This window comes from Microcaecilia unicolor, chromosome 3 (genome assembly GCF_901765095.1).
Source record: "Microcaecilia unicolor chromosome 3, aMicUni1.1, whole genome shotgun sequence".
Taxonomy (NCBI): domain Eukaryota; kingdom Metazoa; phylum Chordata; class Amphibia; order Gymnophiona; family Siphonopidae; genus Microcaecilia; species Microcaecilia unicolor.
Window position 1 is genome coordinate 192643644 of NC_044033.1, and position 72089 is coordinate 192715732.

Sequence of the window (72089 nt, forward strand, 5' to 3'; positions counted from 1 at the left end):
TCACTTATATACACTGTCAGCTAGCACATTTGCTTATTTCCGATCTGAGGAAGAAGGGCAACCTTCGAAAGCTAATCAAGAAATGTATTAAGTTATGTCCAATAAAAAAGGTATCATCTTATTTTCTTTTCCATGTTTTATTTTGTTTGATTTCTATTGATAACCTTAAGAGTGGACTAACACGGCTACCACACTCCTCAACTAAAAGTTAAAATGAGATCTTTTCCACCTTTTGTGTCTTATTCATTCTAAAAACAGATCTAGCTCAAAACATCTTAGTTTTAGTCCTGGACGTTTTTGTTTTGTTCCATTATGGCTGAAAAACATCCAAGTGTTAGGCACACCCTAATCCCGCCTTTGAAATGCCCCCTTGTGATTTGAACACACTTCTGAGGAACTAGTCAGAAAAACGTCAAAATGCCGCTTTATGACACTTTTTAGTTGTTTTTCTCTTTCAAAAATGAGCCCCCTAGTCACCATAACATCAACGGGCTCTACACATAGGATTACCATATGGCTCCAGAAAAAGGAGGACGGATTGAGCCAGCCGGGTTTTACTTCCATTGCTTTCAATGGAAAGCAATGGAAGTAAAACCCGGCTTGCTCAATCCGTCCTCCTTTTTCTGGAGCCATATGGTAACCCTATCTACACATATGCTTGAATATGCTATACCAGTGAAAATAAAAATAGTGCAGGCTTCCATGGGCTTATGGGGATACGGTAGGGGCATCATGGAGAGAAAGGGAAAAGTACCACCATCATCCCTGGAGGGACAGAGAAACAAAGAGAGAGAGAGAGAGAGAGAGAGAGAGAAGATTAAGTTGTTTGATACCCTAGGCGCCCCTCCCCCATCAAGGGGCAGCTAAAGCCCTCACCCATGCTCATTATTACCCCTTCCCTTCCCTAGTCCACCACTGCCCCCCCCCATGGTGTCCAGCCTCTTTCTCCTTCCTTCCTTCCCTCCCTTCCAAGGTGTCAGGATTTTCCCTATCCAGCGAGATGATCAGCGGCTTCTCTGCTTTCCCTACTACCCTCTAGGGTGGCACCACTGTGACATAGCAGTCCATGGTATCTGTAGAAGATTCATATTGGCTAAAGCAGGCACGAACATCCCCACATGCTCAAGGCCCACCAGTTGTCGCCCCTTCAAACTTCCTGTTTTGGAGGGGGAAGAACCTGCCAGGCCTTGAGCATGCAGGAATGAGCCATCCCCGCTCTCCCTCACCTCAACTAATCAACAGCAATCTCAGGCTGACCACAGCTCAGAAATTCCAAGTTATGTTGACACACCATAGAACAAACAACCACAACTTCTTCAAGCATTATAAGCATTTCCCAAATAAGGGACATTTTTATAACCTTACGGGGCAAAAATGTGCTGAATATGAGACTGACTAAATGTGTTCGAAATCTGGCCAACCTGGAAAAAAAAAAAAAAGTAAGCTCTGCTTTTATCCTGGGTCAGCCTGCCATCTGATGGACACACTAGGTATGACAGAGAAATTCTGAACGTTTGTAGGTTGAAATTTTTTTTTTAATGGCAAAATGAGGTTAAACAGGTAGGATGACTGCATCTTCATCTGTGGAATGTTACATTTTAACCACCTAAAAATGTGCACAATGTATGTTCTTTTATAAAAAATTTTAAAAAGGCATTTCAGGAGGTGGTTAAATACATGCACATATTAAGTAGGTAATTTTGTAAACCTTAAATCAGGCACATAAAAATTGCATTTATACTCATATATCAAGGGCTCTGCATTCAGCACTTTTTTTTTAAAATAAAGAATAACCTATGCACAACTCTTGGTTCAGGGACACCATAGTGAAAGGAATTTTGTAACAGAGTGCCGTGGGTAGGTGCCTTCCTAGGCACTATTTTATAGAGAATAAAAGCAAAAGGCAGATGTAATAAGAAGATAAAAAGTATTTAAAATCCAAAAGCTCTCCTAGATTTACACAACTGTGCCCAACATGGTCATGTTTCATTTTGAAACATGGTGGTAGGAGAAATAATGGTGTCGCTGCTGAAAGAAAGGATAGTTAACTTTCTAGAAGCCGACGTGTTGCAGGACCCGAGGCAACATGGCTTTACCAAAGGAAAATCCTGCTAAACAAATCTTATTGACTTCTTTGGCTGGGTGACCAAAGAACTGGATGAGGGACATGCGCTAGATGTAATCTACTTGGACTTCAGCAAAGCCTTTGATACGGTCCCCCACAAAAGATTCGTGAATAACTACTACTTATTATTTCAATAAGCTGAAATGGTTGAACTTAGGACTGAAAGTGGTGAACTGGATAAGAAACTGGTTGACCGACAGGTGGCAGAGGGTGGTGGTAAATGGAATCCGCTCGGAGGAAAGGAAGGTGAGCAGTGGCGTTCCTCAGTGGTCGTGCTGGGGCCTACTCTGTTTAATATATTTGTGGGAGATATTGCTGAAGGGTTGGAAGGAAAGGTGTGCCTTTTTGCAGATGACACGAAAATAGCTAATAGAGTGGATACCCTGGAGGGAGTAGAAACGATGAGAAGGGATCTCCGAATGTTAGAAGAATGGTCGAGGGTCTAGCAGCTAAAATTTAATCCAAATATATACTCAGTGCAAACTCATGTATCAGAAAACAACAACAAAAAAAAAACAAATTACACACACATTGACTACTCTTGGGTGTACTAATAATGTGCTCAGTCCTTGCCTATTCCAGCCATTATATCCCCAAGGATAAAATGTGAGTCTGACGTCCTGCAGAAGCCTGCCCTTGCAGATCAGCAATGCGGCCGCGCCGGAGAAGAGGACTTTGCCAGCAAAGTTACCTGGCGGCGGGGGAGGGTTGGCGGCGGCGGGAAGAGGGGATCGGTGCTTGCTTCCTACTCGCTAAAAATAGGTTTTGCTTTTTAGTGCTAGGGGTGTGTCTGGGGGGGGGGCAGAGAGTAGGTGTGTATTGTGCTAATCAGTTAGCGCAGCTACATCACAGTGCACTAACCGATTAGAGAGAGGTTAGCGCTTGAGCCCTTACTACCTAGAAAATAGGTGTCGGTAAGTGCTTATGGGTTAATAGGTGTCGGTAAGTGCTTATGGGTTAATGGCCAAGCATTAACGGGGAAATTTTACTGGTGTGTTAAAAGTGGCCTCAGCAATAGCGCTGGCCACTTTTAGCTCAGCTTGGTAAAAGAGCTCCTTATTGGACTAACGTAATACATTTTTTGATTAGCTTTCGAAAGTAACCCTTCTTCTTCAGATACGAAATGAGCAAATATTGACAAATATCAGAATACTAGTAAAAAAGGCCTGTTTCTCACACAAATGAAACGGGCGCTAGCAAGGTTATCATGTAATGGCGATTATGTTTTTAAGGGAACCATTAGGAGCGAGTGTGACAGAGAGAGACAGACAGAGAGTGAGAGAGACAGAGTGACAGAGAGAGAGAGAGAGTGACAGAGACAGTGACAGAGAGAGAGAGAGAGAGTGTGACAGAGAGAGAGAGAGAGAGAGAGAGAGACAGAGAGAGAGAGAGAGAGAGAGAGAGTTCGCAGCAAAGGTTTGAAGCCTCATACTGTAGCTGACAGCAGGAACCGACCAGCTGACACCATCAAAGCTTTGGTCTCGGTATCTCTATTATCAGAACAGCTCTGTTAAACCTATTATCTTCCCCTCCCCTTTGCTTGTTCTACTTCAGAAACCGAAACCTACTTCCCCTCCCCTTTAACCCTGGAGGCTGGCTGACCTCATCAATGTTAAAGATGTTATGAACCCAGGCAGCCAGACGGAGGTGCAAATTATATTGTTGCGTTAGTTTTCCTGCACTAAGAAAAGGATTGAATTAATCTCTTATTGCCAAACGGTACCCATAGCACTGCATTTGCGTAACTCTTACTCTTGTGTTCTCTGCTTTGCGACACAGGTGCATTATACATTTTGGTTGTTTAGACAAAGGAATATGTATCCCCCAGCTCTGATCTCCATATGGAAAGAGTAATGGATATACCATTGGTTCTAGATTGGGGTCCAACACACTGATTATCTCAGTTTTGGTCTCTTCATTTGGCTTGTTTTGGTAGTGTATTATTAGATCTCTATGTAAGGGTGGTTCCCTATCTGTATTTTGAAAAATGAAAGCCACCTCATTGGCTCTAGGGGCATTGTATTGTCTTAGATCATTTTTGCAATCTTGAACAATGGCCATTGAAACTGTTGGAGGTTCTATTCTTCATCGTTGAGCTTCACATAGGCATTCATTTTCTACTTCGTACAGCATCTTGCATTCGTCTGCAAATGGATTTTCCCGTGCCATAAAATCACTTAATTGTCTCATTAATGTATGGCTGATGTGTGCATTCGGTGAGATTTGTAGTCTCTGAACAGCTGCTTCATCTGGATCAAGAATATATAATTGTGCAAATTGTCTTTGATTGTCATTTGGAGGATGTAGTGCTGCTGTTCTATGGTAAATAGTACCATTAATTCGAAAACAATAAGGGCCATATCCGGGTGGTGGTGCAATGTTAGCTCCCATGGAGGCAAAAGCTAATGAACTATTAATGGACCTAATGTTTTGTAAAAAATTCTTAGAATATTCATGTTCCCCGGAGAGAAGCTGTTGTATTAATTCATTGTACCTAATTCCTAGAAGTTGTACTTTGCCCTTAATACAGCATTGTGTAAATAGGTTGTCAGAAGGTGTTTCATTGTGAAAATATACAGACTGCGTTCATTGGACCACAACTATAGTATTGAGTTTCGTTTTCAGTGAGACAGTCTGTTATTGCAATTCCTGTGTTTGTAGTTCTGTATTGTGCTGTAGCTGTTACATTTTGTGTAGTCGTTCTTCGTTGCTTATCTGTCATTTGTGCAAGTTTTTGCTGTTCTAAATCTTTTCGTCTTTGCCTGGTTGTTTGTCTCTGTTTCTCTGTCATTTGTTTAATTCTTTCCCATTCTAAATATGCTCTCTGTTTTCTATTTGTCGCTCTTTGTTCATCTGTCATTTTTTTCTAATCTTTTGCATTGTATACCAGTGCGCTTTTTTCTGTGTGTTTGTCTCTGTTCGTCCGTCATTTTAGCAATTCTGTGCCTTTCTAAATCGGTGTTTCTTTGTCTGTTACTTGCACTTTCCTCATCAGTCATCTTTTGTATCCTGGACCTCTTCCTTGCAGTGGCTTGTTGACTTTCACATGCCTTTTCATCTTCACTCAGAGCTGCACGCCTTTTTTGTTGTGCTTCAGCTCTTTTCTGTTTAGCTTCAGACAGCTCCTAAGCAGTTAGTGTTCTTCTCCTATGTCATCTCCTTCTCTTGCCTCCCATGCCTTCATATCCTGCAATTCGCCTGTGTGCGAGTGTGTGTGAGAGAGAGAGAGTATGTGATAGAGAGAGAGTGTGTGAGAGACAGTGAGTGTGTGTGTGTGTGTGAGAGAGAGAGAGAGAGTGAGTGTGTGTGTGAGAGAGTGAATGTGAGAGAGAGTGTGAGAGTGAGTGAGAGAGAGAGAGTGTGTGTGAGACAGAGAGAGTGTGTGTGTGTGAGAGAGAAAGTGTATGTGTGTCTGAGAGTGTGTAAGACAGAGAGTGTGAGAGACATAGAGAGTGTGTGTGTGTTTGAGAGAGTGTGTGTATGAGAGAGAGAGAGAGAGAGAGAGAGAGAGTGTGTATATGAGAGTGTGTGCAAGAGAGAGTGTGTGTGTGAGACAGAGTGTGTCTGTGACAGAGTGTGTGTGTGTGAGAGTGTGTCTGTGTGTCAGAGAGGCAGTGTGTGTTAGAGAGAGAGAGAGTGTGTGTTAGAGAGAGAGAGAGAGAGAGTGTGTGTGAGAGAGACAGAGTGTGTGTGTGTGTGTGTGTGAGAGAGAGAGAGTGTGTGTGTGTGTGTGTGACAGAGAGAGAGATAGAGTGTGAGAGAGGAGAGAGAGTGTGTGTATGAGAGAGTATGTCAGTGACAGAGAGTGTTTGTGAGAGAGTGTATGTGTGAGAGAGACAGTGTGTGTTAGAGTGAGTGAGAGAGAGTGTGTGTGTGTGACACAGAGAGAGGGAGAGTGTGAGAGAGTGTGAGACAGAAAGATAGTGTGTGTGATAGTGTATGAATCCCTGTGTGTGTGAGAGAGAGAGAGAGATAGTGAGAGAGAGTGTGTGTGTGTGAGAGAGAGAGAGAGTGTGTGTGTGTGACGTCCATGCCAGCCTGAGAGTGTGTGTGTGTGTGTGTGTGTGAGAAAGAGAGAGTGTGTGAGAGAGTGCATGAATCCCTGTGAGACAGGGAGAGAGACCAATTGGAAACCTATTATCTTCCCCTCCCCCCTGCCAGCCTGTGTCTGTGTGTGTGTGTGTGTGAGAGAGAGGGAGTGTGTGATAGAGAGAGTGTGTGATAGAGAGAGAGTGTGAGAGAGAGAGTGTGTGTGAGAGAGAGACTGTATGAATCCCTGTGAGACAGGGAGAGAGACGGGGTGGGTACAATAGAGTCCGTTCGGTGCAGAAGTCGGGACTTCAGCGATGAGCTGTGTGGCGAGTACCGCGCTCGCCCGCTTCCCATCACCGTGCTGATTATGATGCAGTTGACTGTTGACATCAACGGGCAGTTTTTTCCGCTAGTTGCTACCTCGTAGCCATTCTGATTTTCACATGGCGCTGGGCGAGCAAGGTAAACCTACGCCGTGGTGCGTGTGCCCCCCTCATCCTTATTTCGCTGGCTGTCTTGTTGTGTGTGTTGCTAACTTCCCCTGACGTCAGCTGGCTGCACAAATTGTACCTTTGGGTTTGCTGTTTCCAAAATTGACATATCTCAATCACTAAATTGAAAATGAAATTATTTTTCTTCCTTTTGTTGTCGAGACACGTTATTACTGCCTTCAGCACACCAACAGGGATTCAGGGGAAGACATTATTATTGCCCTGAGCACAGTGACAGGGAGCCCGAGAGAGACATTATCACTGCACAGGGACAGGGAGCCTCGGTAGAGTCATTATCACTTCCTCAAGCATAGAGACAGGTGAGCCTTGGAGAGACATCTGTGCCCCAAGCACAGAGACAGTGAGCCTAGCAGAGACATTATCACTGTCTTCAACACAGAGATAGGAAGCCTGTGAGACACAGTATTATTATTATTGCCCTGAGCACGATGATAAAAAGACATGTGTGCAGTAACTACTCTTTGTGATCTAAGGGCTCTTTTCATTTCTCCTCTTTCCTGCCCTGCCATCCGTCTCCTGCGATTCTCTCCTGTACTGTCCTCCCATCCCATCCATGTCCATTGTAACCAGGTACCTCTAAGTGCAACCAAGGATAGAACAATCTCCTCCAGCCACAGGCTCCCGGTACAGTCAATAAATAAATGTCCACCAGCAGCTTCAATCTTAAGGACTTTATTCCATGCAGGTTTCTAGTAGACCTGATACACAGTTCCAACAGCATCATTCACCTTCAATCTTAAGCACATATAAGCCACCTGAAAGTGTGTGGCAAATAGTCCCCTTTACGCAGTAGGCTATCAGCACATACCAGGATTCAATACAGGCTCACAGTCAGCTCCAGTCTAGGCTCTTTATCCAGTACACAATAAGCAGTAGTTCAATTCCAAATAGAAGCAGTTCATTCAGTTCATCATCACAGTTAAATCACAAAGCAGCAGTTTTTACCTTCTACTCTCTTTACCTTCAGGAGGGGTTCCATACTTTAGGGATTTCTCATACCCCAAGGGATTCCCCTTTACATCGGCTTCACTCGTAGATTCAATACTTTAGGGACCTCTATTACCCAAGGGTTTTCAGCCTGCAAATACTTTTGGGACTTTCTCACACCCAAGGGATTTCACCCTGCATCTGCTTCACTCTACCCTCTTCTCTCCTTCTGCTTCTCTCTTCCCTAGGACTCCTTCCCACCTGCCTAATCAATCCCTGTCTTCTGCTACCACAACCAATCATTCTCCTTCCATTAGCTTCCCCCACACCCATACCAGCTGAGTTAAGCATTAGACTAATGATGAGCTCCTGCACACAGGGTTTCCTATCTCTCTTTCCCCCTAGTGGCAGCCAATCTACACGTCCTGCCAGCTTACACCCATGTCTTCCCCTATTGCAGCTAGGAGTCCAGTCCGGGTTCTTCATCTCACCCCCTGGCTCCTTGCCTGCAATGCCTTCTGGGACTTGTATTTCAGACTGAAACTGCCTTAACCCAACTATCCTGGATGTGACTCTATCACACCATCAATTCTCCTCTGCCCTGCCCTTCCCTTCCTTCCTCCCTCCCTCCCCTCGATGTCCCGTGATTCTCTCCTCCTGACATCATCTCGCCTCCAGCATTCCTTTCCCCTGCATTGTTCCGCCCTCTGATGTCATCACCCCTGTTTTCTTTTGTACAAGGAAGTACCTGTAATAGAATCCCTGCCCTTCTTTCTCTAGTGGAATGGGTTTGACCGCAAGGGCCTTCAGAAGGGCGGAGAGTTCCTCTGCAAGTAGATGCCTGTGCTGAGAGCTAAAGGAATGAGCTCTCGGTGGGCAATTTGGAGGTTTGAGATACCAATTGAGGGCGTATCCGAGACGGACTATTTGAAGAACCCATCGGTTGGAGGTTATAAGAGGCCACCTTTGGTGAAAAAACTTCAACCTCCCCCCAACTGGCAAGTCATCCGGGACAGATACTTTTACTGCAGCTATGTTCTGCTGAAGCCAGTCAAAAGCTTGTCCCTTGCTTTGCCTGGGGAGCAGCAGGGGCCTTATGTGCACGCTGTTGACGTGAACGAGCATGCTGGGGTTGATCTTGAGTATGCTGGCGAGCTGAAGGGTTGTACCTATGCCTAGGATAGTAGTAGGAACTCCTCTTTGGCGTGCCAAAAGTCCTCCTAGCTGAGGAGGCTGATGCAGAAGGCAACCGACGGGAGAGAGAAGAAATGGTATCAGTGTGTTTTTTGATTTTGTCTGCAACCTTCTCAACCTTCTCTCCAAAAAGTTTATTCCCCTGGCATGGGGCATCCACCAACTTCTGCTGAACAGAATATTCCAAATCAGAAAGAAGCTGCCATGAGAGTCTGTGCATGTATATACTTTAAGCAGACATCCTGGATGCTCCATCAAATGTGTCGTAAGTGCCCCTGACCAAGAACTTTCAACATGCCTTCTGCTGCTTGACCAACTGGCAAACTGACTCGCCTGCTCCGGAGGGAGCATTTTAGCCAAGTCGGACAACTTGCGCACCGAGTTTCGCAAGTGATCACTCATGAAGAGTTGGTACAATTGTATACGAGAGATGAGCATTGAAGCCTGTTACATCTTCCTCCCAAAAGAATCCAGAGGCACCGAGGCATAGTCCCTGGAACTCCTGGCTATTTTGAGAGCGGATTCCACCACCATGGAATTGTGAGGCAACTGAGGCCTATCAAAACCAGGTGCACTGTAGATCCGATACTTTGTGTCAATCTTCTTGGGTACGACAGGGACTGACAGAGGGGACTCCCAGTTCCTGATGAGGACTTCCCTGAGTACCTCATGGAGAGGTGCAGCCTCCTTAGGAGGAGATGTGTAGTACAGGACCTTGAGCTTCTTGGCCCTGGGTTAATTATCCACTTCCAAAGGAAATGGAATGATGTCAGATGGAAATGAAAGGCTCTCTGGAGGAGACTTTCTCCTTTCAGGTGAAGGGGAGGTTCAGAGGGAATTCCATAGGACTCGTCAGAGGAAAAGTACCTTGGATCCTCCTCTGAATCCCATGAGCACTTCTCTTTGGTGTCAGACAATATCTCCCTATGGGAGTGTCAAGACTGAACTTGCCTCGACGTAGAGGAGCCATGTTCTCGACAGTGACGTTGAGAAGTCGGCTCCCGCCTCGACTCTGGAGAAGCTTCCTCCATTGACGTTGCGATAGTGCCATCTTGGGTGGCAGTCAACACCTGGGCCGCATGTGGCATTGGTGTCGGAGGCCACACCACAGGAGGCAGGGTAGGAGCAAGCACCCCCGATGCCGATGCACACCATTGCATGAAGCCATCCAGCAGCTCAGGGAGCCTGGATGTGCTCATCGAGGGCCGACATCAGGAAAAGCTGGGGTGCCGGCTCAAGCACAGATTGCAGAACTGCTGGGGTCGATACAGGAGCAGGGTGTTGGTTGTGGGGGAGCCTGACATGTCAGCACCTCCTGTATGGAGGGAGAATGGTCCTCCCTGCGCTGACACTTTTCGGGTGCCGAATCCTTCGAAGCCCTGGAGCTCCGGCACCATGCGTCGAGGGCGACCAATGATGATGCTTCTTGGCCTTCGCCCAAAGCGTTTCACTGAGGCTCCTCGGTGACGACGAGGATGATGTCAAATCCACACATCGTCTCATGGACGGTCCCGGGGGCCCTGCACAACAGGAGGCCTTGAGGCAGGTGGAGACCCACTCGATGCTTCACTGCTCCCAATGTCTAAGGGTTTAACAGCAGCCATGCTTACTAATGCTCCCGACACCAGTGTGATGCTCGATGTCAATGCCGATATTGCCGACCTTGATGCCGACGTTGAGGAACCGAACTTGGCTGCAAAATCCTCTCTCATTGAGCCTCTCTGGAAACCTGGATCCTCTTCTTCATGCGAAGAGAGAGGAGTGGCCTAGTGGTTAGGGTGGTGGACTTTGGTCCTGGGGAACTGAGGAACTGAGTTTGATTCCCACTTCAGGCACAGGCAGCTTCTTGTGACTCTGGGCAAGTCACTTAACCCTCCATTGCCTCATGTAAGCTGCATTGAGCCTGCCATGAGTGGGAAAGCACGGAGTACACATGTTAAAAAAAACAAAACAAAACCACAGTTAGTGCAGCTATGGTCAGACCCAAGACACTGTAGACACCAAAAATGGGTGTCTTTCTCAGAGATTGTCCGATTGCACCGGTACAGCCCTTGACGCCACTGGGAACCTTCGTGGACATGGAAGGGAAAACTTCCTCGGCTAAATTAAATGAAGCAATGGTGCCTGAAAAGGTGAAAAACAAAAAGGAAAATTCCTGGTCTAAGTCAAGGCCTAAAAGCGACCTGATGATGACGGAAAACAAAAGGAAACTTAAAACCAGGCAAAATCAAGAGGAACACAATCAAGGATTAAAAATAAATGAAAAAATAGCCGAAAGGTACAAAAAACCTCTCTTGGATCGTGCGATATGAAGAGACGGGAAAAAAACATGTCCTCTCCTCACCACAGTAGGAAAAGAACTGAGGAGACTGCATTCTCACAGAGGGCAGGAATGCACTCACACATGTGCAGTGAAGCATGTCTCATGCTCCACAAAGCTCTCATTAGACTTTGGTAAATTCTAGACCGGGTGACATGGATCGGCATCATCCACTTGTGAGAATTATAAGCCTGATTGTCCTCGGAGAATGATAACATCACAAGTAGCTGAAGGCACCTTTCCTCTTGCCCAAATCATTGTCCTTTCTAAACCAGGAAGAGACCCTATTCTGCTGCCAATTACAGACCGATGTACTTGATTAATTTAGACAGCAAATTTTTCACAAAAATCCTGGCTTTGAGATTGGTTAATTATATAATATATTCCAGACTAAAATGGGTTTATGCCAAAAGAGCTACAGCTGACAATGCTTGTTTATTCTGTAACATTTTACCTCTTCAGGACAGATGCCCTAATCAACTAGTTGCTTTGTCTCTGGACACAAAAAAAGCCTTTGACAGAGTAGAATGGTCACATCTATTTGAAACCCTCCATTGGTTTGGCTTCAGTCTGCTCTTCGTTAATATGATTAGAGTCTTATACTTAAACCCTTCTGTCAGGATTGCTGGACATACTTAGATTAATATGAAACCAGCTTCTGATAACTTCCCCCTCCCTCAGGAAGCCCGGAGGATGGCAGATGGATCAAATGGTGCCCAGCTGCCTGCTAGCCCTTTGTTTTTGCAATTACCCCTAATTAACATACCGTTGTCCTCTCTGGGCATCTGGGAGCAGGGCTCTCTGAGAATAATGAAAGCCAGACAGAGAGGCTCCAAAACTAGGGACTTCAAAGAGTAGAACCTGTGAAAATGCTCACCTTCCTTACATCAGGAAATTAAACTGGAGTTTGCAAAGGAAAGAGCTGATAACAAAGGCTGGGAAGGAAAGAAGTTATTTGATCCCTCTCTGTTCCTGTTAGATATATATATAAAGCAGAGCACATGGCTCTGCTCCCGCTTCTCTTCTCTCTCTCTTTCTCTGCACAACCACATCTTTAGCTGCTCTCTCCCTCTCTTTTTTTCCCTGAACACACCTATACTTAATTTTCTCTCATTGATTCTCATCTAAACACACACCCAGATACAGCATTGCAATATTTATCTGTACTAAGTGCTGTGAGCCTATATATATGCAAATTCCCGGCACAGGCAGCTCCTTGTGACTCTGGGCAAGTCACTTAACCCTCCATTGCCCGCCGCATTGAGCCTGCCATGAGTGGGAAAGCGCGGGGTACAAATGTAACAAAAATAAAAATAAAATATAATATACTTTCTATCCAAACCTGTGTGGATTGTGCATTATTGCGAACCCACTACCTCTACGGACTAGACCCGGAACCATACTTAGACAACGAATGCTGACACCTTCCACTATGATTTATGTTGATGACCAACTCTCTGCCCCTTTCTCCATGTCCAGAGGTACAAGACAGGCAATGGTGTGCTGGTAAATGTTTAACAACAGGCTCTCCCCCCCCCCCCAAAAAAAAAGCAATATATATGTACGTAACTTTATTGTACATTTTATTGGTACAAAGGTACAGTGTAGCAACCAATTTACAAATAATATTAAAATATACAATATTCTTTACTGTAAATTCCATATGGCCATGCAACCCCAAGTACCCTTGCCCTCCTCTCCCTTACTATAAGCCCACTCTTCTGTTTCCACTCAATAAAATGTACAGATCAGTAGGACCAAAAGGAGTACAAAACAAGTAAAGTCATAAACAACACAGTTTATACCAAATTGTTTAACCACCCTTAAGTTTTGCCTTTGGGTTTAACAAGTACATAAGTAATGCCACACTGGGAAAAGACCAAGGGTCCATCAAACCCAGCATCCTGTACACGACAGCGGCCAATCCAGGCCAAGGGCACCTGGCGAGCTTCCCAAATGTACAAACATTCTATACATGTTATTCCTGGAATTGTGAATTTTTCCCCAAGTCCATTTAGTAGCGGTTTATGGACTTGTCCTTTAGGAAACCGTCTAACCCCTTTTTAAACTCTGCCAAGGTAACCGCCTTCGCCACGTTCTCCGGCAATGAATTCCAGAGTTTAATTACGCGTTGGGTGAAGAAAGATTTTCTCCAATTTGTTTTAAATTTACTACACTGTAGTATCATCGCATGCCCCCTAGTCCTAGTATTTTTGGAAAGCGTGAACAGACGCTTCACATCCACCTGTTCCACTCCACTCATTATTTTTTATACCTCTATCATGTCTCCCTTCAGCCGTCTCTTCTCCAAGCTGAAAAGCCCTAGCCTCCTTAGTCTTTCTTCATAGGGAAGTCGTCCCATCCCCGCTATCATTTTAGTCACCCTTTGCTGCACCTTTTCCAATTCCACTATATCTTTCTTGAGATGCGGCGACCAGAATTGAACACAATACTCAAGGTGCGGTCGCACCATGGAGCGATATAATGGCATTATATCATCCTCACACCTGTTTTCCATACCTTTCCTAATAATACCCAACATTCTATTCGCTTTCTGAGCCGCAGCAGCACACTGAGCAGAAGGTTTCAGTGTATGATCGATGACGACACCCAGATCCCTTTCTTGGTCCGTAACTCCTAACGTGGAACCTTGCATGACGTAGCTATAATTCGGGTTCTTTTTTCCCACATGCATCACCTTGCACTTGCTCACATTAAATGTCATCTGCCATCTAGCCGCCCAGTCTCCCAGTCTCGTAAGGTCCTTCTGTAATTTTTCACAATCCTGTCGTGAGTTAACAACTTTGAATAACTTTGTGTCATCAGCAAATTTAATTACCTTGCTAGTTACTCCCATCTCTAAATCATTTATAAATATATTAAAAAGAAGCGGTCCTAGTACAGACCCCTGAGGAACCCCACTAACTACCCTTCTCCATTGTGAATACTGCCCATTTAACCCCACTCTCTGTTTCCTATCCTTCAACCAGTTTTTAATCCACAATAGGACTTTTCCTCCTATCCCATGACCCTCCAATTTTCTCTATAGCCTTTCATGAGGTACCTTGTCAAACGCCTTTTGAAAATCCAGATACACAATATGAACCGGCTCCCCTTTGTCCACATGTTTGTTTACTCCTTCAAAAAATTGAAGTAAATTGGTCAGGCAAGATTTCCCCCCACAAAAGCCATGCTGACTCGGTCTCAGTAATCCATGTCCTCGGATGTACTCTGTAATTTTGTTTTTAATAATAGCCTCTACCATTTCCCCCGGCACCGACGTCAGACTCACCGGTCTATAATTTCCCGGATCTCCCCTGGAACATTTTTAAAAAATGGGTGTTACATTGGCCACCCTCCAATCTTCTGGTACTATGCTTGATTTTAAGGATAAATTGCATATCACTAGCAGTAGCTCCGCAAGCTCATTTTTCAGTTCTATCAGTACTCTAGGATGAATACCATCCGGTCCAGGAGATTTGCTACTCTTCAGTTTGCTGAACTGCCCCATTACGTCCTCCAGGTTTACCGTGAAGTCAGTAAGTTTCTCCGACTCGTCCGCTTGAAATATCATTTCCGACACCGGTATCCCACCCAAATCTTCCTCGGTGAAGACCAAAGCAAAGAATTCATTCAATCTCTCCGCTACGTCTTTGTCTTCCTTGATCGCCCCTTTTACCCCTCGGTCATCCAGCAACCCAACCGATTCTTTTGCCGGCTTCCTGCTTTTAATATACCGAAAACATTTTTTACTATGTTTTTTTGCCTCTAATGCTATCTTTTTTTTCGTAATCCCTCTTGGCCTTCTTTATCTGCGCCTTGCATTTGCTTTGACACTCCTTATGTTGCTTCTTATTATTTTCAGACGGTTCCTTCTTCCATTTTCTGAAGGCATTTCTTTTAGCTCTAATAGCTTCACCTCACTTTTCAACCAGGCTGGCTATCTTTTGGACTTCCGTCTTTCTTTTCTAATTAGTGGAATATGTTTGGCCTGGGCCTCCAGGATGGTATTTTTGAACAGAGTCCATGCTGTTCTACAGTTTTTACCCTCTCAGTTGTCCCCCTAAGTTTTTTTTCCACCGTTCTTCTCATTTTATCATAGTCTCCTTTTTTAAAGTTAAACGCTAACGTATTTGACTTCCTGTGTATAGTTACTTCAAGGTCGATATTAAAACTGATCATATTGGGATCACTGTTATCAAGCAATACCATGTGCATGTAAGGTCTAGATAAATGAATTTAAACAATCTATGTTTTAAGGCATATGCCCTGATTGTTCTTATGTTCTTATGTATGCCACAATCTGGGTTTCTGCCAGGTACTTGTGACCTGGACTGGCCACTGTTGGAAACAGGATACTGGGCTGGATGGACCATTGGTCTGACCCAGTATGGCTATTCTTATGTTCTAATTATTTAATACTTGGTAGCAAAAATAAGAGTGATGGAATATTCAAATAGCAGGCAGCCAACAAATATAATTTCCACTGAAAATAATGTCATTCAGCTCCAACTGTTCTATTGCTGCTTTCCCTTAGCCATCATTATTTTCAGGACTCATCTATACACAAACACACATCTGGGAGACAAAGATTACCCCCCCTCCCCACACACACACACACATACACAAAAACCATGCCCTATGCAACCAAACAGACTTGAAAAAGAAATAAATATATACCACAGAACTGGAAAATGTTGGCACGTTTAGATTGACTCTGGACTTCTGCATGAAGGTAGCTTTGCCCTCATTATTCAATCTCTCTCTTTTAAGTAGTAGTAGTAGTAATAAACAATATTGTGCTTTTCTATAATAATATACCACTGCATTCCAACAAAACAAAAGAAGCAAGCTCCCACAAACCATCTTTCTCTTTTGATCTAGGTACAGGAAAAAAAAAGATTTTAAATGCTCCCAGGTTTCAACCTAATTCATATTTAATGTGGGATATAAATGTCATAAGTAAGTAAGTAAGTAAGTAAGTAAGTAACTAACTAACTAAATAGAAACTCTGAATGTTGAGCACCTTGATTCTTATAACATGATATCTGTTTTAATGGCCCTTTACCAGGAGAAAAAAAAATCCTTGCACAAATATAACCCATGCTAGGGTGCCCCTAAAACCAGCCCCTCTAAATGACACACTGCTTACAATTAATAACAAATTACTACTCTGTCTATGAAAAGTTATTTCATTATTATACTTCCTCCGCCCTCTGAATACATCTGTATGCTGCAAAAGCTGGCATGTTTGAAAATATAAGTGAGATTTAAATGCTATCAACAATGAAGAACGACAACGTGGATGCAGCAGCTCATAGGTTTGCTTGCTTTTGTTTTGAGTTTACAGCAAAGACAGCTGCATGGGAAGGGGAAACAGACTAACTTAATTAGCTTCAACTTTTTTTTTTTTTACTTCATGCTGTCTCCTCTTCTCAACCAAACACAGCATCATCTCCCTCCTGCTCCTCTGTGAGTCTATACCTCTCTCAGCTTCCATTCCCTCACCGGCCATCCTTCAACCCTTACTCTTCCAGCAGCTCTAGCGGTAACACTTTGCCTGGCTGACCCAGAGCCTTGTCTCTGCCGTGTCCTGCCCCGTTGATACAACTTCCTGCTTATGCACAGGTGGGATTTGGCAGAGAAAAGGCTCTGGGTTGGTCAGGCAGTATGTTCCACTAGCACTGCTGGAACATTGACAGATGACGGTGAGGGGGATGATGAACCTGAACCTGAGGGAGGATATGATGAGGTACGAAGCTGAGGTATGCTGGGCTCACGGGCGGGTGGGGGCCAGGAGGGAGAGAGGAGGAGAACTCCCCCCCCCCCAGATGTTTGTGTGCTCGCTGCCTGGCTCCATCAACAACCGGCTCGCAAAATTCTGTAAAATTTAACAACCGGCTCGTGCAAGCTGGTGCGAGCTGGCTCCAGCACACCTCTGAAGACAGGGTTGACCTCTCTCCCCTTTTCTTTTCAATCTTCCAATTGAACCATTAGCCATAGCCCTTAGATCCAATCCAAACATAGTAGGCTTTAGATTAAAATACATTGAAATTAAATTATCTCTTTATGCTGATGATCTCATGTTATATACCACCATACCTTCTATTACACATCTATTATCAACAATAGAGTCATTTTCTCATATCTCTGGATACAGAATTAACTGGGATAAAACAGAATGTCTACCAATTCATGACAGCATCAACATTCAAAACATAACTCAACTCCTCTTCAAAATTCAACACTCCCATGTGAAATACTTAGGCATATTATTTTGTTGTTCAACACATAAAACTATTGACAAAAACATAAAAATGTTACTTCAATCAATAAAAACAACTATATCATGCTGGTCTCCCTTATTCCTTAGTTGGTGGGGTAGACTTGAGACAATAAAGATGACACTTGCTCCCAGAGTAAATTACCTCTTAAGTATACTCCTGCTCTCATTTCTACCATATTTCTTTAAACAAATAGATAAACTGCTAACAGACTTTCTCTGGAATCACACACCTCCCTGCATAGCTGCTAGACTGCCAAAACTCCCTAAACACCTGGAGGGGTAAACTTTCTGGACTTTGTTCAATACCACTCAGCCTTCATTCTAAATCAAGGAAGTCAATGGTTTCATAAATCCCAATCATTTTCGCAGTGTATTTTTTCTAGCGAAAAAGGTGCCGGTACTCAAATGCCGGGTCACCCTTCAGGGGTGGAGTGATCACTGAGGGACCCACTCCACAATAGCTAGGCCCCCTGCAACCAGTCACAGAATCTATGACAAGGTAGAATTATTGTGTAGAGCCTGAGCTCTTTCATTAAAACTTGGGGACCATGAGTCAATTTTAGCAAACAATTGAAAAGGTGCCGGTACTCAGTACCCCCAAGTACCCCCTCAAAAAAAGCCCTGCATTTTCGACACCTACCTGGTTGAAATTGGAAGCAGCTTTATCTCCGAATATTTCATTGAATATACTAGCATACATGTTACCTACCCACTTGAACGTACCTTTGGTTTTAAAAGCTACTTTTGCTTCAATTCAGTTACTGGAAGAGATTTTATTAAAGAAATCTAATGGGTTTCATAACTCTGTCATACGAAATAATTCAAATGCCAATTCACCCATTCATCGGCCGATCAGGCAATCCCATAACATCTGGTTTATAGATCAATTACTAATAAATGCAAATCATTTACTCAACTTAAAGCTGAATAAAACCTTCCAGATTCAGAATTCCTCCATTTCTTACAAATTGAACACTCTATAAAATATCTCCTCAAATACCACGTCCTTCCTTAAAGAACGCACACTAGAAGTTTTTATCTTAAAGGCTCTTCACTGCTCTCATCGCGCTTCAATCTTCTACATGACATTTCAATTACAAAAGAAACTAAAAGCCTGGGCACTCAACAAGTATGGGAAAAGGAATTTAATGCTCACATACCAGAAGAATCATTGCACTCATTTTGGAGCCCAATCATCGCTCACTCTGGACTCCCGGGACAGCAATGGCCAGTGGTCAATCTCCGGATCAATGCTGGTCATGCTCCAAAGCAATTGGTACACTTTCCCATATACTATACAACTGTAGCAATCTCCAAATTTTCTGGTCCAACGTTTGGAGTAAAACATCAGATATCCTTCACTTGTTAACTACTATTTCTTTTTGAAACTCATAATTTGGAAATCACTTATCCTACCTGAACTAACTGAAGAATATGACACATTTCTATTTGATTTTCTAATTTCTGTTGCCTTTAAACTTATTGTTAATCACTGGAAGGACAACTCACTTCTTTGTTTTCATATGTGGAGGAATTGGGTTATATTATATAAGAACTATGAAATAAAAGTTGTTGCACTCTCTAGAAATCTCATAAGTTGTTAAAATGGAAAACTTTAGATAATTATTTATCTAGCAAATAACTCGCAGAGGTCAACATTATGTTAACAGGGATTATTTACACTTTTATCCTAGATATACATTCACCAAACTCATACTTTCCCTGTAGTACTTTGTTGTACTGTTCTTGTTACTATTATGCATTTGTAACTTGTTTATACCTGAATTCATAATATATTTTTGTATTTCCTACTATACTCTATAAAATATATATATATTTTTTTTTTTTAAAAAGAAGGTTGGGAAGCTGTTCCCTATTGCTTCAGGGCCATGGCATGCACTTCAAAGGGTGCTGCTAGCCAAGGAAGTTGGATGAACAGGAGACGGGGTGTATCCTGTCTAGTCCATTATACGGGCTGAAGCTAGTAGGCGGAGCTTGCCAGCAGTAGGAGGAGCTTTAGTTCACCGAAAACAATACTACTACTACTATTATTATTATTATTATTATCTACTACTACTTATCAGCAAAAGATTATTAAAAATAAATGTGTGGTCCATCTGTAAAAAGTCTAAAGCTGTTCCAGTTGGATAGGCAGTGCCTTAAAAGGTGGAAGACAAAATATATTTTTTTAATTATTTGACTGCTTTTTAATTGAAAGCTTCCCATATCCTATATAATAAAACGCACCTCCAACATTCTGAAGCCGAGAAAGTGAAGCCTTCAAGCATTCCTGCAACGTTCCGGAACTACGTGTCGTCAGTTGAGGAGATGGAGCCTTACAGAGCGCACGAATGCTTCAAGGCTTCACTTTCTCACACACACTGTCTCTCTCTCTCACATACACACTCCATCTCAAATATACACACTCCGAGGAAAGGGGGGCATGGAACTCCGAGGGAAGGGGGCATGGAACTTGGAGCCCCACACACACTCTCAAAACATGCACACACACACACACACACACACACTCTCTCTCTCTCTCTCTCTCAAACATGCACACACACACACACTTTCTCTCTCTCTCAAACATGCACACACACACACACTTTCTCTCTCTCTCAAACATGCACACTCCGAGGAAAACCTTGCTAGCGCCCGTTTCATTTGTGTCAGAAACGGGCCTGTTTTTCTAGTGTAAATATAAACATCATGAAATAAAAATTGAGTATCACTAAAACAGCTTTAAATATTATTGTAGCAGGTAGAAACAGCAGTTATAAACTCTGTATTTAGTTCTCATTTTTGTACACTGTTCTATACAATACAGATGGCCAGATTTCAGTGAGGATATCCGGTTTCCTGATGGGTTCCATCTTAACTGTTGCTCTAATCTGCCTTGAGAAGCCTAGTGTTATAAAGATGGAATACACTGACATTAAGTGGAAGTAAAATTAAACTCTCCTTTTATTGGGGCACATGGAAACACATCTTCATCTGTTTTATAGAAGTTTACATTTTAGATACACAAATGGATTATTCTGTTTTGGAACATGTTTCAGGGGCAAGTGGTTTTATAAGTCAAAATAAAAATAAATATTTTGTTTCACACAGTTCTCTTTTATTTAAACATACCTAAATGGGCTATAAGTCCCTAATGCAGTCCATTGGTTTTCTTATATTTTGTTCTTGTGATGACTTATACTGTGTCAAAACTAAAAACTCTTATCTCTATCTGGTTGATAATAAAAGGGGCTCATTGTGAATGTGAACACTAAAAGGTTGTTTTGTGGTTGTACATGAGGAATTGTGATATTGAATAAATAAGTAAGTATATTTTTGTGTCCCTACTCATGCATTCAAAGTTGATATAATCCTTTCAAAAAAGTCCAGTTAATCGTTTAAGTTATTAGTGGAACATAACCACAGAGGCATGGTATGGGAACAGGTTATTTTGAGTTAGTCTTCACTGGACCAAACTTGCTTTCCTTGTGCCATCACCATCCAGCTGGATAGGCAGTCTTAAAAGGTGGAGGATAAATAATTGTTTTAAATCATTTATATCACGCATTATCCCAAACAAGTAGATGGATATATACCCAACTGGACATTAAAAATCTGTCCTTTAATGATGGTGCATGCTCAGAAATCATAGCCTTAAGCATAATGTTATTCAAATATTATTACATGCATACACCAGAACAGGCATCCATACACACATTGCAAAAGTAAACAACAACTTCTACAGAGTAAAACCAAAACTTAATTTTTATTTTCTCATTTCCATCTTCCAAAATTCCAGACAGCAGATGTACAGATAAACAGGACCCAAAGCAGTCCAAAACAAGTAAAGTCAGAAACAACAGAGTTTATACCTAATTGTTCCACCAACCTTAGGATTCAGCTTTGGGTTATAAAGCAATACCATGTGCATGTAAGGTATGGATAAACAAATTAAAACAAAGCTTAAAGCAAATGCCCTTAATATGTAATACTTGGTAGCAATAATGAAACAGTGATGGAATATTCACATAGCAAGCAGCCTGAGCCAACAGATTTATTTTCCATTGAACATAATTGTATGAACTTGGCTGCTAATAGTGTGCTGAACTGGACAATGTTGACACATGAAGGGTCCCTTTTACAAAGGCATGCTGAAAAATGGCTTGTGGTAGTGTAGACGCATATTATGGGTGCGCACAGAACCATTTTTCAGCACACCTGTAAAAAATGCCTTTTTTAAACTTTTGCTGAAAATGGACATGTGACAAAATGAAAATTGCCGCACATCCATTTTGGGTCTGAGACCTTACTGCCAGCCATTGACCTAGCGGTAAGGTCTCACACGGTAACCAGGCAGTAATGGTCTATGCGCGTAAAATGCCAATTACTGCCCGATTACCGCCCATGCACCAGAAAAGAAAAATATTTTCCGGCGCGCGGTGGACATGCATCAAAAATGAAATTACCGCAAGGGCCATGAGGTAGCTCAAAATTGCCACGTGTTGGGCATGCATAGGCACCTACGCGGCTTAGTAAAAGGGCCCTAAGGGCTTTGTTTACTAAGCTGCGCTGTAGATGTGCACATTTTTTTAGCACATGCTAATACTAGAGACACCCATAGGAATATAATGAGTGTCTTTATTAGTGCGCTTTAATTTTTAGCGCATGCTAAAAAGTGTGTGCACCTACAGCGCAGCTTGCTTAGTAAACAGGGCCCTTAGACTGACTCTGGACTTTTGTATGAAAATAGCTGTGGCCTCATTCAATAGCTGTTTTTTTAAATAGTAGTAATAAAAAATATAAAGTAATTTTTATAATATACCACTGCAATCCACAAAACAAAAGAAGCAAATTCCCAAATACCAAATGCACAGGAAAAAAAATATATAAATGCATCCAGGTTTCAACCTAATTAGTGCTTAATGTGAAATTTTAAATGTCATAAATAAATAAATAAATTGATAGAAACTCTGAATATTGAGCACCTGATTCTCATATCGTGATGTCTGTTTTACTGGCTGTTTATCAGGAGAGAAAAAAAAATCTCTGCAAGAATATAACAAGTGCTAGATGTCCCTATAAACAGAGCCTCCAAATGACACTCTGATTACGATATATAAAACAAATTACTACTCTATCTATGTAATTCCGTTATTATACTTCCTCTGTGTAAATCCGTATGCTGCACAAGCTGGTATGTTTGAAAATATAAGTGGAACCAAATAAAAATGCTAACAAACAATGAAGAACGACAAGATGGACGCAGCGTTTGTTTGCTAAGCATTGTTTTGAGTGTACTCGAATGATGGCTGAGCGGGGAAAGAGAGACCAACCTAAGTGACTTCAACGTTTTCGGTTCCTTGCCGCTAGCTAACCGCGAGGGCGCGTGCGTGTCTAGGCTGCGACGCGCTTCTCAGCGCGTGCGGTGTGACGTTACGGCGACGCACGCAGGTACAGCTGTGGCGTCGGCGGCCGATACCGGAGCAGAGCAGCAAGTGCTGCTTTCTCTGTGGGCTGAGAGAGAGCGATTGGAACGTAACAGAACGACGAAGATTAGAGCACAACTCTGAAGAGCGTCAGCCGCTTTCGGGAAAAGAGGACTCACGACGTCCAATCTGGTGAGTGGGCAGCGCGCGCGCAATGTTCTGGAACGCGCGGCCGTTGGTTTCTGGGAGCGGTGTTTCTCTAGGATTAGCCGGGAGGGGGAAGGGAAAGGGGAGGGAGCGACGATGTGTGTTTGTCCCGGTATCTACCGGGTGGGGACCAGGGGCAGAAGTGACCGGGAGACCCGCCCTTTTTCTTACCTGGGGATAGGGAAGAGAGACGTCATACAATGGATGGAAAGAAGAGAAATAAAAATAAAAGGAGTGGTGTTCGTTACTCTTGGAGAGGTGGGGAGCGAAAGCCGGTGGTTTGTAAAGCGAGGAGGACGTGTGAGGTGGTAGAGGCAGTATATGGATTTGCACGAAATCTCTTCACCAATTGATGCACTGTGTATGTGAAAATATACTTAGCAGTGACAACACTTTAATAATTTGGGCCTAAAGTGTCGTGTAGGGAGGAGGGGGTGTTGGACCTGAGGGAGGGAGTCTAGTCGTCGCCGGCATTTTTTGCAATGGCGCACATAGAAGAAGCAAGAGGCCTGTTCCTCTTCCCAAAACGATTATTCCCGTATAACATGCACGTTAGCAGATTACCAGAACTATTGCTGAGGCCCCCCGTCTCGTCCAGGCATGAGATAGCTTTGAAGCCGGGATAAATACTAACACTGGCGTTTTCTTTCTCTTCTCCTCCCCCCCCCCCCCCCAAAAAAAAATACTTAATGCTAAACCGGGACGGGTCTGGGTAAAACCTGGATCCACAGAGTACCATCTTAAAAACGGATCGCTATTTTCTTTAAAGTGTTTATTTATTGCATTTGTATCCCACGTTTTTCCACCTCTTTGCAGGCTCAGTGTGGCTTACAATACATCATGAATGGTGGAAATATATAAGAAAATAAACATTTAGTATTACAGAAGGATCTTGAGTAACATGATAGTGATAAAACATGATAGTAGTTTAACAAGAAAATAGACATTTTTAGTTTATTTATTTATTGCATTTGTATCCCACAATTTTCCCACCTATTTGCAGGCGCAATGTGGCTTACATAATTTAGTTATGACATTGTCATTCCTGGATATCAGATACAAATTAGTGATGTGCAGAGATTAAGTAAGGGAAGAGAGAAGGGGGTGAGTGGGTTGAGTAAAGAAGGTGAACTTTCAGTTGGGTGTGTTGGTAAAGTGGTTAGTGAGGTTATGGGTTCTCTTTGTAGGCCTTGTTGAAGAGATATGTCTTCAGAGATTTGCGAGTTAGTTATTTCGTCGATTGCTTTCAGGTCTGTAGGTAGTGCGTTCCATAGGTGCGTGCTCGTGTATGAGAAGGTAGTGGCATGCATCAGCTTGTACTTTAGTCCTTTACAGCTGGGGAAGTGCAGATTGAGAAATTTGCAAGATGATCTTGTGGCGTTTCTGGGAGGTAGGTCCACGAGGTTTAACATGTAGATTGGGGCATCTGCGTGAATGATTTTGTGTACAATCGTGCAGATCTTGAACGCAATGCGTTCCTTAAGTGGGAAACGTTCTCTGAAGGGCTAAAACCAGCTGGATCCAGCACTATTTTGTCTCAAAAGGGCTGCATCCTCCTGGATCCAGCACTGATTTTCATTAGAAGGGTTGCATCCCCCTGGATCCAGTCCTCATTCTCCTCCCCCCCCCCCCACCCCCAGATGGATGCAGCACTCATTCTCCTCCCCCCCCACCCCCAGATGGATGCAGCACTCATTCTCCTCCGAAGGGCTGGATCCACCCGGATGCTGCCCCACTGGTGGGAAAGAGTGGTGTATGTACTCTGATCCAGCACTTTCTGTGGGGGCAGTACCCGACAGAGAAGAATAGAGAGTTGCATGGGGAGAAGAATCTTACCCATCCCCGTAAGAACTTAATCTGTCTGTACTCAGTCCCACAAGAATTTAATGGTACATTAAAAAAAAATTCCAGTTGGCTCTCTGTCTCTCTCTGGGTTTGAGCCGCAGAACTGCAGGCAAGGAAGGAACAGAAGTTGGAATGTGGAACGCTCTGGTGCGCACTTGTAAGACTTGTCTCTGATTCACCGGCACTGTGGGCTGAGAGGTCACCACATGCAAGTTGGGCATGAAATCCCCATATTCTGTAACACTCTGCCTGTGTCAAAGCTGAGGTCTGCACATCAGCCTGGGAGCAGAGAGGATTAATAGTAACATAGTAAGTGATGGCAGATAAAAACCTGAACGGTCCATCCAATCTGCCCAATAGTCTCACTCATTATCAATTCATAATTAAATCAACAATGAACGTGATATTAAATACTTGATTGTTGTCTTTGACGTTTCTGGGACATAGACCATGGAAGTCCACTCGGCCCTATCCTTATGTTCCAACTGCTGGAGTTGTTGTTGAAGCCCACTCTTCTCATTTGCGGGACACAGACTGTAAAAGTCAGTCCAGCACTATCCTTATATTCCAGCCACTAAAGTTGCTGTCTAAGCCCTTTCCAGCCCATCCTAAACCAGATTGCCATATATATGACATAAACCATATAAGTCTGCTCGGTATCGGCCCTAGTTCATCACAGCTGGAGTTGCCAGCTAACTGTCACTCGACACATCACATCCGTTTAAGTTTTCTGTCACTTCCATTTTCTAATTAGAGATACTCTGTGTTCATCCCACGCCTTTTTGAATTCTGTCACCATTTGTGTCTTTACCACCACCTTAATGGAGACTTTCCACATCTGTGCTGTTAAAGCAAAGAGGAGGAGGAGGAGACAGAATGCAAAGAACTTGGTACTCAGTAAGTGAGAGACTGGGATCCCATCAGGAACTGCTCCCATCCCCACGGGAACCCTGTTCCTGTGCAAGTCTCTAGAATAGAGCACATCAGTGCAGGAGCTCGGTAGTAGTAGCATTCAAAATAGAACAGCACTTTGTTTTAAGGTAATATAGGATCTAACTTTACCTTTTTCCCTAAACTGGCATAGAAATATCTCCAGGTCGATTGTGCACGGTGAAGCTTGCCTGAAAGACCAGCCAGATTTGTTAAATCCCATCTATGTGAATTTGCAATATATTTGACTTGAGGTCCTACAGAGATTTGCCCTTTTTTTTTTTGTTGTATCATTTTTTCCTTGTCATCTATACCAGACCAGTCCAGACTAATGGGTTGTGTCCATCTACCAGTGGAAGGAGACAGAAAATAGCTCCAAGTAAACCGCCCCTTAAGGGTATTGTGCAGCCTGGAATGTTCAGTATTTTCTCTGTCTCCTAGCGGATGGTGGACGGATCTTTCAACTGCTTTGGATTGCTGGCTGGTAGCTCCTGTCCCAGATTCTTCTGGTGATAGTGGAGCCAGGGGTGTGCTGGTAGCCGTGTTGGGGCTAGTTTTAGATGATACTCAGTGGTCCTGAGTTCCTCATCTGCCAGCTAGGGTGATATCCAGTGTTAGATGATACTCAGTGGTCTTGAGTTCCTCATCTGCCAGCTAGGGTGATATCCAGTGACCCTGGTTACCTCCCCTGGCTGTCTTTCTAGCAGGGTGATGGTTGATTGTGGCATGGAGTAACTTGTCTCCTCTGTGGGGTTCTTCTCTTCTGTGGTGGTAGGTATATCTGAATTTCTGCCTCTGAGGGCCTTTATTTATTTCTGTCACTAGAGAACAAGATTGTTTAAAAAAAAAAAAAAGAAGAAACAACTTTGTTTTTCCTTCTTTCTCTTGCTGTTACCTGATTTATTTTCCCGCCTTTGGTAGTGTATTCTAGGGGGCCGCTTGCAAAGTTTCTTTGAATTTTGCTGGCTGGCGTCTGATTCTGATTTTGGACCCTTCTGAGCTGGTACCAGTTGCTTTGATGTTTTTTTTGAGGGGCACAGCTCATGTCTGGATCACGAAACTCAGTTGTTTTTCTCCTCTTCACAGTCCTAGACGGTGGCTGGTTCAGAGGGCGGCCCCGTTGCTGGAACTTGTACCTTTGCGGTTCGGAGGTCTTAGTCTGCCATTTCCAAAGTGGGGGAAGTCTCTTGCTGGCTCCGTTTGGCTGCAGTCTCGTTTTTTTTAGTCCAGGGCTATTTTTCTCATTCCTGTCAGCCTTACGCAGCTGTTGGTCAGTTCTTTTTCAGACCGTCCGGTCTCTGCTGCTTCTGGCATCTTTCTTGAGACGCCCCTGCTATTTGATTCTTGTTTTGGCAGCAGTTTTTTCTCCCTTCCTTTGGGAGGTTCTGGTTCTCACGTCCCCGTGGATCCCTCCTGTCTGCTCTGGTTTGTCTGCAGGGTACTTTCCTTCTGGTGGGGGTCCGAGTTGCCCTTGGTGTGCAACTGCTAGCTCAAATCCCTCTTAGTACCTTCGGGAGTGCCATTCTTGCCAGTCTTTTGCTTGGACTCAGTTCAGTGTCTCTTTACGGGAATGTGCCTTTTTAGGACTAGTTTGCCACAGCTCTTCCTTGCTTTCGGGCAGGAGTTTTAGCCTGGCACAGGTGGATTTTGCCTTTTCTAGTTTCAGACGCCTCTCTCCTGGCACATTTGGCACTCCTTTCCTTTTTCTGTAAGGGGCGCAGTTCTTTCCTGATGAGCAGATCTATTGCTGTGCATCTGGATTATCGCCTCTTAGCTCTGCGCTTTTCTCTACTTTTCTGTAGGGAAGTGGCTCTGTTCTAGGTGTGGAGTTTGACTTTCCCTTAGCTGGTTTTTTCCTCAGTTTGGTGTTAGTGGCCAGCTTCCTCTTTGTTCCTGGCCTGGCGAGAGTTGTTTCTTCCTCACTGCCTTACGGCTGCATTTTGCTCCCTGTGGTCTGAGGATTCCAGCTCCGTGATGCTTGCTTCCCTCTTGGCGGGAGGTCTTTCAGTACGTTGACTGCTGCTCAGTATCAGTTGCCTAGGAGGGCGGTCATTGTGGCTCAGAGACCTCTTGGGGCACGGGGCTTTCTCTGCTTGTAGTTTTAGTCCCTCTGGGCCAGGGGAGTTTCAGCGCCAGGTCTGCATTTCCACGAGTTGTTCTCCTTTCCTGTTGGCCTCCTGGCAGCACCTTCTTCTCTGGCTGTTCCCCGGGACTCCATCTATGCATTTTGTATGTTGAGCGTGGTTCCATCACTGCATGTTGAGCGCGGCTTCATTATTCCATGCTGGGCACAGTTCCACAGTTCCAGGTTGGCTTTAGCTCCATCGCTGTATGTTGAAGACAGCTCTATCATGGCTTGTTGAGTGAAGTTTCTTTGCTGCTTATTCTGCAACCTTTCATCTCTGCACGTTGAAGGCAGCTCTATTGCCACATGTTGAGTGTATTTCTTTCTCTGCAGGTCACAGCATGGGGCACAGTCCTGTGTCTGTGTGTAGAACACAGCTCTGTGTCTGCCTGTGGAATGCAGCTCCTTGTCTGTGTGTGGCATGCAGCTCTCTGCATATGGAACGCAGCTCCCAGTCTGCGTACAGAGAGCAGCTCCACCGCCTGTTGAGTGTAGCTCTATCTCTGTATGTTTAGCACAACTCTTCTCTGCAAATTGGGTCAAGTGGAGCACAGCTCTGTGACTGCAGGTGCTACACAGCTTCATGTCTGTGTGTGGAGCGCTGCTCCTTGCTGGCGTGTGCTTCAGTTCTGCAGGTACCTCTAACATCCAGCTCGTTCAGTGGGGCACTGCTCATCCTCTGTCTGTTACTCTCAGCTTCTTCTCTGCATGTTCAGTGCTATCTTTGCCAGAGGTGTGCAACTCTTTCTCTGCCTGTGGTGCGTGGCTCTGTGTGCTTTGAGTGCAAATCCGTTTGTTCTTGTTGAGCACGGATCCTACTCTGCCTGATGAGCACAGCTTCTTTTCTGTCCCTTGAGCACAGTTCAGTCTCTTGACTGTGGAGCATATTTTCACCTTTGCCTTTTGGGCACTGTTTCACCTTGTCGGTCAACCCCAGCTTTTTTCTGTGGCTTGGATACAGTAACTTCTCAGCAGCAGTGGCATACTGCAGTTTAGTCTGCTAGACAAGGCTGTCTTGTCTCCTGTTAGCTACCATTCCTGTGGCACCTTTTCTTGCCGTAGCCTCTTGGTGGCTGGCAAGAAGCTTCTCCATTGCTGGAGTTTGAATTGGTCTCTGCTCCTTTTGTGTCTACTTTGCACCTTGGGGGTCTTTTCTCCACAGTGTGGCACTCAACTCTTTTTTTTCTCTCCTTTTGTTCTCTTGGCTTTGTTCTTTCATCCCAAAGTCCAGAGCGAGCTTGTTGAGGAGTACTCTTTCTACAGTTGTACCCTGGTATGCTGCTGCCCTTTTCTTCATGGTTCTCCTGGAGAGACTAGTGCTCTAGTTAGTTGGTTCTCTCGACTCTGGTCTCTTCTTGTTCTGTGGAGTTTGATTCTCTCACTAGGCGTGGGTCTGGGTGGTTCCTGGACCTTGCTTCCTTCATTGAAGTGTGGCGCACTGTTTGGGGTCATGTACTCCAAGTACTTGTTAGGGTCGCTTTATCTGACCATCTGACCACTCAAGGCAGACCGGCAGGTTTGGGAATCTTTGTTCTGCCAGGGTTCGGAGAACTGGATCCTGGTCTAGGTGAGACAGGTCTTCTTGTTGCTCAGATTTGACTGTTGCCTTCCTTCCAAGGGGGGTCCTTTGGCATGAGTATCTTTTGCCACTTCTTTTACTACTCTCGGGACAGGGGTATGTAATTTTTCTTTTGCTCAGGGCATTTGTTTTATGTCCTACGGCTTCAGTTCCTTTTCTAGTGTCTAACTCTGTTCCATTTTCGTAGCCTGGTGGTTCGGATATTCAAATCCTTTTCTGCTGATCAGTTTTTTGCTGTGTGTATAGCTTTGTTGATTTTTCAACCTTCTGCATTCTGATTCCCCCCCCCCCCCCCCCCTTTGAGAAACTGCTTTGGTACATCCCATTAGTCTGGACTGGTCTGGTATAGATGACAAGGAAGGAAAAATTATGTTCTTACCTGATAATTTTCTTTCTTTTAATCTTACCAGTCCAGATTCCCTCCCTGGCTAAAGTCTGTCAGAGTGTTGTTGCCTTTAGGTATCCCTGGCTGTTCCATGATGCTTCAATACGCTGGGATGTCCTACAGCACTGCCTACTTCATCTTCTCTATTCAATCTCCTGCCACTTGTTGTGCCAGCTCTGTATGACTTCTGTTACTTGGCATCATGGAGTTCTTTCCCCGGATTCAGGGATAAATCTCTAAGTGCTTGAGCAAGCTCAGTATGGACTATTCCCTCCCGCTTACTTTACTGTGAGGGGAGGTTGCAGTTGCCTTTGGCCAAGCAGGAACAGTGAGGTTCTGCATATTGGCTCCAAGAGTTTGCCTATTTGGTATTAACTGTGTTTTCTTCTAGACTTCAGAGCACCATTGCTTGGCTATTCGAAATACTGAACATTCCAGGCTGCACGTTACCGTTAAGGGGTGGTTTACTTGGAACTATTTTCTCTGTCTCCTTCCACTGATAGATGGACACAGCCCATTAGTTTGGACTGGTCTGGTATGATTAAAGGAAAGAAAATTATCAGGTAAGAACATAATTTTTCCTTTTAAATATTTCATTTCAACTCTAAAATGCTGTGTTACCTGTGTCCAAAAGATGCAGCTTACCTAAAAACCAAAAAAAAGAGTATAGCCTCATGTAAAACACTGGTATAGATAAGGGAAAATAACTGAAGCTGATAGTTCAAAATGCTTTTCTCACCAAGCTCACACTTTTTCTTGTGAGAATTGGAATAGGGTTTTTTTTGCTAGTGTTGATGTTCATACATGTTTCCACCTCAAGGTTTAACGTGGGAGTGAATTGTTATTTTCACAGTTAAATATTGGAGTGTGCTGAAAGCCCTATTTTTAAAAGAAATCAAAATAAGTACAGTGCCTTAATTTTTAACTCCTTTTTGAGTTTGCCTTTGGAAAGGTAATCAATACTGCATTTCAACATACTCTGGCCAAAAGTCCAGGATAGTGGAATTTTTATTTAAGGGTGTAAAACATAACACAAATAAATTATTCTTTCTGCCATCATCTATTAAGTCATGTAGCTTGCTCACTTATTTTGGTACATACTGTTAATAAGTTTAATGTTAAATTATATATCCCAGCTTCCAGCCATAGATTGTAAGGTCTCTCTACTTACACAGGTCAGTTTTTATAATTTCTCTCATTTGTAGTGTACTATCGGCAGATGAGTATACAAGATGCTATATTTGCGTTTTCACGGAACTGCTCAGTCCACACCCAGCATCTCCCCCTAGCTATTTCAAGTCACAGTTCCTTGTAGTGATTGAAATGTTGTCTAATGCTGGCTTGAAAATGCAGCCTGTAGGGTCTTCTGTGTGGACTGCCAGGTAGGCCTGTTACATGAGCATCTGCTTCTTTGCTAGAATTTCTACAGTCTACTCGAGTGTTCTTCAAGACTTGGGGGGGGGGGGGGGGGGGCAATGGTGGCATCTGGAGGGGCCCTCACCACCTCTGTACCTAAGCTTGCAACAGAGAGGGGGAAATGGATAGGGGGAAGAGCCACAATCATGAAGACTAACACCAAAATAATTCCCAGAACTCAAAAAGGAAAAATATTTTCTTCTTACCAAGACCCTTTCATATGTGAGCAGATCGAACATAGATTGACAGACTGACCTGGTCCTCACTGCAGAATGCTAATGTGTTGTCCTGCTCTTTCTCTGTGGCAGCCTTGTTTTTGCTTCATTTTGATGTCATATTCTCACCCTAGTGTGATTGGCTATGTGCTAATAGAGCTATATGTAAACTTTGTACAAATAGGAAGTGTAGAAGTGATTTTTTTTTTCATAGACTAGGTGATGGCCAATTTGGATACTTTGTAATTGCATTTCTACTTTAATGTGTTCATTATTTCTGACCTATACAAACTACCAGTTGGAGCTTATCTGCCACCAGCCCTCATGCGTTTTACCTAGTCTTTTGTCCAAGGTTACAGGCCTTTTGTTATTGAGCTTTTGTATTTCTTGCTGACCTCAGCATATTGTAGCAATGTACAAACTTGGAGTCTCTTTCTGGGAGCTCAGGAGAGCAGCAGCCTACACCCAGTATCATTCATTCTTTTTTTTTTTAAATTGTTTTATTTATTAAATTTTTACATTTATATCCACCAACATAAATGTATTGGAAATATCAGAAATTATAATAGCTATATAATACATTATATCAAACTGATATACCTGACTTAAACATTATAATTTGTCCACAATAAAAAGTAATAGATCAAGATACTAAGAAATTTCTAATAAGTAATACATTAACATAGTATAACTATAGCTAACAGAAGGGAAAAACGGATGGTCACAGCCGGCATTAAACAGCATTAACTATGGGAGTTTCTACAGGTGAAACATCTTTTTCTTTTAATTCAATTAACTCCAATAAATTCTTGGGTGTAAAAAACACAAAATTCACTTTTGCCAAGGAGACATAACATTTACAAGGAAATTTTAAAATAAAAGTTCCACCAAGTTTAAGAATTCTTGATTTGTACATCAAGAATTCTTTTCTCCTTTTTTGTGTAGTACGCGCCATATCAGGAAAAACCTGTATCTTTTGTCCCAAGAAAGTATCATTAATATGGCGAAAGTATGAGCGAAAAATGTTGTTTCTATCTGGTTCAAGAGCGAAGGTGACTAATAATGTTGTTCTTTCGGTTATTAATTCAAGAGAACTCTCCAAGAATTCTGTTAAATTTAAGTCAGCATTGGGAGCAGGTTGAGATTGTTCTTTGGGCACCTTACTTATCCCAGTTATGTACTGGGCCCTCGTTATGGGGGGATATCCCTCAACGGGTATTCCCAGTACATCACAGAAATATTTCTTGAGCATATCCAAGGAGGAAATAAGAGGCGATTTAGGAAAATTCAGGAACCTTAAATTATTCCTGCGTCCATTGTTTTCAAGATATTCCAGTTTTCTTTCTTGGATTTCTCTATCTTTAATCAAGTTCATGGTTAAACTTTTTAGTTCTTCAATTTCTCCTGACATTTTAGTAGTTTTCACATTCTGTTCTTGAAATTGTTCAGATAAATCCTTATTAGACTTTTTTATCTCAAGTATTTCACCTTTAACTGAGGCATTCATTAATAATAAAGTACTATTCACACCTTGTATGGCGTCCCATAGTGTGTCTAACGACACCACTGAAGGTCTTATAATTCCTCCGGTACTCACTGCCACGATCTCCCGGGTTGGTGGAGCGATATCCAACATAGATGTTTCTTTTCCCGGGGTCGAGGTGCCCATAGGTCCTCCTTCCACAGCCAACACCGGTTTTTCATTCTCGGGTGGCTGTGACCCCATGGTCAGCAAATCGTCTCCAGGTCGCGGAGGAACAGTGTTGGAAGGAGGGCTCAGCGACGCTCCTTCTATGCTGCACTCAAGGCCCAAAATGGCCGAATCCGCCGAAGTGAACACCCGCTCTCCAAGGGCTCGAACTCCAAAGTTCTCCATAGTCATCTGACGAGAGGTGGGTAACGGGGGCGGTACTGCGGAGGAAGGAACCGCCGTCTTCCCCTTTCTCTTACCCATCGCGAAGTCGGGTAAGTGATCCTCTGCCAGAAGCAGTGTTGATTCTCGGGAGCTACTGAGCCTCACAACCGTTCACGTCGCCATCTTGATCCAGTATCATTCATTCTTGGTAGCCCCAACATATGCCGCTGGGATTTTTTAAAATTTTTTAATTTCCCTTGCACCTAAGTATCCTTTGTGCTTATCCCATTCTTCCACAACTCACTTTGAGAGGGTGTTCCATGCATTCATCATCTTTGCCATGAAAACAAATTTATGATGCTTTTGATCTACCCCTTTGGAGCCTGCTATCATAATTGATTACCGTATTTTTCGGACTATAAGACGCACTTTTTTCCCCCAAAATTTGGGAGGAAAATGGGGGGTGCGTCTTATAGTCCGAAGGTAGCGTTTTTGGACCTCCGTCCCGTACTTACACGATTCCATGTTCCCTGGTGGTCTAGTGACGTCGGGGCAGGAAAGAGCCCCCTCTTTCCTGCCCATCGCGCTGCTCTCCGTGCTCCTCAATGCTTTCTGACGGTCTCGGCGAGATTCAAAATGGCCGCCGAGATTCTCGGTGGCCATTTTGAATCTCGCCGAGACCGTCAGAAAGCATTGAGGAGCACGGAGAGCAGCGCGATGGGCAGGAAAGAGGGGGCTCTTTCCTGCCCCGACGTCACTAGACCACCAGGGAACATGGAATCGTGTAAGTACGGGACGGAGGTCCAAAACTCGGACAAGACGCACCGGAGCACCTAGGTTTTAGAGGAGGGAAAAAGGAAAAATTTTTTTTTTCCTATTTCCCTCCTCTAAAACCTAGGTGCGTCTTATGGTCCGGTGCGTCTTATAGTCCGAAAAATACGGTACATGTCTTTACAGTTTCATGGTCAAAGCATGGTACAGCAGGACTTCTACTGAACTGGCATTTGCCCAAGCAAAGGCATGGCTTTTAATCAGTCAGATTGCCATCAGTAAAGGTTTAGACAAACTATTTTTCCTAGTAGAGTGCAAAGATCGAACAGAAGCATTAATTCATGTTCAGTCTTGAAGATAGCTAGGATTAGAGAATGACACGGGGACGGGGAACCACAGTAACCGCGGGGATGGGGACGGGGACAGGTCGCTGGGACGGTGTGGGGCGGGGTCATCCCACGGTGGGGATGGGATCGGGACAAACTGTCCCCATGTCATTTTTTACTTTGAAGCCTGTTCATGTTATTTATGTTTAAGAGATGCCTACAAAGATATTTTGATTTTTTGGAAAAACAAGCAAACATACTGGCCACAACTAGCTCCTGTACATCCTGCTACTAGCACATCTTCTAAGAAGACAACTTCTATTCCAGGAAGGACTGTGGAAGACAGGAGAGCTAGATTGAATCCTGAGATTGTTGATTTCTTATTTATCCACAGATTAAAAAACCATAACAGTGCTTTATAGGGCATATTTTTCCCCTCTAAGGCTAATAGAACGGGTTGTATTTTATACCCCTGGACATTTTAACAGTGTGAATTAGGATTCCTTGGTGTAGTAGAAATCACCTATTGTTGGGGTTAGAAGGGTAGAGGGTGAGGGTGGTGGTGGTGGGAAGGGGGATTATTATAGCTGATCATTGTTGTTCGCTATTTGTAATTTATACACAACAGTTGCACAGCATATTCCTTTTTGTTTTTTAATAAAAGGATTTAAATATAAAATCATAAGTGTTCAAGGCTTCTGCAGATGAGGACAGAACCTGCGGGGATGGGGTGGGGACGGAGACAAACTTTGTCCCCGTGTCAATCTCTAGCTAGGATTGCCATCATAATGGCTCTGATCACTTTGACATAGCTTTAGAGCAAGCTTAATAAATAGGGAGCTAATGAAGGTTTCTCAAAACTGATGTAATATGATGTCTTCGGTGGACACTAGTACTTGAGGGAATTCTCAAAGCTTACCGTTCGTGCAACGTTTGATTTAGACTATTTGTACCAGTCTAGTATGCACTTCATTCAGTGACTAATGCACAAAGGGGTTCTACATTGTTTTTACCATTCATTGTTGCAGCTATCGATTATCCTATGCAAATGTATTACAGTGAGCTCATTAGTATTAAAATGAGCATTCCGTGTAATGCACAGAAAGGAGTGCCTGCTTTTAATGTTCAAAATGTTCTGGCAGGTCTGGAACCGTCATTGCATGAAGGTGACTTCTCGGTAGAGCAGTCTGTTTGCTTTTTTTAATAGTATGTGCACGTATGTACAAACTCCCCGAGCCCATACGCCAGGCCCCCTCCCTGCCCATCTTCAAATCACTGCTTAAAGCCCACCTCTTCAATGTCGCCTTCAGCACCTAACCACTACTCCTCTACTCAGGAAATCTAGACTGCCCCAACTTGACATTTCGTTATTTAGATTGTAAGCTCCTTTGAGCAGGGACCGTCCTTCTTTGTTAATTTGTACAGCGCTGCGTAACCCTAGTAGCGCTCTAGAAATGTTAAGTAGTAGTAGTAGTAGTAGTGTGTGTTAAATGTGTCTCGCATGTAACAGCACTGTTAAAATGTACATATATGATGCATGCCTGTGACACGGTTGTTGCCTTTTTTTTCCCTGGCCATGAGTATAACACTGACGCGTACTGCGAGACTGTTCTACACATGGTCTAGGCACTTTCCCTATTGAGCCGCTTGCAGAATTTCCACACATCCCATTTGCATGTGATTTCCTTTGAGCGTTGATTGTTTCAAAATCTGTAAGTTCAACTGTGGGTATAGACGCAAGCGGTATTTAATGATGACTTTTGAGCATCTGGGCCTCAGATTAGCTGCAAGTATGCAGAAATCAGGCAGACCGGTGTAGAAGCAGTTGGAGTAGTAATTTTTAAATAAAACAATCCAGAAAATCTCAATCAATTGAGCCCTTCAGCGCAAAAGTGGGCCATGTCCACTTTTTGCATTTTTTCAGCTGTGCACTGATTCATAGCCCGTATGGTCTAAAGACAGAAGAAAAATCAGGCCACATCCATTCTACCATCGGATATGGATGTGGCCTAGTTTTTCTTCCAAGTCTTTAACCTATAGACTGAGGCTACGAATCAGTTACTCCTGGGGAAATTCTGCAGAAAATTCAAAGCATTGCACCTTTTATTTGTAATTTTCTTGTGCAGAATTCTCCCATTGTAAGGGCTGGCATCTACTCCCAGGTGCACACATCCTCCATCCACCTTTTTCTAACCCTCTACCCCATGTCACACAATATCCACCTTGCTTTAGCCCCTCCCATGGTGCACATACACTATCCACCTTTCTCCAGCCCCTTCCTTTGGCACACACACATTATCCACCTTACTTCAGCCCCCCCACCACATTGCATAAGCCACCCAATCCACTTTGCTTCATCCCCCCCTCCACCCTATGGCGTACACTGCCCCATCAAGCTTGCTTCAGCCTCCCCCTCCACCCTCTTCCCATGGTGTGGGTGTATACACACACCCCTTCACCATTTTTCCTGCATACCCTACTCCAGCCATCCTATTCCACCCCCCCCCCCCCCACACTCTGTCCAACTTTTTTCCAGGCACCCCCTCCCTTTCTGCCTAGCTGCAATCACACCGCTATAACCACATATCAAAGCTGCTTCTTCCTCCTCCTCTGCCATCCTGAGCCTGACTTCCTTTGAGCCATGTGGCACAGTAGTGCAGAATTCCCCCGGGAGTAATCTGGGCATAGCTGAAATAATTCAAAAAGCGGCGTGGCCTGCTTTTGCTCTGAAGGACTCAAGAATGACATAATGTAAGAAAGTAAGTACTCTTAGCCACCTTACCAATATGTGTTTCCAGAGATAATTTAGCACTAATAAACTCCAAAGTATGAGCACAATAAGTAGGAAACAATTTTCTATCATCTAGCACCAGTGATGGTTTATTTGCCTGGCATGCTTTTCTTTCCCACATATAGAACATTTGGTTTTAGCTGTATCCATGTGCCAATGCTCAAAACCTAATTCCGGTGCCAGAGGCAATTAGTACTGGAGTAGTGCCAGCATAAATGTGTGCAGGAGGCTCTTAATGTAGGAAACAACGTGTGTGCCAAAGAGTGCAATTTTGCATTTAAATATAGTCAAAAGGATGTAAATGAATCCTTTAGCTATTCCCTCTGAGGTTGTGTTGAGGGGTTAGAAGAGAGGATTTCTCATGATTTTCCTTTTTAAATCTGCTGGTTTTCAGCTTATTTGAAAGAGGAAAAAGCCCGTGCCAGTAGTGAGGAACAAATGTGTTCGTCTAAGCAAAACCGAAAGTGGACGCACACGTTGATGCCTGTTTTTTGTGCTTAAATGTAAGTTTTTCAAGTGGGGGGAAAAGTTTGAAAAGCTTCTATTTAAGGAGCAGAAGAACAGCACTGATGCACGCCTGAACTTCAGGGTTTGAATGGGCATGCGCACAAGTGCTTTGCTTACCATGAAATTCTTGTGCGCATGTGCCAGACATGTTCCTTCCCCTTACACAATGCACATATAGTTTGTACACTGTTAACATTGAGCATTGTGTGTGCTGGTTCTTTTCCCACCAGATTAAAAAAAAAAAAATTGGGGCGGGTGAATCTCTAATGTGGGAGAGGGCAGCATTTGGCTTTTCAACTGTACCCTTTTCTAATGTGGTGATTTACAGTGTTATCACAGCATACATAGAGAAATCTGAATACAGTTTTATATCAACAAAGCCAAAGATTGCAGATAATTAAAGAAGGGGAGATAAAATTGATCCTTTAGGGACCCCCCATATGGTCATGAAAGAAAAAAAAAATCTCCTGGCAGCACTTGCTGAATACTGTGACCTGACAAAAGCTGCAGACTAGGCCAAAGCATTGTCCAGGATCCCCAGGTCTTACAACTAACTTAATTAAATTTCATACTCAACTGTAGTAGTTCATACCTGACCTGGAAGACCTCTAGTCCTCCAGATTTTCAGGATATCCACAATGAATATGTATGAGAGAGATTTGAATGCACTGCCTCCACTGAATGTAAATGTATTATGCATATTCATTGTGGATTCTGAAAATTTGGCTGACTAAAGAACCTTTTCCCAGACCTGGAGTACCCTCTTGCCAATCAATTTTATTGATTTGCGTACACTGCCTCATTGTATGCAAATTGTTTTTCATGCATATTCATTTCGGGTATCCTGAAAACTTGACTGGTAAGGGGGTACTCCATGACTGAGTTGGGAAGTTATGGATTAAAGGTCTCCCAGGATAGGTTTGAGAAGCACTGTACTGCTATATTCAAATGCTGTAGGGAAGTCTAAAAGAATAATTATGAACCCAGGACTATGTTACTCTGTGCAACCCCAAATTCCAGTTCTGTCTTATAGAACAGTTAATACTATGTTATAAAAGATGACAGCTACTCAAAATTGCACGTCAGTCCTTTTTAAGCAAAGAAGGTAAATTTTAGACACAGACCAATAGTTATTCAAATTAGATTGACCCAAAGAAGTTGTTTAAAACACAGTCACACAATAACGTTTTAGATGATTTGGAAAGTTGGCCTTCATGACAGAGGTTTATCAAATGCTGAAAGCAGCTGCTTAAGACTAGACTAGAGAATGGGATGGGGACAGAGCCTGCGGGGATAGGACAGAGACCTGTTTACTACTACTACTTAACATTTCTAGAGCGCTACTAGGGTTACGCAGCGCTGTACAAATTAACAAAGAAGGACGGTCCCTGCTCAAAGGAGCTTACAATCTAAAGAATGAAATGTCAAGTTGGGGCAGTCTAGATTTCCTGAGTAGAGGTGTAGTGGTTAGGTGCCGAAGGCGACATTGAAGAGGTGGGCTTTGAGCAATGATTTGATTTGGTGGTGCCGACTTTGGGGGCATACTCACTAGGTCCCTGCTTCACCCTTTCCTCCTTTGCCTCCTGGTCTTTAGAGCTCTAGCTTCCCCTCCAGTTTAAAAAAAAAAAAAAAAAGAGAGCTCCATTGCCTTCATAAGGTGTTTACATAAGGTGTTTACAACCCCCCCGCTCCCAGAAGAAACTGAAGATTTCTGACAGGACCAAGGCAGTACAAGGTTTCCATGTCTTAGTGCTGTTCGTTCAGTCTGTGTGCCGGTTAGGCAGCAGGCTTCTGCGTCGGTGGGACTCTAGTTCTCCGCCGGAGACACCTGCTGTTCCGTGTGTCCCTGCCTTTCTCTTGGTGCGGGGGTACCGTGCTTTAGTGTGAACGATGCTGGCGTTTGAAAGATGTTCTCGCTGCAGTAGCAGATGCTCCACAGCGGTACTCTGTGTGGTGGTGTGTTTGAACGCTGGGGAGGGAAGCACTGAAGTTTCCCTTCCCTGAGCAGCATTTTCTCCTAATATCGTCTCTGATCCTTTCTCGCCCTGCGGCCTTGATGTGGGGGGGGGGGGGGGGGGGGGGGCGGCTTCTCCTAAAGGACCTTGTGTTCCATTAGAGACTGCTGGTACAGGGGATTCCCCTTTATTTTCTCCAGCCTTTGGTTTTCTTTATCAAAATCACTGTTGTCAGAAACTGTTTGCATGTAGCTTGGGCAGTGGCACAAATTCTTCTCAAATTGCCCGCACTATGCAAGGGGATCCAAGGGAAGAACAGAACTACATTTTAGCTGTTTCTATATCTGAGCAGCATCTCCTCTTCTCTGGGACCCTTAATTTGAACCTTTCTTCTTAAGAGCTTGACCTCAGTAGCCCTTTTCGTGATTGGGGGAGTTCTTATGCCCATCTGGGCAGATGGTCCTAGATGGCTAAGTTTTCCAGAAGATGGTCCCTTGTTTTTTTCAGGATGCACGTCAGCCACTCTGGGGGCTTTGTTGGGGCAGGGGGCTTTTGACCTTCTCCCCCCCCCCCCCCCCCCCACCCCAAAGCTCATTCTGTTACTCTGTATGCCTATATGTTGCAGAAGTCTGGTAGAGGAACTGACAGTTCCTTTTTAGTTCAGCCTTTGGAGTTTTTTGTCTTGTTCCCTGCCTAAGTCTCTTCTGATGGACCCTGCCCTGAAGAGGGTATGTTTTCTCTCCAGCTCAGCAATAGGGTACGTTGCTTCCCTGTCTTCCTCTATTCTGATGAAGTATTTTTAGGGCAGTCCCTTTTCTGCACAAAGGCAGCAAGGATCCCCTGAGCTGGAAAGTCATGTTTGCCTAAGTGGGTGCTTTTTTTTTTTTTAATGTTTCAATGGTTTTATTGAAAACAGTATAATGATACAAATGCGTCCACACACATGGATTTATAAGTCCATACTCATTGAGGGTCAATTACAATAAGCTGTTTATTGTTTGGTGCTGCCATATTTAGATAACACTATTCATTAACCTGTTCACTAGTCGGTATTTTGAAAAATACACCAACAAGCAGGGGGCACCGGATCTCACCGTCTGTGTCAGGAAGCCGTCCAGATGTGGCTTTGGGCGCGTCATCACGGCATGTTTCTCCAAGCCACTTATCTCGCAGGTGTAAACAACAGTCTGGCCGACAGACTGAGCAGAGAAATGCAGCCTCACAAGTGGTCTCTGAATGTGGGTGTAGCCCGCAAGATCTTCCGAGTGTGGGGCGCACCCCGTCGGTAGATCTTTTTACCACTCAAACCAATCACAGGGTCCCTTGGTTCTGTTCCAGGCTTCAGGCCCACGAGAGACTAGCATCAGATGCCTTTCTCCTACATTGGGGAACAGGCCTTGTATGCGTATCCTCCCATACCTCTGGTGGGAAAGACTTTGCTGAAACTCAAGCAAGACTGCAGAACCGTGATCCTGATTGCGCCCTACTGGCTGCGTCAGATTTGGTTCCCTCTTCTTCTGGAATTGTCCTCCAAAAAACTGTGGAGATTGGAGTGTTTTCTGACACTCATCATCCAGAATGAGGGGTCACTTCTACATCCCAACCTCCAGCCCTTGGCTCTCACGGCCTGGATGTTGAGAGCCTAGAATTCGCTTCCTTGGGTCTTTCAGAGGGTGTCTCCCGAGTCTTGCTTGCTTCCAGGAAAGATTCCACTAAGAGGTGTTATTCTTTTAAATGAAGGAGGTTTGCTGTCTGGTGTGACAGCAAGGCCTTAGATCCTCTTTCTTGGCCTTCACTGACCCTGCTTGAATACCTTCTGCATTTATCAGTCTGGTCTCAAGACCAACTCCGTAAGGGTTCACCTTAGTCGATTTATCTTGCCAACATTTTTTCCCTGTCCTCATGCCCACCCTGGCGAAAGCAGCTTGCACACCTTGGACCGCAAGAGAGCATTGGACTTTTACATGGAGCAGACAAAGCCCTTTAGACAGTCCGCCCAGTTTTTTGTTAATTTTCATCCCAACAGGATGGGGGTCGCCAGCGGGGAAACTCACCATTTCTAATTGGCTGGCAAATTGCATTTCCTTCACTTATGCCCAGGCAGCTTCCATTGAAGAAATTTGCAAGGCTGCAATGTGGTCTTCAGTCCACCCATTCATATCTCAATACTGCCTAGAGCAGGATACTTGATGCGACAGTCAGTTTCCGCAGACAGTGTTGCAGAATCTGTTTGGGGTCTAGAATCCAACTCCACCCTCCTAGGCTCGTTTTTATTTTGTTCCAGGCTGCTTCATCATTCAGATTGTATATAGTTTCAGGTTAATCTGTGTTATGTCCTTGTCACGAGGCCCTGTTGACCAGTGTTTGTTGTTTTGGGTGAGCCTGGATTCTAGGGATTCCTCACTTGTGAGAAGATAAAGCCTGCTTGTCCTTGGAGAAATTGAAGATAATTATCTGTATTAGGTATTCTCTGAGGACAGCAGTCTTCATATTCTCACAGTCCCACCCACTTCCCCTTGGAGTTGTCTCCATGGTTATTTTTACTTTATTTTTTGCTTTAGTATTAAACTGAGGAGATCGCGTTTGTGCTGTGGGCAGGAAGGCTCTTGCGCTTGCGTGGTGGCGCACAGCTCGTGCTCCACAAAGCTTTATTTTTAGCTTTGGCAAAATTCTGGACTTTGTGGCCTTATTGAGACAGGAGCCATCCCAAGTTGCTCCTGCCCATGCTGTTTCTGCAGCCATTTTGAGTTTGAAACTGGCATGGGCAGGAGTGACTTGGGATTGCTGCTGCAGCAGCCTCACGAGACTGCTGCTAGAAGTCACAGCAGCCATTTTGACTGGGTGTGGTGCTAGCATGGTCAGGTTCGGAGGGGAGGGAGGTGAAAAAACCCCAGTTTTGGCCACTCTCTGATGCATAATCTTTGTGGCTATCCTGAAAACCCCACTGGCTGTGTGTGCGCCAGGGACTGGATTGAATCGCACTGGACTAGAATCAGTCATCAATATGTGAACCTGGTTTGATTAGAATATTTTGCATATTGTGAAAGTCAGACCTGTTAATGGCTCATCAGGACCAGAATTGGGAGTCATTGCTGTAGAGAGATTAGTGCTAGATATATCATTTGGTCCTCCATTTATGGGAAAACATCATTTCACTTACCAAGGGCCTGCTAGTTTTCAGTTGACAAGCAGGACTGAGTCATGCACTCATTGGGTGATGTCATTGGACAGCACCTGAGTGAAGTTTCTCCCACAAGGCACTTTGTACTAGCCTCCCCCCACCACCATCTTGCCCCTGCCATTTCACCCTGTGTACCCTCCAGATCCTTTTGATCTGTAACAGAACAGATTTGCATCCCCTCCATCTTTCCCTCCCAATTTGCCTCAACCAGAGATAAAGCTTCTGTGTCTCTCCCTCTTTTTGTCCTACCCCTCTTGCTTTGTAGTGAGCTCTCTTATCCCATATTTAAGACCTCACTAAAAACGCACCTTTCTCCTTGTCTTCCCTTACGAGGTAGCTGATGTGTGGCAGCAGTTCTGGTGACTGAGGCATACAGTGATCCCTAATTCCATTTAGCTTCTCTCATTCTATCCTCCCGTTGCCTTTTTCTTCCACTATCTGCCTTTCTGTCCTTGGAATTGTAGTTCCTTTGTACTCTACCCTGTACCTAGATTTTAAATGGGTCTGATTACCATTTAGAAAGATGGTATATCAAGAAACCTATTAAATGTAAACATCAGCTGTTAGTCTGCATCTCTTATTAGTCTGCAAAAGCAGTGACATAGTTCTTGCTCCATACTTCAGTTTGCATTACTTTTTGGACAGACTTCAGTAGCAGATATTGCCTTCAGTCAAGCTGTTCTGGCAGTCTGTTCCTTTTGATCTCAACAATTTTTATTGATGACAATGGTGTGATCTTGGGCAAGTCACAACCCTCCATTTCCTTAGGTACAAGGAGCCCTCCTGGGTCAGAGAAATATCCAGTGTACCTGAATGTAACTCACCTTGAGCTACTACTGGAAAAGGTGTGAGCAAAATTCTAAATCTAAAAAAAATCAAAACAACCAATCACCCAATATACAATAACTGGAAACTTCCATAAAACGTATCAGACAGATTACAACATTAGTCATCAAACTCATTTACAGGAATTTCCCTCCCGCCCCCTCAAACCGACCACACTGAAATCATGTCTTAAAGCTAGGGAGAAAGAGGAAAGAAAAAAAAAGGGGAGGGGGAGGGGAGAAGCGCACACCCCTCCTCATATACTACACCTACACTCTGAGTCCTCGAAATCAAACCACCTTAACTGAAATTGAAAGGAGTCTCCCCGCACCACCACCAAGGCCCAGAACATCAATTAGAATTAAGAATCAAGCTCCTAACTTTGTGGCAAGGACCAAAGGTACACATCCCACACGGCACAAAATCCCTTCAAGTGCTTAGGAGAACACCTAGCATACTGACGTTCTAAAAGCATCAATGCATGCATACGGTTTCTCCAGGCCCAAAACGAAGGAATCACACCCCCCACCCAGACCCCCAGTTCAATTCTCTTACCTATAGCTCCTGCTTTGCAGACAAACAGTCTGCGAGCGATCTGGAATATGGAAAACTTATTATTTAGCAAGAAGCCAGTCGGAGAACAAGGCACACCGCGGCACAATAACCTTGTCAAATACCTAGCCACCGCAAGCCAGAACCTCTGTACCATCGGGCATTCCTTTTAAGCTACCACTCTCACACTCTGTCAGTGCGGGCTATTCTCGAAATTGCAAAAACTACAAGCAGTTGAGCAACCTCGATGTGCAGATGATCAAAAAAACAAACGTGGGCGCTGGAGGCCACATAGCACCATACTAGTGCCCATGTTTGCTCCTGCCCGATGATCACAGCCAGTGAGTGCATGTAACAACGCGCTTGTCGGCTCTGATGGCTAATTGCATGCAAATGATAGTCTCCCACATTCCTCCCTTATGATCAGTGGGCACTGCGCAAAACATGGGTGCTGCTCCCACTTCAAATTCTACGCCAGCTCAGAGCTGGCGTTAGGGTTTGTCAAGCAAGGAAAGAATGGGGGAAACCAGCAGAATAGGTTTGACAGGTGTGATTTTCTCTTGGACCTGTCAAACCTAAGCCTGCCTGCCTCCCCCCCCCCCCCCCCCCCAAACACCAAAAGACCCTGGTGGTCCAGTGGGACTGCTAGCCCTGCTCACCATCACCCTCCCCCATCCCCGGTACGTTCAAATGACAGGAGGGAATAATGCTCCCTCCTTCCAGTGCTGCTTCCAAAATGGTGGCGCTCTGCTGGGATGCGCTGTGCAGGGCTTCCCTTCCACATAAGAGTTGCCTACTAACTATAAGAGTGTGCAGCCCCAAAATGTTCATTTTTGTTTACTTCCAGCATTTACAGGAATTTGTGTGTGTTCGTTTTGGGGAAAATGCCAGAAAAAGCACGCACTGGGGTTTTTAAAACTTTCATTTTGGCGTGAGAAATGTCATTTCAAACTCATTAACGTCCTTACTAAATTGAGCCGGGGAGACCACTGAATGCAGATAGGGGTTATACATGCTGAGTACGCTGGAACTGAAATTCTGTGTATGGGGGAGCAGTTCTGTCCCTGCGCTGTTGGATGATGTCTCCAATGAGCAGCATTGCTTATCTCACAAGAACATGAGAACAGCCATACTGGGTCAGACCAGTGGTCCATCTAGCCCAGTATCCTTCTTCCAGCAGTGGCCAATCCAGGTCACAAGTACTTGGCAGAAACCCAATTAGCACCATTCCATGCTACCAATCCCAGGGCAAGCAGTAGCTTCCCCCATGTCCATCTTACTAACAGAATATGGACTGTTCCTCCTGGAACTTGTCCAAACCTTTTTTTTTTTTTTTTTAAACCCAGATACAGTAACCACCATTACCACATCATAGGAACATAGTAACATAGTAGATGACGGCAGAAAAAGACCTGCACGGTCCATCCAGTCTGCCCAAGAAATGTGCCACTTTTTTGTGTATACCTTACCTTGATTTGTACCTGTCTTTTTTAGGGCACAGACCGTACAAGTCTGCCCAGCACTATCCCCGCCTCCCACCATCGGCTCTGGCACAGACCGTATAAGTCTGCCCAGCACTATCCCCGCCTCCCACTACCGGCTCTGTTATCCAATCTCGGCTAAGCTCCTGAGGATCCATTTCTTCTGAACAGGATTCCTTTATGTTTATCCCATGCATGTTTGAATTCCGTTACCGTTTTCATCATCACCACCTCCCGCGGGAGGGCATTCCAAGCATCCATCACTCTCTCCGTGAAAAAATACTTCCTGACATTTTTCTTGAGTCTGCCCCCCTTCAATCTCATTTCATGTCCTCTCGTTCTACAGCCTTCGTATCTCCGGAAAAGGTTCATTTGCGGATTAATACCTTTCAAATATTTGAACGTCTGTATCATATCACCCCTGTTTCTCCTTTCCTCCAGGGTATACATGTTCAGGTCAGCAAGTCTCTCCTCGTACGTCTTGTAACGCAAATCCCATACCATTCTCGTAGCTTTTCTTTGCACCGCTTCAATTCTTTTTACATCCTTAGCAAGATATGGCCTCCAAAACTGAACATGATACTCCAGATGGGGCCTCACCAACGACTTATACAGGGGCATCAACACTCCCTTTCTTCTGCTGGTCACACTTCTCTCTATACAGCCCAACAACCTTCTAGATACAGCCACTGCCTTGTCACACTGTTTCGTCACCTTCAAATCCTCAGATACTATCACCCTAAAATCTCTCTCCCCGTCTGTACCTATCAGACTCTCGCCACCTAACACATACGTCTCCTGTGGATTTCTGTTACCTAAGTGCATCACTTTGCATTTCTTGGCATTGAATTTTAATTGTGTATCATATATATGTATCTTTCTAAGTAGCACTACCTCTCCAAACACTACTCTTTTTATGTCTTTTTTTCTTGCTACAAATAGCTTGAGTACAAGGCATACCGAGCCTTCGGGTACCTTCCCGGAGGCGAAATCCCAAGTACTCAACCTCAATTTCACACAGTTGCGCTTTCTTCCGACTAGCTCGGTATCCTTGCGCTTCCAGAGTTTTCAGAAGATTAACGGTTGCCACTGCACAATCAGTGTATGTTTCCCTGGCTACCAGCAGATCATCCACATACTGGACAACAGGCCCATACTCAGTCTGATACGTTTTCAAACCATGGGCGAGTTGTTCCCCGAACAGAGTGGGCGAATTCTTGAAACCTTGCGGTAATCGAGTCCAGGTAAATTGTTGTTTAGTTCCGGTCTGTAGGTCCTCCCATGTAAATGCAAAGAACTGCTGACTCTCCTCAGCAAGAGGTATGGAGAAGAAAGCATCCTTTAAGTCTATGACACTGTACCACCTGGTTTGGGCCGGCACTTGGGCTAGAATGGAGTAGGGGTTAGGTACAAGAGCAACTATATCCACAACTTGGTTATTGACTTTCCTCAGGTCCTGAACAGGTCGGTACTCAGGGGTCCCTGGCTTCTTGACTGGCAGTAATGGGGTATTCCAGGCTGATCTGGTAGATTTCAAGACTCCCTGTTGGAGGAGTTTCTGCAAATGCGATTGCATACTATGTCGAGCAGCATAGGGTATACTGTATTGGCCCTGGTTAACAATTTGAGCATTGGGTTTTAATTCGACCCAGATAGGGGTGGCGTTTACAGCCAGTCCTCCGGGATTCAATTCTGCCCAGACCCCAGGTACTCACGCCATAAGAATCCTCCTCTGCTGTGCAAATGCAGTATCTTCTATGTATCGACTGACAGCGGCGGTAACAACCAGAGGAGCATGTAATCGCCACTCTTCCTGGACAGGACAAATAAGGGATACTGGCTGCTCTTCAAAAGTGGCCTCAACTTCCCCAGTGGGTTTAAATTTCAGAGTGGCCTGCAATTTACATAACAGGTCCCGTCCAATAAGAGGAACGGGACACCCAGGTATATGTATGAACTGGTGAGAGACTGTCTTCCCTCCAATCTGGACTTGACGTTCCTTCAACAGAGGCGCAGTAAGGGATTTCCCCGAAACCCCCACTATCGGTATGGTTTCCTTGGTCTCGGGGGCTATTCCTGTAGTGATGACAGATCTTTGGGCCCCTGTGTCTAACAGGGCTCTCATTTGTTGCGTCCCCACCCGAATTTCCACCAGAGGGTCAGTGGGGACTCTCCCCTCCCGGTGTCTTCATGCTGTATGTGCCTGAACAGCATTCACAGCCATCTGCCACTCCTGCTGCTCCGAGCGTCCCCAGCCTCGCCCTCTTTCTCCACACTCCGCTTGCCAGTGGCCTTCTTGCCTGCAGTATGCACACTGGTTCCTCCCTAGGGGAAACTTCCGACCCCTGCCCCTGTACTGTCCCCTGCGTTCTTCCGGTGCGGCCGCTCCTCTGCTTTGTCCCCGGTGTTCTTCCAATGCAGCAGCTAACAAGGTAGCATTCTCACGCATCTGTCTGCTTGCTTCTCTTCGGGCCTCACTTTTCTCCTCCTGATCTCGATATCCAAAAACACGATCGGCCATCGCCTTCAATTGACTTATATTCATGCCCTCAAACCCCTCGGTCTTCTGCAGCTTCTTTCTAATGCATCCATAAGCCGCTCCAGAAAATCACCTGGGCTTTCATGCTTCTTTTGTATTATGTCATGAATCTTTCCCATATTGGTAATTTTCCACTTTCCCTTCTTCAAGGCTGCCAAATAGGCCTGCTGATATTGATGTAAGGACTCTCGGCCAGCTGGAGTTCGGTGATTCCATTCAGGCTGGGTAGTGGGCACCAGGGCAGCGACACGATTGGCCAAATCTGGTTCATTCGGATGTGCCTGCCGAACTGCCTCTTCCATATTCTGTTGCAACTGTCGGCGTTCTTCAGTAGTTAATATATGGGAACTCAGTTGCCTCAAGTCAGACCAGGTTGGATTGTGGATAAATATTATGCCCTCCACTAATTCGATAAGCTGCTCAGGTTTCTGTTCATATGTGGGCCCATGATTTTTCCAATTCAGGAGGTCCGAACTCGAGAAAGGAACATGATTATAGACAACTGACTCAATCGGATGGTCTGGATCCTCAGGATTTGGTAATTGTACCATGGCTTCTCTGATGGAATACAAGTCGGCTGCGGTTCGGCGGTCCGATGAAACTATAACTGGACTCGTGGCAGGGTAGCGGGTGGGTTCCTTGAGAACTCTCTGGCTTTTCCTAGAGGGCTTTTGGTCTACTGGGAACTCTGATCAGGTGAAGGTGGGCTGTCTGAATTCACTTCCTGGGATTTAGGTCCAGTGTCCCCTCCCCCCTTTCTTAATTCAGTAAGGTCCGGATAGATTGGGCTATAAGGAGGCGGCGCCGGGCTGGGCATGGGATCCTCCTCCTCCGGTTTCTCCAAGACGGGGACCACCTTCTTTGAACTGGTGGGCCTAACATCACAGTGTGACCATCAGCAACCCTCCCAACTGCCGTAGGTAGGGACTGGGATCTGGATTTCAACTTGGGCCTCTGGCTTTTTCTCTGGGCCACCACCATTAAGGCTGCCTTCTCCACCTTCCTTTGGGCCCATATTGGCGGGTTCCGAACCACATCCGCCCACCCCTCTATGTACGGGATATCCTCCGGACAGCCGGGGTTACCGTCAACTATAACAGTGTTCTGAACAGCAGCAACTTTTTCATAGGCAAAGGTGCCCTCTGGCGGCCAGTCGACAGACCGACCTAACCCATGCTACATAAACTGACAGCGCTGTATCATCCCTGCCCTGGAACATTGTTTCTGGTCGAACACTTCGCTAAAGTGCTCAGTCATTAAATCCAAAGGTGTAGACCCACCCCCGCCTATCCTATACGACGGTGCCAAAGGATAGTAGACAGACAGAAGGAGGGTAAAGGATAGCAGAGGGGTAAGGGGTCCCACTCCATCGGATACAAAAGGTTCAACACTCGCCCTGGCCAAGACGCGGTCGCCCGGCTTGAAACCGCAGGGCCAATCACTCTGCTTTCACACTTACAGGAAACCCATCCTCCTGTCTCCGCCCGGAGCCTAGTGGGTTTTGGGACCTAGTCCCTACTCGGCACTGGCAAAGGGGGTGATCAAGCCCCTCTTCGACCCTTTACCGGGTTGGTCAGCTGCTACCCCGAGTATACACGCCTGATTCTGCTGCAGGATTCAAAAGTCTCCGGAGACCCAAAAAGTTGTCCTGCTAGGATCCCGCACCCCTTGTGCAGGCTACCCAGCCCTGCGCAATTCTCTCACAGCGGCCAGACGCTGAACTCAGCGGTGCGCACTCTCCGGTCAGCTGGAGAGAATCGTCAGTCTCTGCTCAGCCGTACCACTATCAGGGAGGGGAGGAAATATCCTCGGCCCCGCCTCCTGGCTGGCTCGCCAAATGTAACCGGACTGATCAGCAAGTAAATCAGGAGGCTGAGACGCTGACTTCCAAAGCAAGGCAACTTTTATTAGCTAGCTGACACAGTACTGACTCAGGATACTGCGCCCCGAGCGTCATCTGACACTCACTCTTATACATCATTAGTGATCATGCGCATAACGCATGCCATACATCACACAAGCACATGCACAGTACAGTTTAGTAGTTCTGTAGTTCTCACAGAGAAAGAATACGTCAGTTTCACAGAAAATGTTACTTTGCAAGAAAATGTAACTTATTATATTGTTTCAGCACATCCACATAATACAGCCTCTGTGTATTGATCACGAGATTGCGCTGACAGAGCTAGCTGTCTCCCTTACAAGCCTTAATTGCTGACTACTACAAATTATCTAGCTGCTAGTTAACAAATAGGTTTTACTATTAACAAGTTCAAGCTGTAAGGTTTTAGTTTAGGCTCATTAGAGGAACTCTGATTCTTTGGTTAAAACACAAAAGTATATTCAAAGTCCAAGTATAAAAGGTATGTCAGTTCAAGTAGTGCAACCTCACCCCCTACACTTTCAGTTTTAGTTTTCTAAAAAACTTATACAAATACTGGCAATTGGAGAAAGCGTCATAATTTCTGAAAGGGACAAACGACAATCCCAACTCAAGGACTTCCAATTGAGAATATGTGAGGACTTTTTCAGATAGGTTGTACACTATTCTTTCTGACCCCGCAATTTGCGGCGGCGTCGGTCGGATCTGGATGGGAGCTGAGGCTGGTCTCCCGGAAGAATGGGTTCCCCTGTTGGTAAAAAAGGCTGGGTAGAGGGAGTATCTCTATCACTTGGTACCATTATTACTCACGACTGGCATCCCAGCTGCATCTCTTGTATATGATACACAGTAAGAAAGGGTTGTTAGTTTATATTTGGTAATAAATAAAAACCCTGAAAGGATAATTATACCCCAGTAGTGAAGACTATTGAATTTTAATTGCCAAACCTTAGACCATTCTTCTAGCTTCTTCAGATCCTTTTTCATGTTTTCCACTCCCTCCGGGGTGTCCACTCTGTTACAGATCTTAGTATCATCCACAAATAGGCAAACTTTACCTTCTAACCCTTCGGCAAGGTCACTTACAAATATATTGAACAGAATAGGCCCCAGCACCGATCCTTGAGGCACTCCACTACTCACCGTTCCCTCCTCTGAGCGAACTCCATTTACTACCGCCTTCTGGCTTCTGTCCATCAACCAGTTCCTAATCCAGTTCACCACTTCGGGTCCTATCTTCAGCTCATCCAGTTTATTTAAGAGCCTCCTGTGGGGAACCGTGACAAAAGCTTTGCTGAAATCTAACTGTTCTTTGAGTGAAAAAATATTTCCTTCTATTTGTATTAAAATATATCCATGCAATTTCATTGAGTATCCCCTGGTCTTTATACTTTTTGAATGAGTGAAAAATCGATTCACCTCCACCTGCTCCATTCAGAATTTTGTAAATCATATCCCCCCCCCCCCCCCGTCAGCCATCTCTTTTCCAAGCTGAAGAGCCTTAACCTGTTTAGCCTTTCCTCATGTGGGAGTAGTTCCATCCCCTCTTATCATTTTGGTTTCTCTTCTTTGCACCTTTTCTAATTTCACTATATCTCCAGGATGGTCACTGGGCTGCTTTACCAGTGCTCTTCCTTTACATTTTAACCAGGGCTGGTGGGAATTGGGTTTGCCTGTGAGATTTAATATCAGAACCCAAGATTTATGCTGTTTGGGAAGTTCACATGCAATACCTCTGTTCCTATATTGCAACCTAAAATGATTTCAGTTTTCTGTAGGATTGATCACATTGACTCCAGTTATCTATCTTCCCTTCAGTATCTTCATTACATTTCAGTTCCAGTCAAAAAAATCCATATGATGATCAAGACTTTCTCTGTTCCTGCCAATCTCATTGCATTGTAGCTGTGTTTTATGTTCTTTGGAAAACTGACTTTGTATAAAGTGATGTTAGGGGAAACCAGAATAAAGCAGTTTAAAACATCTCTAGCTTGTAGCAATGTTTCAGAATGTTTGAGTTTTTATCTTTTCACTGAATTCAGGTCTTCACATCTTTAATCACTCTTTTGTGTGGGTGCTTATCCTGTATTATGTTTGTTTATGGCTTGTTGAGATCACAGTGGTGTACAAGGATTAAATTGTCTCTAGTGAAGTCATAAATACTTCACTTGAGCCTAAGTTTCATTGTCTTTGAGCCTAACAAGTCAGCAGTTGCTATAGGTTTTGGTTACACCATGCTGGCTATGTGCTTTCCCATGGAAAAGCTAAGGAATCTTGTAAAGCAGATTATGTGTAGTAGTAATTGATTCCTCTTCACCCTCTCCTGTTTTTGTTTCATAGCATTCTTTGGCTTATTATTGGATCCTGTTCATTATCTTTGAAGTTTTTAACAAACAGGAAAAATGATGCATAAAGAATAAACAGAACAGGAAAAATTAAAAGGGTAGAAATACAGTTGTCAAACAAGCAAAAAGCAACATCTTTACATTGGAATTAATACATTTCTCAGTGTGAAAAAGTTATACGCTCATCAGGTTAAAGCAAAATACATGAGGCCTGATATTCAAAGCGATTGAAGAAGTAGGAGAGGCTCCTGCCTTTTTAAATTGTTCTCCGGGGGGCCGGCCACTGATATACTCAGTAACACTTAACTGGGCAATGTTGCTGAATAATGGTATTAACCATCCATTCTAAATCTGGGCAGGAGAAAAGCGTTATGGGAACAGAGTTGGGGAGGAGTCAGCAGTTATTCGGGTGCTGGTGATATTCAGTGCTGGTGCCTGTGTAGCTGCCCGTGTAGCTAACTGGGTATGTAGGCCTACATAAATAGCAGTCGTAACTTTGCCTGGTTAGCTAGCAGTGAATATCAGCTGGCCCTGCAGACCAGAGATGACCCCCCCTCCCCCTGTTCCAATAGGGTTCTTAGGCCTGCCTTGACCAGCTTGGTGGTCTAGTGGTCGATGGGAGTAGAAGTGAACTTCACGCACTCCTTCCCCTCATAGCTCTTGGTTGAAATTGGCTGCCACAAGTTCTAGCAGTAGTATCGCAGTACTACTGGTAGTGGTCAGCCTCTAGTACCGCAAGATTACAGCCAGAGGTTTTGACAGCCATTTTCACTCAGGAGCCATACAAGGAGCAAGAGTGAGTGAGTGGAGTTAGCTCCTGCCCCCCGTTGGTCACTAGACCACCAGTTAAGGTAGGCCTGAGGGGGCCTGCTTCAACTTGGGGATGGACGGGAAGGAGGGATTGGAGTTGGTTGGGGGGGGGGGGGGAATGCGAAAGGGGAGACGTGTGAGTCCTGGACGGGAGGGAGGATTGCAGTTGAGGGGGGGGGGGGGCAGAAGGGGAGACGTGTGTTGTCCTGGTTGATATTCAGCTGGGATCCGCATAACTCCGTATGGCCTGCATATGTTTTGGTGAGAGTCAGATATTCAGCGCAAGTGCCCAGACATAACCGGCATTGGATGTTTGGGGCACCATCTTTTGTATTATACAAGTAAAACACAGCAGTGTTGTAAAGGGGAGGGGGTTCATTTTTTGATCTCATTTACAGCCAAAACCAAGCAGCCTATTTTGGTCACAGATTCATTTTCTGCAGAAACCGAAGGTTCCGAGTTCGGTTGGGCTGTAACTTTAACATAGTGATTGAGGAACTGCACCTTTCAAAACTGCCTCCCCCTCACATATCCTCTCCTGGTCAGACACTAATGCAAGCATACATACAAACGTGTGTGTATATACATATACGTGTATGTGTATATACACGTGTACACGCGTTTACATGCAGAAGGGTTGGAAAGAATCCATGAACCATGCTCTGAAGGCTTTCCTACACTTGTGTTACAAGAAAATAGGAGTTTGGCTTTAATCTGACCTTGTGCCTGACTAGATATTTCAATAATCTAAGTTTAATTACAAAATGGAGTAAACTGATATATTCCTTTTAATGATTTCTTACAGGATGGCTGGTTGTGAAGTTGATCATTCACTAAATATGCTTCCCACGAACCGAAAAATCACAGAGCCGTGTTCCAACACAGCACCGTGTTTGGTGGTGCCTGAGTGTGCCATCTGCCTGCAAACATGCGTTCATCCTGTGAGCCTGCCATGCAAACATGTCTTTTGTTACCTGTGTGTGAAGGGTGCCTCCTGGTTAGGAAAACGATGTGCGCTCTGCCGTCAAGAGATCCCTGAGGATTTCCTCGATAAGCCCACCTTGCTGTCCCCAGAGGAGTTGAAGGCAGCAAGTCGAGGGAGTGGCGATTACGCTTGGTATTATGAGGGCCGAAATGGATGGTGGCAGTATGATGAGCGCACCAGCAAAGAGCTGGAGGAGGCCTTCTCCAAGGGGAAAAAGAGCACAGAGATGCTAATTGCTGGCTTCTTATACGTGGCTGACCTTGAAAACATGGTCCAATACCGGCGGAATGAACATGGTCGCCGCCGTAAAATAAAACGAGACATTACTGACATACCAAAGAAGGGCGTGGCTGGGCTCAGGTTTGATTGGGAGGCTTCCGTTAGTTCAGCCCGAGAGAATTCTGCTGATGGTGCAGATAGTATGACAGCAGCTCCAGGGGCCATGTCTGCGCTTCTTCCATTACCCACTTCCACCCGACCTCTCATCTCTCCAGGTGTCCAGCCAACAAGCCCTGTCTCACCGTCTCCAGATACTGCAGACTCTCTAGAAAACACTTTTGCCCAAATGCAGCTGAACGGAGGAGGCGCAAATGAACGAAGCCACAGGGGAGAAGGAGAAGAGGGCCATGAGGAGGTACTTGCTGGTGCGTTGGCAGCTGCAGCAGCTCCCGATACTTCTGCTGAAGAAACAGAATCAGACACCAGTAGTAACAGTGATGACGTGCCTGCCTATCCTTTACTGCATACATTACCTGCACAACATAGACTGTTGTTTCCTCCTGCAAATCAGAGAGTAGCAGATAGAACAACTGCAGGTGCTGGGGCAGTGAGCAGCAGCAATGGTGTGCGATCTAGGAGGCCTGATGGACAGTGCACAGTTACTGAGGTCTAGGTCCCAATCCATCTGTTACATACCTTGCTCTTCTATCTGTTACAAGTAAAAGGGATACATTTCTATATAAATTAGTATTGCACTTGGAATTAGTTGTCTATTGGAAACCAGCCAGCCAGAGCCCAAACTTTTATCTAAACTGTCTCCCTTTCTGCTGGAAGTTATTTAAATGTGAGATACTGGGACTAATTTTGTTAATTATGAAAATCCTGTAACTAACACCCAGACTCCTGGAAAATGTGTTTTTTGGGTTTTTTTTCTGATGGTTTCTGTTTCAAACATTTTACCCCAACCTTTTCTTTTTGTCACTGAATAAGCTTGCATGCATCTTGAGTTGTCCATTTGTCTGATGGTTACATTGTGTGTCATTTCACTGTGCATGGGAGAAGAACACTAAACATGCGTGTTCAGTGACAGCAGGCAAAAGGTGGGTTACAAGCAAACGGACACACATGTGAGGTGAGATGTTTTGTAACAAGCCATCAATATATGCTCACTAAAGAGAGATTGAAAAATGAAAATATTTTATTCAAATTCTTACCATTCTGAAATTTCTGTTTAGCCTTGGATTAGTTTTCAAAGTCCCCTTTTCCCTCATTTTGATGTCTTCTGATTTTGTTATCTTTAATTTAATAAAACATGCTATTAATACCTTTTAAGTTTGAAGAAATAAACTATCAAACCAAAGTTTACGTTTTATTCTTTAGCATGGAGCTTACACTTACCTCAGGTACCTTTTTCAAGTCTGGGGGATTGGGGGAGGGGTGCACACAATTCTTCTGGCTTACCTTTCCTTCCTGAGCAGATCTTTTCTGTTGTACTGCCAAACTAGAATCTCAGGAAACACTGGACTGGCCCAAGAGGACTTACTGCAGATTGAGATTACAATGGACTTAGACTATGAAATGCTAAAATTCCCAACCCCAAGTGCTGAAAGTTAATTTCCTGATGGAGTCTTCTCTCTGCCATTCTTCACATGTAGTTACTGTTCCTTGGTACTAAGTCATTTTTTTTTTTTTAAATAATGAAATTTTTTTATATGGCTGCCAGCTCACATATAAAGGGCACTTATATTTAGGCACCAATTGCATGTAAATCTTTATAGAATAGCATCCCGTACATATGTAAATGATGTCACTAATTGTCATTTCTGTTACATCACCAAGGATCAGTCCAGACAACTGGGTTATGTGTCTCATCATCCAGCAGGTGCAGTTAGAAAGCAGCTGTGCTATATGTAGCCTTGTACATCCAGCTCAAGCCTTTAGATTGTAAGCTCCTTGAGTAGGGACTGGCCTTCTATGTTAAATTGTACAGCGCTGCGTAACCCTAGTAGCGCTTTAGAAATGTCAAGTAGTAGTATTCTCTGTCTCCAGTAGGTTGGTTGTGCCTGTACAGCTTGACTGAGTTGGTGGGCTCTGGACCTTCGTAGGCCAGGCTTGGGGGTTGAGTAGCTTTGTGCTAGGGTGTAAACTTGGTAGTCCCGGTCCCTCCCCCTCTACCACCTAGGCTACTCCCTTCTCTTGATTTAAAAAAAAAAAAAAAAAAAGTAAATCTCGCGGCTGTTTTTTTCCTGCTGCTAAGGAGAGTCTCTGTGCCGTGGATTCGGCATTATCAACAGGGACAGTTGGGACAGTGCGAATACTGCTGTGAGGTCCCTTTTATGCTGATTGCATGGCTGCAGAGCATGTAAAGCATTGTTCCTGGTGTGGGAGCGGAGAACAGTGTCGGGGAAGTGCACAGTGTGTGCAACTTTGGAAGCGGCATAGGATCAGCCTTCTGCGGGCCCAGAGATGAGTTCAGAGGCCCAGTGGGAGTTGAGCGTAGAGATTTTGGTGGGCTGTTCTACCTCTGGAGCACTTTCACATGGTGCAAATGGACATTTTGGATGCTGTGGTGGTTTCCTCTCCACAGCTCTCTGATGCTTTCCCACCCAGTTTGGCTTCTACAGCGCTTCCTCCGTTGGGGAAGGGAGGTTCGGCCTCCTTATTTTCCTTTTCACCTGAGTTTGTGCTTTTAATGCATCCAGGAGGCTGAGGCTGTCCTAGGGAAGCACAGGCTGGAGGTTTTCCAGGAGTGGGAAATGGATTTCCCCTCCTCTTCTTCACTGTCTGGGGCAGCTGTGTCCATGGGGGTCTGTTGGAGAAGAACTCAGGTTTCTGGAGCTGATGACCTCGCTGCTGCCAGGTTGTTTGCCAAGGAGGAACATTCTTCTTTGATCACACAGGCACTCGAGGTGCTTCACTTTACTCCCCCTGGAAGGCAGGACTGTCCAGTGGCTCCATTATGTCTGTGACCAAGAGGCCTCCAAAGTCATTTCATGTCCATGAGGCCATGGATGAGTTGATTCAGGTGCAGTGGGAGTCCCTGAATGCTGGCCTGAAAGGGGCCAGGGTATGTCATGCCTTTACTCCATTCTTCCAGTGGAGCTGGAGTGATTTGGTCAATCTAGAAGTGATGCCTTAATTATGGCTGTCACAAGAAGACCACCATCCCTGTGGAAAGTGGTACGGTGCTTAAGTATGTGCAAGATTGAGTTTGCTTTGAAGCTTGCCTTTCAAGTGGCCACACTTAGCCTCCAGACTGTGGTCTGTGCATCCTATGCTGCTCGAATGTCCCTGTCATGGTTGTAGCAGCTTATGGAGCTGGAATGCCATCCATCTGCTTTGGAGGTGGGATTGTCTTACATGGCTGCCACTCTGTAGGATGTGCTTCGGGCCTCAGCCAAACACGTGGCGTTGGCTGTTTTGGTGTTGCACTGGTTGTGGAATTGGGCTGTGAATGCTCCCAAGTCGCGCCTGGCTAGGCTCCCTTTTACGGGCAAGTTGCTGTTTGGTGAGGACTTGCAGAAGCTGGTTAAGGATTTGGGTGATTCTAAGGTCCATTGCTTGCCCAAGGATAGGCCTAATGCACAGTTCTGGTCCACATGGGTTTGGCTGCAGGAGGCTAAGCACTACCAGTCCGGGAAGGTCAGAGCCCTTCCTTTTGAGGCTCCAAGAAGTTGGGCCCAGCTGGTGTGAGGTTGTCCTCCTCCTCTTCCTCCCTTGCCTCTCAGTGATGAGTTGTGGACCCACTCCTCTGTAGGTCTCATCGGGAAGACACTTTCTCTGTTCTAGGAGTCGGCCAGGATCACCTCAGATCAGTGGGTCCTTGATATTGTGCGGGAGGGGTACAAGCAGGGTTGCCAAATAAAAAAAATTCCCACACAAAACAGCCCAAAACCCGCCCAAAAACCGCACACACCCCACCCCTGCCGTCATCAACCCTGCCCCTTCTGTCATCACCCCCACCCCCACCATAACCCCACCCTTTCCGTCATCGCCCCTGCCGTCATCACCCCGCCCAATATGTCACCAAACCCCGCCCAAAATCTCACAAACCCCGCCTCTGTTGCCATTAGACCCCCCCCCCCCCCCCCCCGCTGGCTGAAAAACCGCCCCAAAATCTGCACAAAAAAAACAAAACGAGCCCAAAAAACCGCAACCTGCCACGGGCAAAAGTTTCCCGCGGCGGGTTGCGGAAAACCGCCCATCTGGCAACCGTGGGTACAAGCTCAAATTCTGCCGCTCCAACATAGATACTTTGGTATCTCTGTGCTGGGCTCCGGCAAAGCAGAACGTTAGTGGCTCTGGATGCCATCAAGCTGTTTCCCTGGTCAGAATGGGACACGGGCAGATATTCCATTTACTTTGAGGTCCTCAAGAAGGGCTTCCAGGCAGCTAAGGTGACGGTGGCCCACTGGGCAAAGGCCACTTTCGGTGGCTTGTTATTGGGCAAACTAACTTTGCTCCATCTTAAGGCGCATTCTGCTCGGTCTTTTTCTACCTCTCTGGCGGAGGCCCATGCGTTGTCTTTGGGGAAATAAAGATCTTCTACATGGGGCTCGGGTTCTACCGTGGTGAGCCAGTCCCGCCCTCTGTGAGTATTGCTTTCTACATCCCAGTTGTCTGGACTGATCCTTGGTGATGTAATGGAAGGGGAAATCGTCTTACCTGGTAATTTTCTTTCCTTTAGTCCCAAGGATCAATCCAGAACCTATCCCTCTTTGTTTGATGTCATTTTGTTTGTAGTCGGGTGCGTTTGGTTCAAGGCATAGTTGGGGTTCATTTCTTCATGTTGTTTCAGTAGGAGGCAGGAGTTTGTCTCTTCTGCTGCCTAGCTGATGAATACTGGCTCAAGCTGGATGTATAAGGCTACATATAGCACAGTTCTTTATCTCCACCTGCTGGTTGATGAGGGACATAACCCAGTTGTCTGGCCTGATCCATGGGACTAAAGGAAAGAAAATTACCAGGAAAATTAGCATAATTTTCCCTTACATGTAAGTGCTAGGTGCTATTGTATGAAAAGTGCACCGGATTCTTAGTGTGCAACTGTGAAAGGGGAGGACATACTCAACAACTTATAGGATAACTATCAGTTGTGTGCATTGCATGGCAAACTTAGGCGTGACAACTTACGCTTGCTATTGACCTGGTGTAAGCTGTCGTGCTTAAGGTTCAGCATGTGAAAGCGACTTTGCGCTACTCTTCTATAAAAGGTTAGGTGCTTCTTAACTTTACTCTAGAAGTGGTGCTAAGCATGCCCCTTTACGGTGCCTTAATTTAGGTGCCACTTTATGGAATTGCCCCCATAGTCTGTTGGTTTAAAATGTCTGCTTCTACTGCAAGTTTTAATGCTTTATTGCTGGACAGCGAAAAGGAAAGGTATAGCTCAGGGATGTATTCTTTCTGAAACTGATGTCTTATTATTATGGTTCCTGCAATGTGTTTCAGGAAGAGTACAACCAGGGTTCCCTTGTAAATTGACCCACGTTTTGTATGATTCCATGGTCGTGGCAGTTGTTCCAAAATTTGTTCTATCAGGGAAACTGCCTTCATCCTTTTTCTGAGCCATGCCATACCCTGGCCTCCCTCCCCCCCCCCGGTTGAAATCACCAAAACTGAACTGTTCTCTGCTCTCTTTAAATTGTGGGTTGAGCATCCTGTTTTTCACAGCACATTTTCTGTCATGCTCTTTTTGTGCTCCTTCAGGCACTTCTTTGTATCTATACGTAGATCTTTACTGCAATTTTAAGTAGTTTTTTTTACCAAATACATTTGATTCTCCATCACCTGTACTGTAGGGCCATTGTTCTTTTCAGTGTCTAAGCAGTGGTTTTCATTTTCTTACATCTATACCCCCTTAAAAAATCTGACCCATTCCTTCCTAGCTTATACTGGTGTAGTACATACACTGGTTTATTAAACACTTGCTCTGTTCGTCAGAAAAGCCATTTTATCTACAGTTTACTTTTCTGTGCATAAATGAAACTTGGATCTCTGACTTGATTTTTTTTTCATAAACAGACCTGTCCTGGATACTGAATATGTTTTCTCCAATAGGGAACATAAACATGGTGGAGGTCTAGCTGTTCTTTCCTTTGCCCCTGAGATTATTCACTTCCATTATTATTCTTTCCTACTACTTGAAGGCCTAGCATTTAAACTTCATTCTTCTTGCTCATGTACTTCCTTCTTGATTTATTTCCCACCTTATCAATCTTCAGACATTTTATGATATATCCCCCTTTCTTATTGATCCTTCACTCCTTATTGTCCTTGGGGATTTCAGAGTCCACTTTCTGAACTCTAATCCCCGTACGTTTTATCCTTCCATACCTTCCTCTCTGCTTTGTCTTTATTATCTGCAGATGCACTTGCATCAGCTTTCCTCCAAAAAGTCCATGGTATTAGGTCATCATTTTATCTTCCATCCTCTCCTCTTAGGTAGGATAAGATTTCTTATAGCTCAGTTTCAGATTCTGTAGGTGCATACACTGAGAGGAAATCACTTGGGTAGTAATTACTCCTGACTCGTATTACTAGAGGTATGATTGCACCTAAATTGGTTCCAGCTATGCTGTCCCCAAAGAAGGAATAATGCCAGTGTGGGAAATGTTTATTATATATATGAAAATAAGCAAATATGGTAAGCAAGATATAAAAATAGTAAGGAATACACTAAAATAGAAATTACAATACGATCCTGAGATGAAATTACCGACTCAGCAGTAGATATGAGAGGTATGTGTTCTTCTGTACGTTTCTCTGTAGCAGCTTCCCATAAGATAAAGCAGAGAGCAAATTCAAGTAAACAGCATGTCCTTGGCTAAAGTCAGCTGGCACAGTTCGTCAGGAAATCATGCAGCATCCATGTTGGTATTGTTAACAAAGGCCTACCAAAGGTGAGATACAGGGGATACCCCTACAGTCGTCGACCCCCCCCCCCCCCCCCCCCCCAAATGGCGGTGGAACAACTATAAGGGAATCTATTCCATCTCCAACCTACCAGTACAACTTGACAGGTTAGAAATAGGAGTCATGGTCAAGGCCAAAGAGAAACAGGAAAAAGCAACACTGGGCCTTCAGGATAGAGATAAATTGGATCTGTTGGCAAAATGATTGAATCTGGTCCCACATTTGGTGTCATCCTTCAGGCTACTCCAGAAACATTTTAAGAGAACATGTATTGGATCAAGGGAAACAAAAACTTTCTGCATGACAATGCAATTGGGTAATCAGGAAGCCAGGAGTAGTATCCTGAAGGATGACACCAGATGTGGGACCAGGTTCAATCATTTTGGCAACAGATCCAATCAGGAGCAGAACCTTCAAAACTTGTTTCTGTGTCTGAAAAAGAAACAGAAAACACACTATGCTGTTATGGGTTAGTTTGGTTCATCACAACAATGTGCACATCTGGGGCAAATTTCCTGGAATGACCAGGTCTCAGCTGATTGGGACCTATTTAAGGGAATCTTCATGATGAGAATGTTTCTTGAGGTGAATTTGGTATGCCACAGGTGAAGCTTTTTCCACAATAAGGAATGGACGCCTACTGCGCAAGAATTTCTTTGGACCTGTTTTTGCAAAATTGTAATAGAATATATTGTCACCAATTTGGTATTTCTTGGAGGTAGTCCCTTGATCAAAGTAGGCTTTTCTACCTCTAGCGCTGCTTTCCAAGTTCTTTTGGGCAAAAGCAAATGCACTCTGCAAATGGTGTAAATGAGTGACATATTCATGGGCAGCAGTAGCACTAGATAAATTCACATCATTAGTTCTGTACAACAAATGACTAAGGTAGCATCATCTTCTTACCTGTCATTTGAAAAGGTGACACTTCTGTGGAATGAGGATTTATTTATTTATTTTTTTGGGGGGGGGGGGGGGGGGGGTTGGCACAGATGGCCATGAGAACCAGTGGTAACGTCATATCCCAATCCTTGCCAGAAGTAGACAAATACTTCTTCAGGATGGTAATGATGGTATGGTTGATATGTTCAGTTTGGCATACTGGCCTCAGTCGTCAGGTCATATGCAATTTACTGTACTCCAAGCATCTTCCACGTGTGTTAGATCACTTCTGAAGTGAATTGGGTTCCTTGGCCTGAGTCAACCCACATGGCCAGGCCCCATGTACTGAACTCGTGTTCAATAGCAAGGTAACTGTGGTTTCTGCAGTGTAATTGCTTGCCAGTAAGCACTCTACACACTTGTTAAAAAAGCAAGTGACTAAGCATGTCTTGCCCAAGGCATTGTTGTCAGTTTACAAGATGGTCGTGTCATTGTCCTGCATCAGTTAATGCAAGGCTAGATTCAAGTTTCCTTAATGTACTGGTTTTCTTTTGGAGTTCAATGTTATTCTTCCACATGGGTAGGTGGGACTCAAAATTCTGTCTCGTATAATCTGAATCTGTGCAAATAGTTCCTGGATTCCTTTCAGAACCGCAGCCTGTTCCTCCATCTAAGCTGCTACAGTCTCAGCATATTGATTGGTCTAGGAACCCAAAGCAGTACTTTCTCTTTAGGAGTAGTTGGATTCCACACCACACCAACTCATGGTTAGATTCCTGGTGGAAGACACAGCCATCCACATAGAACTTGGGACTTTCAGCTGCAATTAATGTTTCTGAGCATACCTTACCTCTAAAGGCCATCTTTGGAGAACCAAAGTCCAGGAGACTAGCCGGTTGTTGGACACTCGACCAGACAATTTGGTTGCTCCCCATGAAACTGGTGGGTTGTTGACATTTCTCCACAATCAGCTTCTTGCCTTGGATTGAGCTCCTGCTATGCTGGAGAGCCCAAATAGTGGGCAACAGTGTTTTCTCACAGTTTCAGTACTTCAACATCAGGAAGTTCTTTGCTGGCATAGGCCCTGAGCCATTTATCAGAAACATATTTCTGATATAAAATGGCGTTCCAATGTCAATGAAGAACTCACGACCCCCCCCCCCCCCTCAGGGTACACGAGACAGGGAAAGTGGCTAAACTGATTCTTCAGCTCCTGCGTAAGTTTCCTGTTCTGGATCCCTTGATCAGGGCTCATCTTTCTTTACTGGTGATCTCTGCATACTGATCTATGAACTGTTTACAATAGTTGCATATCCCCAAAAAGGAATGTAGCTCTGTGAGATTGGTGGGTCTTTTCAGCTGTTGTAAGGACGGCACTTGCTTCTGATGTCGCAAACCCTCTGCAGAAATTTCATACCCTAGGGGTAGTTCAGAGACTTCCTGCACCATTGTCCTTTTGCAAGGGTCAAGTAGTAGTAATTAAGCAAACCAAAGGGTGTTATGTACTGTTTCATTTCAAAGGTAAGTTCCCAATTATATTGGTCCAGTGGATGTACTGGCACTGTCCAAAATCCAGACGTCAAGTCCAAAGCTGGTGAAATACTTGGCCCCTTTAATGGTAGCAAGGTTCTGATCCAGAGGTGCCATGGGCCATCTTGATAGAGGTACCTACTTGTTTAGTTGGCGGTAATCAAATGCAGTTCTCTAGATGCTGTTTTTCTTTAATATAGGCCACAGAGGGGAGTCGTACTTGCTGTTGTTCTGTTGCCTAATAATGCCCCTGGTCTCCAAAGTGTTAAGAATCTCTTGATCTGATTCATAGGAAGCCAACGGAATCTTATACTGGTGCACAAAGACAGGCTTGCTATTTGAATCTGTAGGAATTCTTTATTCGGATTTCTAGACTACTTTTACCGGAGAGTTCAAGGCGGTTTACAAAGATTAAGAGATAACCAATACAATCCCTTGGGGATTGTTTGGGCCACACCTCATAAGTACAGCCACACTGGGAAAAGACCAAGGGTCCATCGAGCCCAGCATCCTGTCCACAACAGCGGCCAATCCAGGCCAAGGGCACCTGGCAAGCTTCCCAAACATACAAACATTCTATACACCAACAGGATCACAAACGATTACAAGTTCAGTTACCATCAGTCCGATATGTGAGAAAATGGATTTAACAGCTTGAATATACAGATTCAGATGCATTGTCATGAGAGATATTTTGAAAAGTCTTGATTTGTTTTCTGAATAGGAAATAGTTATTTAGGTCCTCCCAACTTAGAGCTAAGTTTTTCCATAGTTTAGGGGCTTGGTAAGCAAGTAATTGAGCCTAGATATTGGTTCTTTTTATCTCTTTGGGTGAGGGGAATGCACAAGGGGAGTTGTTGGTAGTTCTTGACTTGTTGGTAGAGTTAAACACCACATGTGAGACTAAGTAGCTTTGATATTCCCCTGTTAGGATTTTAAACAAGGTGCAAGCCAGTTTAAATATGATTCTTGCTTCTATTGGCAACCAGTGTCGTTCTACATAAAGATGCTTGTATAGAGAAAAGATTTAAGTCTACTGCCGTGTTTTGGATAGACTGCAGCTTCCATAGTTGGTTTCTTGGGGATCCAGAACTGAAGGAGTCCCCGAAGAGACACCTGCAAAGCCCCCCTGGCTCCAGGAACACCCCAGAGAGCTCCCCTTGACATCCTAAACAGGACCTCAGCTTGCTTGGGAGAAAAGCATGTCTGATCCAAAATGGCTGTGATTCCTGCACCATGGAACCAACAACTGCACTTGAGCCTCCCTCCTCCAACAACAGTGGGGACACATTACCATTGCAAATGGACAGAAGGTGGAACACGATCCAAAGATACGTTTGGGGACTGTTCACTGAGACTGAGTAAAAGGAACATTAAGGGGCCCTTTTAAAGAGCGGCAATAAGCCCAACCCAGGCTTACCGCATACTAATGTGGAACTACCACTGGCCAATGCAGGCGCCGGTGGTAATTCCAGCCCCACCATGCGCCATTTGCTGCGCTACACAAAATAGCTATTTTCCAGCGTAGCACTAACCCCGCGGTAATTGGGCAGTGCCACATGCTACCCGGTTAGCACTGGGTTAGTGCAGGAGCCTTTAACGACAACTCAATGTGTGGTGTTAAGTGCTCCCCCCACATGGCCATGTGGTAAGTGAAATTTACCGCATGGCCATGTCATTTTTTGGCCTTTTTACCCGCTGTAGTAAAAAGGGCCCCTGCCCCTAGTGGCAGACCCTTTTTACCGCAGCTTGGTAAAAGGACCCCTCCATTAGTAATTTTCTGTTTGCTGCCTGCTGTGAAATTACAGTACAATAGAAACGACTGTCCCTGGAGAAATTTACATCTATCTGGAACAAAAGAAGGCGTTTGACAAAGTGCCGCACGAAAGACTCCTGAAGAAATTGCAGAGTCATGGAATCGGAGGTAGGGTATTATTATGGATTAAGAACTGGTTGAAAGATAGGAAGCAGAGAGTAGGATTGCGTGGCCAGTATTCTCAGTGGAGGAGGGTAGTTAGTGGGGTCCCGCAGGGGTCTGTGCTGGGTCCGTTGCTTTTTAATGTATTTATAAATGACCTAGAGATGGGAATAACTAGTGAGGTAATTAAATTCGCCGATGACACAAAATTATTCAGGGTCGTCAAGTCGCAGGAGGAATGTGAACGATTACAGGAGGACCTTGCGAGACTGGGAGAATGGGCGTGCAAGTGGCAGATGAAGTTCAATGTTGACAAGTGCAAAGTGATGCATGTGGGTAAGAGGAACCCGAATTATAGCTACGTCTTGCAAGGTTCCGCGTTAGGAGTTACGGATCAAGAAAGGGATCTGGGTGTCGTCGTCGATGATACGCTGAAACCTTCTGCTCAGTGTGCTGCTGCGGCTAGGAAAGCGAATAGAATGTTGGGTGTTATTAGGAAGGGTATGGAGTCCAGGTGTGCGGATGTTATAATGCCGTTGTATCGCTCCATGGTGCGACCGCACCTGGAGTATTGTGTTCAGTACTGGTCTCCGTATCTCAAAAAAGATATAGTAGAATTGGAAAAGGTACAGTGAAGGGCGACGAAAATGATAGTGGGGATGGGACGACTTTCCTATGAAGAGAGGCTGAGAAGGCTAGGGCTTTTCAGCTTGGAGAAGAGACGGCTGAGGGGAGATATGATAGAAGTGTATAAAATAATGAGTGGAATGGATCGGGTGGATGTGAAGCGACTGTTCACGCTATCCAAAAATACTAGGACTAGAGGGCATGAGTTGAAGCTACAGTGTGGTAAATTTAAAACGAATCGGAGAAAATTTTTCTTCACCCAACGTGTAATTAGACTCTGGAATTCGTTGCCGGAGAACGTGGTACGGGCGGTTAGCTTGACGGAGTTTAAAAAGGGGTTGGATAGATTCCTAAAGGACAAGTCCATAGACCGCTATTAAATGGACTTGGAAAAATTCCGCATTTTTAGGTATAACTTGTCTGGAATGTTGTTACGTTGGGGAGCGTGCCAGGTGCCCTTGACCTGGATTGGCCACTGTCGGTGACAGGATGCTGGGCTAGATGGACCTTTGGTCTTTCCCAGTATGGCACTACTTATGTACTTATGTACATTTGAATGTCACAGTTTTCAAATTTTTCCACAGATGTAATAAACTAGCAACTAGAAGCAGCAAAATGCTTGTTTGGCTTGTAAGCAAGCAAGCAAGCATATATTCGAGGAGCAGCATTTCGTATCATAATTATGGATTTAGTTGGATTTAGAAGCAGAGAGGTTATGAAAACTAGGAATTTGAGGGGGTGGGTGGGGTGGGATGTAGGGCAATAAAAGGACAAAGTGTGTGTGTGGGGGGAGATTGGGAACTAAAGTAAAACGTCATATTTATGGAAGAAATACTGAATATGACTATAAGAGATTTAATTATGCATAGGTGCATTTGTACTCTAAAGTTTAATAAAAATGTACATTAAAAAATAGAAAAAAGGGGGAAATATATTTATAATGTTAAAAGATAGTTACTTGTTTGGAAACTGCCCACTGTCAAAGTTGCTAAAGTCCTTCCTTTTGGCCACACAGAGGTGGTTTTCCCAGGGACAGGTTTAGGTCTGGGGAAAAGAATTCTGTAGTTTTCCAGCAAAAGTCTGCATAAAAAGCGGATACCATTTACATGCAGCAATTTTCAAAGTGAAATTTATTTCCTTTGAAACATGCTGAAAATACTGTAGGTAAAAAGTACAGATAGACTTTGCATCAAGGTGGACAATTTGAAAATTACCTCTGTCACTTCTAATATGCTTTTTGATGGGCTGAAGAGCCTAATTGCAATTCCCACCCATTCCAAAAAAGATGAGAAAAGCCATCCATACAGAATGTGAAAAGTTATTCATTCAGAGAATTCATTTATCAAGACGATTGTTCAGTGAAATCAATCTACAATGGAAATTTGATTACACAGATTTTCAAATGCTTTGACCAGTCAGGATCCTTCATTTCCACATAAGGGTCAGTGATGAGTCAACATTAGATCTATTCTATGTAATAGTATAGCCCCATGCACATGGCTAGGAGGTTTTGCCTGCCAGGCACAAAGCTCTCTGTCATCTCTCTTCAGTGCAGAGCACAGTTCAAATTACTATTGCCTGATATTCAAACAAAGTTAATCATTGATTGGCCTTCCATGAAGATATAACTTTGCTATCTGTATATTTTTAAAATGTATACAGATAGTGCTAGGCCAAAAAAATACAACTGAACAGCCCAATTACAAAACTTATCTAGAGAGCAGCATTATTCAGTCACTTCCCAGTTATCTATTTATTTTTACGCCTGCCTGATGGCAAGCCTAAACTAAATGGATGTGGCAGCAGGGTGACCACATTATGGCCCTTACATTAAAAGATCTATTCATGGATGTCCAAAGCCCTATTATGCAGATCCCAATTCCTAGTATTAAGAGGGTTGCAGTTGAAGCTCTGACCCCTACCAATCAGGAGATATAATTTCATATATACTATTGCTATTTATGTAAATTGGTTTTTCATTATTGAACCCGTATGGTTTAGCTTTTGCTTTTGCACTTAATTAGCACTGTTTTCTCCATGTTTACATTGTCTTTCACGTCTCTTGACATCTACATATAGCAATGTATCATTCAGGCATACAGTCATTTTGCTTATACCTTTGCCAGCCTCTGACTCTTGATGGACTAATTATGATGGTGCATGCCTAGAATAAAGACATGGAAAGATCCAAGTTTGTACACCACAAGTAGCCCCAAATGATGTTAGATCCCCCAAGGTTGTGGCAATAATCTTTACACCTTGCAAACTACTGGACCACAAGTCTTGGGTCCATGTGAAAGATATACGTGTTTACTCAGCCGCAGAACCAGATGTTACCAGCCTAACCATCTCAAGACCGGCCACTTCCTCCAGCCTGAAAATCCAGCCCTGTTAGATCTTCCAGATCTCCGTCCAGATTCTTCAACGCTTCCACCGCCTCAACCATGATCGATGAAAGAGAATTCAGAACTGATACTTAATTTGAGAATTACTGTTGCTGTTTATGGACATTATAGATTCATATTTTGTTTTATTTTTATTTTTATTTTTTTATTTTCTCCGAGGACAAGCAGGCTGCTTGTTCTCACGACTGGGTGACGTCCGCGGCAGCCCCCACCAACCGGAAGAAGCTTCGCGGGACGGTCGGCACGCAGGGCACGCCCACCGCGCATGCGCGGCCGTCTTCCCGCCCGTGCGCGACCGCTCCCGCCAGTTATTTTTTTTCCGCGACTGGAGAGAGTTGTGCAATTGCCTCTCTCTCTGTTCAGCCGCCGGATTTTTCGACCGCGTTTACGCGGATCGTCGCTTTTGGATTCCCGTTCGGTTTCCTCTTTTCTTTTCTTTTGTATTGTTAAAAAAAAAAAAAAAAAAAAAAAAAAAAGGGATTTCGCGCGTGTGGAGCACGCGCTCCCCTTTTCCCTCGCTTCTAGCGGGGACGCCACGTTGCGGCCTAGTGGCCGCTCGGTCGGGTTGTTTTTTCGTGGTGTGATTTTAGCCACCATTGCCGACTTTGACTTCGCCGACGCGATTTTTCCGTCGATGTCCTCGAAGGTCCCGAGTGGATTTAAAAAGTGTGGTCGCTGCGGCCGGCCGATCTCGCAGACCGACACCCACGCTTGGTGCCTCCAGTGCCTCGGGCCGGAGCACAATCTCAAGTCATGTGCTTTGTGTCTCGGTCTCCGGAAACGGACTCAGGTTGCGAGGCAAGTTCTACGGGACCGTCTTTTTGGAACTTGCGCCGGCCCCTCGACGTCGACCTCGACGGCATCGGTATCGAAGGCCGGTTCTTCGGTACCGGTATCGATGCCCGAGACATCGGCACCGATGGCAGCGACCCCAGGAGAACAGGTCCCGTCGGCCCGCCGGTCCGCCGGTGAGAGTGGGGTTGAGAGGCCGCGTGGGCAGTCGGCCCCGGTCACTCCCTCAGCTCGTGAGCCACGGGACCGAACCCTGTCGGACCCGGTACCTCGAGACCGAGGGGGATCGACCTCCTCCTCCTCCATGCCCTCCGGCGCCGGTGACGTGCACCGGAAAAAGGACAAAAAGCGCCGTCACCGGGAGCCCTCGGTGCACCCTGAAGAGGAGTCGACGCCGAAGCGTCATCGCAGAGAGGAGAGATCTCCGTCGGTGGTGGAGGTACCGACGCGTCGGGGTTCCGGCACCTCGGTGCCGTCTCCTGGCCCCCAGCAGCTTCTGGCACCGACACCCTTACCGGCCCCACCGCCTTTCCCGGCAGCGGGCCTGGACGAGTGCCTCAGAGCCATCCTTCCGGGGATCCTGGAAGGGCTGATGCGCCAGGCTGTGCCGGCGTCGGGGGTGCTTGCGCCCCCGACGCCGATGACTGTGGCGCCGGCGAGCTCTAGCCCGGCGCCGGGGCTGTCGACACCGCCGCCGCTTGCGGTGCCGGTCTCGACCGCCACGCAGGTGGAGTCCCCGTCGACGTCGATGGAGGGAGCTCCGTCCCCGCCGGCGCGGGAGTCCACCGCTCGACGACACCGAGACCTCGGTGCCTCGACGTCGAGCCGGGCCCGGTACCGGACTCAGCTACATGAGCTAATGTCCGATACCGAGGATGAGGACTCGTGGGGGGAAGAGGAGGACCCGAGATATTTCTCCTCAGAGGAGTCTACGGGCCTTCCCTCGGACCCCACGCCGTCACCGGAGAGGAAACTCTCCCCTCCTGAGAGTCTCTCCTTTGCCTCCTTTGTGCGGGATATGTCTATCAGCATTCCCTTCCCCGTGGTCTCTGTGGAAGAGCCGAGGGCCGAGATGCTCGAGGTCCTCGACTATCCATCACCACCTAGAGAGTCCTCCACGGTACCGCTGCACAATGTCCTGAAGGAGACGCTGCTTCGGAACTGGGTGCGACCATTAACTAACCCCACCATTCCCAAGAAAGCAGAGTCCCAGTACAGGATCCACTCTGACCCAGAGCTCATGCGGCCCCAGTTGCCCCATGACTCAGCGGTCGTGGATTCTGCTCTCAAGAGGGCACGGAGTTCGAGGGATACCGCCTCGGCGCCCCCGGGGCGGGAGTCTCGCACTCTGGACTCGTTTGGGAGGAAGGCCTACCAATCCTCCATGCTCGTGACCCGCATCCAATCCTACCTGCTCTATATGAGCATCCACATGCGGACCAATGTGCAACAGCTGACGGACCTGGTCGATAAGCTCCCGCCGGAGCAGTCCAGGCCATATCAGGAGGTGGTCAGGCAGCTGAAGGCGTGCAGAAAGTTCCTGTCCAGGGGGATTTTTGACACCTGTGACGTGGCATCTCGTGCTGCGGCCCAAGGTATAGTGATGCGCAGGCTCTCATGGCTGCGTGCCTCTGACCTGGACAACCGCACCCAGCAGAGACTGGCTAACGTCCCTTGCCGGGGGGATAACATTTTTGGTGAGAAGGTCGAGCAGATGGTTGACCAACTGCATCAGCGGGAAACCGCTCTCGACAAGCTCTCCCACCGGGCGCCTTCAGCACCCGCCCCCACGGGCGGGCGTTTTTCCCGGGTCCGGCAGGCTGCACCCTATTCTTTTGCGAAGCGTAGGTACAACCAGCCGGCCCGAAGGCCTCGTCAGGCACAGGGACAGCCCCAGCGCGCTCGTTCCCGTCAACAGCGTGCGCCTAAGCAGCCCCCTGCGCCTCCACAGCAAAGCCGGGGACGGGCTTTTGACTGGATCCACGGGAACATAGCCGCCCTACAAGTGTCCGTACCGGACGACCTGCCGGTCGGAGGGAGGTTAAAATTCTTTCACCAAAGGTGGCCTCTCATAACCTCCGACCAGTGGGTTCTCCAAATAGTGCGGTGCGGATACGCCCTGAATTTGGCCTCCCTGCCTCCAAATTGTCCTCCGGGAGCTCAGTCTTTCAGCTCCCATCACAAGCAGGTACTTGCAGAGGAACTCTCCGCCCTTCTCAGCGCCAATGCGGTCGAGCCCGTACCACCCGGGCAGGAAGGGCAGGGATTCTATTCCAGGTACTTCCTTGTGGAAAAGAAAACAGGGGGGATGCGTCCCATCCTAGACCTGAGAGGCCTGAACAAATTCCTGGTCAAAGAAAAGTTCAGGATGCTTTCCTTGGGCACCCTTCTGCCAATGATTCAGAAAAACGATTGGCTATGTTCCCTGGATTTAAAGGACGCATACACTCACATCCCGATACTGCCAGCTCACAGACA

The 72089-nt window shown here is 45.1% G+C and overlaps 1 protein-coding gene across 1 annotated transcript; it reads left to right on the top strand.

Annotated features, from left to right (window-relative positions):
* The first annotated feature begins 22824 nt into the window (after nt 1-22824).
* On the top strand, nt 22825-55612 carry RNF146 (ring finger protein 146). The gene is made up of 2 exons (XM_030196862.1): nt 22825-23014; nt 54150-55612. Exon 2 carries the CDS (start codon nt 54151-54153, stop codon nt 55219-55221), a length of 1071 nt encoding a protein of 356 aa, XP_030052722.1. The 5' UTR covers nt 22825-23014; nt 54150; the 3' UTR covers nt 55222-55612.
* The last annotated feature ends 16477 nt before the right edge of the window (nt 55613-72089 follow it).

Bases quoted from the DNA above. Each gene is read 5' to 3' on its own strand.
- RNF146 (XM_030196862.1), top strand. From the start codon at position 54,151: ATGGCTGGTTGTGAAGTTGATCATTCACTAAATATGCTTCCCACGAAC.